The sequence below is a fragment of the Lolium perenne genome, chromosome 7, assembly GCF_019359855.2.
Source record: "Lolium perenne isolate Kyuss_39 chromosome 7, Kyuss_2.0, whole genome shotgun sequence".
NCBI classification, from domain to species: Eukaryota; Viridiplantae; Streptophyta; class Magnoliopsida; order Poales; family Poaceae; genus Lolium; species Lolium perenne.
Window position 1 is genome coordinate 185,785,308 of NC_067250.2, and position 72,089 is coordinate 185,857,396.

General features: G+C 45.5%; 1 protein-coding gene across 5 annotated transcripts; it reads left to right on the forward strand.

Annotated features, from left to right (window-relative positions):
- Positions 1 to 42,742: 42,742 nt before the first annotated feature.
- LOC127314707 (protein FAR1-RELATED SEQUENCE 9) lies at positions 42,743 to 48,535 on the forward strand. 5 transcript variants are annotated; one of them, XM_071824595.1, is made up of 5 exons: positions 42,743 to 45,792; positions 46,509 to 46,650; positions 46,760 to 47,349; positions 47,446 to 47,531; positions 47,600 to 48,535. In XM_071824595.1, the coding sequence occupies exon 1, from the start codon at positions 43,202 to 43,204 to the stop codon at positions 45,761 to 45,763; it is 2,562 nt and encodes an 853-aa protein (XP_071680696.1). In that variant the 5' UTR covers positions 42,743 to 43,201; the 3' UTR covers positions 45,764 to 45,792; positions 46,509 to 46,650; positions 46,760 to 47,349; positions 47,446 to 47,531; positions 47,600 to 48,535. The 5 variants fall into 5 exon arrangements, with proteins under 5 accessions (XP_071680696.1, XP_071680695.1, XP_071680699.1 ...); XM_071824594.1 differs by having other exon boundaries at positions 46,526 to 46,650; XM_071824598.1 differs by having other exon boundaries at positions 46,526 to 46,650; positions 47,610 to 48,535.
- The last annotated feature ends 23,554 nt before the right edge of the window (positions 48,536 to 72,089 follow it).

Here is a 72,089-nt window from a genome sequence, read left to right on the forward strand (position 1 = left end):
TGGATCCATCAAAGTGCATTTTCCAGTATTCTATCTTCTGATCTGGCGGTTTGTATTGCATCTCCGCCCAATCGACGAGGAAATCAGCCAAAGCCTGTGATTTTATGGCATCTCTTCTTTCGTACGCTGGTACATATGGTGATATCTGGATTGCCCACTTTGCAATCCTTCCGCTAGCGTCCTTGTTGCACATGATATCGGAGATTGGTGCTTCACTCACCACCTTCATAGGATGTTCTTCAAAGTAATGCTTGAGTTTTGTGGCGGCCATGTACACGCCATAAGTCATCTTTTGGAAGTGAGGGTAGTTTTGTTTTGAGAGGGAGAGCACCTTGCTCAGGTAGTATACCGGCCTCTGGACGGTTTTTCCTTCCTCTTCTCTTTCAACCACAACCACTACGCTCACAACCCGGTTTGTTGCTGCTATGTATAATAGCATAGGCTCTCTTTCTAGAGGTGAAGCCAGTATAGGTGTTGTGGCCAACATTGTTTTCAGTTCTTTAAACGCTGCGTCTGCCTGAGGGGTCCAGACGAACGTGTCAGATTTTTTCATGAGAGCATAGAGTGGCAGAGCTTTTTCTCCCAACCTGCTTATGAACCGGCTTAGCGATGCCAAGCTACCGGTAAACTTTTGCACGTCTTTTAGATCGCGCGGTATTGTCATTCTTTCGATTGCCTGGATTTTTACCGGATTTACCTCAATGCCCCGGCTTGATACGAGAAAGCCAAGCAACTTGCCGGCTGGGACACCGAAGTTACACTTTGCCGGATTGAGCTTCATCCGGAACCTTCTTAGGTTATCAAATGTTTGCCGGAGGTCATCGATTAAGGTTTCCTTTACCTTAGTTTTTACCACCACATCGTCCACATACACTTGCACATTTTTTCCGATTTGATCAAACAAGCATTTTTGCATACAGCGCTGGTACGTTGCACCAGCGTTGCGCAAACCGAAAGGCATAGTGACATAGCAATAAGCCCCGTGCGGGGTAATGAACGCAGTTTTTATTTGATCTTCCTTTTTCAAGAGGATTTGGTGGAAACCGGAATAAGCATCCAAGAAAGACAACAGCTCACATCCTGCAGTGGAATCAATCACTTGATCGATCCTGGGTAAGGGGAAAGGGTCTTTCGGGCAAGCTTTGTTCAAGTTGGTGTAGTCAATGCACATGCGCCACACCTTTGGAGCTTTTGCTTCCATGTTTTCTTCCTTCTTCTTCTCGACCAGCACCGGATTAGCTAGCCACTCGGTGTGTAGTACCTCCACAATGAAACCGGCAACCAGTAACTTTGTCACCTCTTCTCCAATGATCTTTCTCCTGTCTTCAGCAAACAGGCGCAGCGGCTGCCTTACTAGCTTTGCATCTTTCCGGACATTTAGTGAGTGCTCAGCCAGCTCCCTCGGAACACCTACCAAGTCATCAGTAGACCAGGCAAAGATATTCCGATTCTCACGGAGGAAGCTGACGAGCGCGCTTTCCTATGCCTCATTCATACCGGCACCGATACGAACGGTGCGCTCAGGGTAAGCTGGATCCAGCATGATGTCTTTTGTCTCTTTGGTTGGCTTGAACACCGGTGTGCCCAAGTTTGCACTCATTGCCGCTAAGCTCAGCTGCGAGGACTGAGCCAGCGCAACCGCGGTTTGCATCCTCCTCTTCTCTTCAGCAATCACCAGCGATTCTGCCAGGTTTGATCCGGCGGAAGCTGTTTCCAGCGAGACTTTGTAGTTTCCCACCACAGTCAAGGGTCCACGAGGTGCCGGCATCTTCATCTTGAGATACGCCGTGTGAGTCGAGGCCATGAAAGCAGCCAATGCCGGTCTCCCCAGCAAAGCATGGTAAGGACTATCTAAGTCCACCACCTCAAACTCAAGGTTTTCAACCCGGCAATTGTCACATCCTCCAAACGACACATCCACCCGGATTTTTCCAACCGGTGCGCAGGACAGTCCCAGAACGATTCCATGGAACATTGTGCGCGTTGGCTGAAGCTTGTTTTCTGTTATGCCCAGCATGTTCATGGTGTGTCTGTACATGATGTTTATGCTGCTCCCATTGTCTATCAGCACCTTGCTGAACTTGACTCGAGCGTTTGGCCCTTGCATGATTGGGTCCAAGACGAGGGCATAGCCACCCGGGTTCGGCATGACCTTAGGGTGATCCTTGAATGACCACGAGATCTCTTGATCAGACCACATCATATATTTTGGTATTGCCGGCATCACTGCGTTCACTTCCATAGAACGGCGATACAGGCTTTGTTTATCAGTTGGCTCAGTTACAAACACAACGCAGCACATATCTGGATCTTTGTAAATATTCCGGCCCAAAGGTGCCGGTGGAGGTGGTTGGTCATTGCCCTCCATCACCTGGTTAACCTCTTTGAAATGCTTCTTGCCGGTTTGGCTGCACCGGTAAGGCGTTTGCCCCGGTAAGCGGTGGTGGTAGTGGTAGCTGTTGTTGCCGCGGCATGTCTTGTGGTGGTTGTGCATCTTTTGCCGTTCCTTTTTGCATCAAGTACTTGGTCCAAGTGCAATCCTTCGTCAGATGGTTTGACGGGTGTGCCGGGTTCGGTGTGTGCCACCGGCAAGGTTGGTCCATGGCAGCTTCCATGGTGTACTTCGCGGGTTCTTGCCAGTTCTTTTTCTGAACCCAGGGCTTCTTTTCTACCCACTGTTTTTTAGGACCCGCCCATGGCTGCGATCCGGTTCTCTGCCTCTGACTGCCGCTAGCCTCAGAGTTTTCTTGCACTGCAGCAACTTGCTGCGGACCGTACCTTCGATCCGGAAAATCTTCCCTTCTTTTGTTATTCTGGTTATCCCGGTGTTGCTCTTGGCGCTGCTGTTCCGGCTCAGGTTGCACTGCCGGCTGCATTGGGTCTCCCAACGCATAGCTATCCGCCACACGTATCATCTCTGCCAACGTTGTCGGCATGTTCCGCTGCAGCTTTTGCCACAACGGTGAACCTCTCCTGCACCTTTGCTAAACCAAGCAATGGCACGTGCCTCGATTACCCCTTCACAGGAGTTCCTTGTGGTGTTCCACCGGGCCAGATAATCCCGGTCTGTTTCGTTCTGGCGCTGTATGCACAGAGCGAGCTGCTGCGGCCTGTTTGGCCTCTGATAGGTGCTGCTGAAATTGCTCACAAAGGCTTCCTCAAAATCCAGCCAGCCATTTATGCTTCCTGCCGGCAAGTTGTTTAGCCAGATTCTTGTCGGCCCAACCAGAAATGATGGTATGATTCTCACGGCCCATCGTCGATTTCCTCCTCCTGCTACGGTTCCTCCGCCGCCTGCGACGTACATCTGCTATGTCACGTAATCCGCGAGCCAATCTTCCGGCTTCGTGGTGCCATCATATGTTTTTGTGTCACGGGGCAACATAAAGTTGCGAACTGGTGGTTTTTCTTTCATGATCCTTGGGCCAAAGCATTTTGGGCCTGGGGGACCTTCCTCCTCGATCATTTCTGACAAGTACACTCTATCCAGACGGTGCCTCGCATCCCGTTCCGGTAGGTACCTTTCTCCCAAGCGTTCTCCCAACGAGTTCCAGTATGCTGCCGGTCTTGCAGAATCAGCTTCATCATAACATTCCGGTACCGCGGCCCTTGCCTGCCGGTACCTTGGGGGATTGATACGTCCAATTTGCATCACTATTTTATATCATAATTTGCTGTTATTCATTGATATATTTCATATTGGGACACAATACTTATGTTATTTCATCTATTTTGCATGTTTCATCATTATTGGAGGATCGAACACCGGAGCCAGGATTCTGCTGGAAAAAGCACCGTCAGAACGCAATATTTCGGAAGATCAACTCTGGAAGGAAATTATACCAAAAATCCTATTTTTCAAGATGACGAAGGAAGCCAGAAGGAGGAGCCAGGAGCAGCCAGGGTGGGCCCACACCCTAGGGCGGCGCGGCCCAGGCCCTGGCCGCGCCGGCCTATGGTCTGGGGGGCCCACGACCCTTTTCGCCTCCTTTTCTTCGCCAAACCCTTCGTCCCGAAGACCTAAGCCACAGAGGGTACCTCACGAAGAGTTACAGCCGCCTCTGCGGGGCGGAGAACACCAGAGAGAAAAGAGCTCTCCGGCGGGCAGGAATCCGCCGGGGAAATTCCCTCCGGGAGGGGGAAATCGACGCCATCGACACCGTCATTGAGCTGGACATCATCGCCATCACCATCATCATCATCTCCACCATCATCACCGCCGTCATCACCGCTGGACACCGCCACCGCCGTAGCAATTTGGGTTTGATCTTGATTGTTTGATAGGGGAAACTCTCCCGGTATCGATTCCTACTTGTTGTTGATGCTATTGAGTGAAACCATTGAACCAAGTTTATGTTCAGATTGTTATTCATCATCATATCACCTCTGATCATGTTCCGTATGATGTCTTGTGAGTAGTTCGTTTAGTTCTTGAGGACATGGGTGAAGTCTAAATGTTAGTAGTGAATTATGGTTGAGTAATATTCAATGGTGTGATATTTAAGTTGTGGTGTTATTCTTCTAGTGGTGTCATGTGAACGTCGACTACATGACACTTCACCATTTATGGGCCTAGGGGAATGCATCTTGTACTCGTTTGCCAATTGCGGGGTTGCCGGAGTGACAGAAACCTAAACCCCCGTTGGTATATCGATGCATGAGGGATCGCAGGATCTCAGAGTTTAAGGCTGTGGTTAGATTTAATTCTTAATTACTTTCTTGTAGTTGCGGATGCTTGCAAGGGGTATAATCACAAGTATGTATTAGTCCTAGGAAGGGCGGTACATTAGCATAGGTTCACCCACACAACACTTATCACAACAATGAAGATTATTTAGCCGTATGTAGCGAAAGCACTAGACTAAAATCCCGTGTGTCCTCGAGAACGTTTGGTCATTATAAGTAAACAAACCGGCTTGTCCTTTGTGCTAAAAAGGATTGGGCCACTCGCTGCAATTATTACTCTCGCACTTTACATACTCGTACTTTATTCAACTGTTACATCAAACCCCCCGAATACTTGTCTGTGAGCATTTACGGTGAATCCTTCATCGAAACTGCTTGTCAACACCTTCACTCCTCGTTGGGATCGACATTCTTACTTATCGAAGATACTACGATACACCCCTATACTTGTGGGTCATCAAGACTATTTTTGGCGCCGTTGCCGGGGAGTGAAGCGCTATTGGTAAGTGGAATTGGTAAGGAAAACCTTTCTTGTTGTGCTGATTTTATTTCTGCTTTTGCTATAAGTCATTATGGAGAGATCTTCTCTTCAATTTCTATTTGGGAAATCTACTACTACTGCAACGGTAGTGGATGAGGCGCCAGGTGAGGAAGTGATACCATATAAAATACCTATGAAAATTATTGAACGTGTTATGGATAACCGCTATGAAGGGGATGGAACTGTCCATCCTGGTGATCATTTACTGTTTTTGCATGAATTATGCGGGTTATTCAAATGTGCAGGTATTGCTATGGATGAAGTGAGGAAGAAACTATTCTCTTTGTCGCTGTCCGGTAAGGCGGCGCATTGGTATAAATTCTTGGATAATGGGGATTCTCTTGAATGGAATGATATTGTGCCCGGTTTTATTCTAAGTTCTATCCTCCAAGTGAAATTCATAAGGATCGGAATCGCATATATAATTTTTGGCCTCATGATGGAGAGAGTATTGCCCAAGCTTGGGGAGATTGAAGTCTTTAATGCTCAAATGCCCCATTCATGAGCTTCCTGGTAATGTTATTATTGATAATCTCTATGCAAGACTTTCTTTTCAAGATAAGACCTTGCTGGATACTTCTTGTTCTGGATCATTTACACGCAACAAAGAAGAGTTTAAAAGGGACCTTCTTGATCGGATCCAAGAAAATACTGAAGGATGGGAGAACGACAAGGATAGAGAATCAGGTATAATTTATGATTATAAATGCATTGAAGCTTTTATGGATCTTGATAAATTTCGTAATATGAGTGCTATATATGGTCTTGATTCTCAAGTTGCTGTAAATCTTTATAAAGCTTTTGCCTCTCATTATGAATTGCCAAAGAAGAATTTTGATAAGTATCATGAACCGTATAAAGATAAAATTGATTCATCTATTAATAAATGCGTTGTAGTTGAAACTGCTGATCATGTTATTCCTGAAGTTTATATTGAAAAACTCCTTTCCCTGCTAAAATGAAGGAGTACTACTGTTATAAATAGTGCGGTTCATAAAAGTGAAAAGAAACCTGTAGAACACGAAGAACAAATAAAAGTTGAACCTGCTGTTGCAATAGTTAAAGATCTTGTGACTGAAAATGTGGAGGATGGTCATATTATTTTCTGTGAAGATGCTTCTAATATTGTTTCACATCCTAATAAACCCAAACAAGCTAGTGTTCCTATGATATCTGTTAAAATTGGTGATCATTGTTATTATGGATTATGTGATATTGGTGCAAGTGTTAGTGCTATTCCGTATGAGCTTTACACGGAGATTATGCACGAAATTGATTCTTGTGAACTTGAAGATATTGATGTGGTTATTCAGCTGGCTAATAGAGAAACTATTTCTCCAATTGGTATTGTTCGAGATGTGGAAGTTTTATGCGGTAAGATTAAATATCCTGCTGACTTTTTGGTACTTGGTTCTGCTGCTAGTGATTATTGTCCTATTATTTTTGGTAGACCTTTTCTAAATACTTGTGGAGCTATTATAGATTGCAAGAAAGAGAAAATTTTGACTAAATTTGCTGGTGAATCTTATGAGTTTAACTTCTCTAAATTTACTAAAACTCCTTATAAAGCTGATTTGCCTAGTAATGATTTTAAAATGGAGCAATGTGCATCTATTGTTCTTGTTCCTAATAATCCTTTGCAGCAACATTTGGAGGATAGCGAGAGCGAAATTTTTAGGAAAGAAAGAGATGAGCTTGAGGAAATTTTTCTTCGCCAACCCATTCTCAAGCATGATTTACCGGTGGAAGATTTGGGTACAACACCGCCACCAAAGGAAGATCCTGTTTTTGATTTAAAGCCTTTACCTGATAATCTTAAATATGCTCATATTGATGATAAGAAAATATATCCTATTATTATTAGTTCTAAGCTTTCAGAGATTGAGGAAGAAAGGTTATTGGAAATATTGAAGAAGCATCGAGGCGCTATTGGCTATACTCTTGATGATTTGAAGGGGATTTCTCCGTCTATATGCCAACATGCTATTAATATGGAAGATGATGCAAAGCCTGTTGTTGAACCTCAGCGTCGTCTAATTCCGAAGATGAAGGAAGTGGTAAGGAATGAGGTATTACGACTTCTTGAAGCTGGTATTATATATCCTATTGCTGATAGTAGATGGGTTAGTCCTGTGCATTGCGTTCCCAAGAAAGGAGGTATGACTGTTGTGCCTAATGATAATGATGAGCTCATTCCTCAAAGAGTAGTTGTAGGGTATAGAATGTGCATTGATTTTCGAAAAGTTAATAAAGTTACTAAGAAAGATCATTACCCTTTACCATTTATTGATCAAATGCTAGAAAGATTGTCTAAAAATACTCATTTTTGCTTTCTTGATGGTTATTCTGGGTTTTCACAAATTGCTGTTAAAGCTAAAGATCAAGAGAAAACCACCTTTACTTGTCCTTATGGAACTTATGCTTATAGACGCATGCCTTTTGGTTTATGTAATGCTCCTGCTACTTTTCAAAGATGCATGTCTGCTATTTTTCATGGTTTTTGTGAAAGTATTGTAGAGGTATTCATGGATGATTTTTCCGTCTATGGGAATTCTTTTGATAGTTGCTTGCGAAACCTTGATAAAGTTTTGCGAGAGATGTGAAGAAACTAACCTTGTTCTTAATTGGGAGAAATGCCACTTTATGGTTAATGAAGGAATTGTATTGGGACATAAAATTTCTGAGAGAGGTATTGAAGTTGATAGAGCTAAAGTTGAAGCAATTGAGAAGATGCCCTATCCGAGGGATGTTAAAGGTATTCATAGTGTTCTTGGTCATCTTTGGGTTTTATAGGAGATTTATTAAAGATTTCTCCAAGATTTCAAAGCCTCTTACTAATCTTCTTCAAAAAGATGTACCATTTGTTTTTGATGACGATTGTAAGGAAGCTTTTGAAACTCTTAAGAAAGCCTTAACAACTGCTCCTATAGTTGAACCCCGATTGGAACTTACCCTTTGAAATTATGTGTGATGCTAGTGATTTTCTTGTAAAGTATTGTTCTTGGACAACGAGTAGATAAAAAACTGAATGTTATTCATTATGCTAGTAAAACTCTTGATGCTGCTCAAAGAAATTATGCTACAACTAAAAAGGAATTATTAGGCTGTAGTCTTTGCTTGTGATAAATTTAGATCTTATATTGTTGATTCAAAAGTTACTATTCATCTTGATCATGCTTTGCAATTAGATACCTAATGACAAAGAAAGATGCTAAGCGAGGCTTATTAGATGGGTACTTCTTTTGCAAGAATTTGATCTACATATTGTAGATAGGAAAGGTCTTGATAATCCTGTTGCGATAATTTGTCTAGATTGGAAAATATTGCTTATGATCCTGTTCTGTTAATGATAGTTTTCCAAATGAACAATTGGCTGTAATAAAGGTGAGCTCGCGAGACAGTCCTTGGTATGCTGATTATGCTAACTTTATTGTTTCCAAGTACTTGCCTCCAACCTTTTCAGCTCAGCAAAGGAGGAAATTCTTTTATGACTTGAGGCATTATTTCTGGGATGATCCACACTTATATAAAGAAGGAGTGGATGGTATTATGCGAAGATGTGTTCCTGAGTATGAACAACAAGAAATATTGAGTAAATGTCATGGTAGTGCTTATGGAGGACATCACGCTGGAGAAAGAACCGCGCAAAAGGTTTTACAATCAGGTTTTTATTGGCCAACTCTCTTCAAAGATGCGAGAAAGTTTATTTTATCTTGTGATGAATGCCAAAGGGTTGGTAATATCTCCAGGACGCAATGAAATGCCTATGAATTATACTCTTGTTATTGAACCGTTTGATTGTTGGGGATTTGACTTCATGGGACCTTTTCCGTCTTCGGAAGGTAACACTCATATACTTGTTGCTGTTGATTATGTTACTAAATGGGTGGAAGCTATACCTACAAAAAGTGCTGATGGTGAGACCTCTTTAAGAATGCTCTTAGATATTATTTTTCCTAGATTTGGAGTACCTAGATATATTATGACTGATGGAGGTTCTCATTTTATTCATGGAGGTTTTAGAAAAACTCTTGCTAAGTATGGTATTAATCATAGAATTGCTTCTGCTTATCATCCTCAAACTAGTGGTCAAGTAGAATTATCAAATAGAGAGATTAAATCTATTTTGGGAAAGACCGTTAATAAAACTAGAAAGAATTGGGCTAGTAAATTGAAGGATGCACTTTGGGCTTATAGAACTGCTTATAAAAATCCCATGGGAATGTCACCTTATAAAATGGTTTATGGGAAAGCTTGTCATTTACCTCTAGAACTAGAGCACAAAGCTTATTGGGCTGTTAGAGAATTAAATAAAGATCCTAAACTTGCCGGTGATAAGAGGTTGTTGCAATTGAGTTCTCTAGATGAATGGAGAAGTGAAGCATATGAAAATGCTAAACTCTTTAAAGAGAAAGTTAAAAAATGGCATGATAGGAGGATTATCAAAAGAGAATTTAATATTGGGGATAAAGTCCTATTGTATCGGTCTCGTCTCAGATTCTTTGCAGGGAAATTACTCTCGAAATGGGAAGGACCATATGTTGTCGAGGAGGTGTATCGTTCAGGAGCAATCAAAATTAGCTCTCTCCAAGGCAATGCTACGCAAGTGGTGAATGGACAAAGACTCAAGCATTATATCTCGGGTGATTCCTATAATGTTGATGTTGATATTATTCAAGTGGAAACACCGGAAGCTTTCATCAAAGGATAAATTGACAGTCCGCCAGAACTCGACTTTGAATAGGTACTTGATGCGGTAATGAAAAGTACGCAATTTACTTTCCGAACTATATTTTTGCTGTTTTTGGAAAATATGAGAAATTACGAGTTCGAAACGGAGTGGAAAGGACGCACGAGGGTGCCACCATAGGCGGCGCGGCCTGACCAGGCCCGCGCCGGCCTATGGTTTGGCCGCCCCGTCGCCCCTTTCCGACTCTGGTTCGATCTGGTGCTTTCCTTTTGACGAGAAAAATTTTGCTATATAATCCCCCGGACCCCTGGAGGTCCGTATATCGTTTTCTCGACGTGTTTTGTTTCGAGCTGTTTCTGCCAGGATCCGTTTTCGGTTTAGAAGCACCATGGCCTCCAACAACAAGGGCAAGGGGCTTTTGGAGGAAGAGAAGGAGGTGCCATCAAGACAAGAGCAGCAAGCCGGAGGAAGCAAGCAAATCTTGGTGGGATCTGTTGACACTCGACGTTCTTTTTCTCATAACCTGCAGGGACCTTTACCACCCGCTCTTAGCCTCGACTCTTTCCCCATGATGGAAGAAGTCATACGGATTACCGATGAGTTTTGTGATCAATATCGGGCTCTACGAAGAGAAGTGGAGATACTCCAGGAGGAGAATTGCCGTCTCCGAAGAATGATTGAATACCACTCGATTCGCATCACAAGGTCGTCATCGCCAACTTCGGATAACAATGAATCTCTTCGAATCTTAGTGCAGAATTGTCAAGCTGAGAAACTGAAGACGAAGGAGCTTATTAAGAAGCTCGGGAGGAGTTCATCACCATCATCGCCAAAGGAGTAATTCATCATCGGTATTGGCATCCCCTTGGTTTGTTCCAAACTTGGGGGAGTGCCGCGGTATCACATTATCACTACCTTTTACTTTTATTGTCAAGTAGTATCATATCATGAGTAGGGAAGTTATCATATAAGATGGGTTGCGTTTGGAAGTATCTCTCCTTTAGTTGGTTATCTATGTATCCCTTGGTGTGAGTTATCGTTATGGAATATTAATGAGAAGTCTTATCATTTACATATTGCACATCTTATTTTAGTTTGCAATCTCTACTATATGATTCACCTTGTTGTTAGTATTGGTATCACTTTGGGAGCATTGAATAAATCTATTTGGTTTTGGCAAACTTAGCATTGGTCAATAGCAACAACACTTTGAGGTTTAAATAGAAAAGAGAAATACATGTAGATGTTTCATTGTCTTTCTTGTTAGCTCATAGCTTATTATTCTGAAGTTAAAATTGTTTGTACTTACAAGGAAGATGCATGATTGTTTCTATCACATGTATATTTGTTTGTTTCCCTCGACTCTTATGCTTGCTAATTAACCTTGCTAGCCAAAGACACCTGTACTTGAGAGGGAATACTTCTCGTGCATCCAAACCTTAACCCAAACCTATGCCATTTGTGTCCACCATACCTACCTACTACATGGTATTTTCTGCCATTCCAAGTAAATACTTCATGTGCTACCTTTAAACAATTCAAAACTTAGTATCTCTTATTTGTGTCAATGTTTCATAGCTCATGAGGAAGTATGTGGTGTTTTATCTTTCAATCTTGTTGGGCAACTTCCACCAATGGACTAGTGGCTTCACCCGCTTATCCAATAATTTTGCAAAAAGAGCTGGCAATGGGATTCCCAGTCCCAAATTGATTAAACTAAATAGACACTCCTCCATGGTATGTGATTGATGGACGGCACCCGAAGGATTCGGTTAGCCATGGCTTGTGTAAGCAAAGGTTGGGGGGAGTGTCATCATCATAATAAAGCTAAAATAAAAAGGCACTCCTTCATGGTATGAGATTGTTGGCAGGCACCCGAGGATTCGGTTAGCCATGGTTTGTGAAAGAAAGGTTGGAAGGAGTGCCACACAAAATGAAAATAATATGGGAGCCGCTCTTAGGAGGTTGTCTGGCAAGGGGGTTAGAGTACCCGCTACCAGTCGTTGACAACAACAAACACCTCTCAAAATGTTACTTTTATTCTCTTTATATGATTGCAAAAATTGAAAAAGCTCTAGCACATGATTTAATCCCTGCTTCCCTCTGCGAAGGGCCTGTCTTTTACTTTATGTTGAGTCAGTAAACCTATTTCCCTCCATCTCAAGCAAGCATTTGAGTAGTTGTGATCAAACCATTATATTGTGATTTGCTACATCATGTCTTTTATTCTTCTTTGTTTAGTACAAGTTTTATTTGAATGAATATAGCTTTGCAAGTTATCAATGATTATGAGTAGACCATTACGATTGAGTATGCAAGTTGTGCCTTATAAACTCTAACATGAGAGCGCTGCTCAATGAGATAAATATAATCTGTTAATTGTTCTCTGACCAAGAACGAAGTTTGCCATCACCAATCATGATTTCTCATGCACCTTTACTTGTGATTACCTTATACTTGTTTCAATATGAGTTATAAGAGGTTGTTTACTATAATGTCCTGTGTGAATGAATATGATGCTTCTTGTCCGTATTTTATTTATCGACTCTTCACTCCATAAACATGTGGTCATGTCTATCGAGCTCGGCTTTGCTTGGGGACAAGCGAAGTCTAAGCTTGGGGGGAGTTGATACGTCCAATTTGCATCACTATTTTATATCATAATTTGCTGTTATTCATTGATATATTTCATATTGGGACACAATACTTATGTTATTTCATCTATTTTGCATGTTTCATCATTATTGGAGGATCGAACACCGGAGCCGAGATTCTCGCTGGAAAAAGCACCGTCGAACGCAATATTTCGGAAGATCAACTCTGGAAGGAAATTATACCAAAAATCCTATTTTTCAAGATGACGAAGGAAGCCAGAAGGAGGAGCCAGGAGCAGCCAGGGTGGGCCCACACCCTAGGGCGGCGCGGCCCAGGCCCTGGCCGCGCCGGCCTATGGTCTAGGGGGCCCACGACCCTTTTCGCCTCCTTTTCTTCGCCAAACCCTTCGCCCCGAAGACCTAAGCCACGAGAGGGTACCTCGCGAAGAGTTACACCCGCCTCTGCGGGGCGGAGAACACCGAGAGAAAGAGCTCTCCGGCGGGCAGAATCCGCCGGGGAAATTCCCTCCGGGAGGGGGAAATCGACGCCATCGACACCGTCATCGAGCTGGACATCATCGCCATCACCATCATCATCATCTCCACCATCATCACCGCCGTCATCACCGCTGGACACTGCCACCGCCGTAGCAATTTGGGTTTGATCTTGATTGTTTGATAGGGGAAACTCTCCCGGTATCGATTCCTACTTGTTGTTGATGCTATTGAGTGAAACCATTGAACCAAGTTTATGTTCAGATTGTTATTCATCATCATATCACCTCTGATCATGTTCCGTATGATGTCTTGTGAGTAGTTCGTTTAGTTCTTGAGGACATGGGTGAAGTCTAAATGTTAGTAGTGAATTATGGTTGAGTAATATTCAATGGTGTGATATTTAAGTTGTGGTGTTATTCTTCTAGTGGTGTCATGTGAACGTCGACTACATGACACTTCACCATTTATGGGCCTAGGGGAATGCATCTTGTACTCGTTTGCCAATTGCGGGGTTGCCGGAGTGACAGAAACCTAAACCCCCGTTGGTATATCGATGCAGGAGGGATCGCAGGATCTCAGAGTTTAAGGCTGTGGTTAGATTTAATTCTTAATTACTTTCTTGTAGTTGCGGATGCTTGCAAGGGGTATAATCACAAGTATGTATTAGTCCTAGGAAGGGCGGTACATTAGCATAGGTTCACCCACACAACACTTATCACAACAATGAAGATTATTTAGCCGTATGTAGCGAAAGCACTAGACTAAAATCCCGTGTGTCCTCGAGAACGTTTGGTCATTATAAGTAAACAAACCGGCTTGTCCTTTGTGCTAAAAAGGATTGGGCCACTCGCTGCAATTATTACTCTCGCACTTTACATACTCGTACTTTATTCAACTGTTACATCAAATCCCCCTGAATACTTGTCTGTGAGCATTTACAGTGAATCCTTCATCGAAACTGCTTGTCAACACCTTCTGCTCCTCGTTGGGATCGACATTCTTACTTATCGAAGATACTACGATACACCCCCTATACTTGTGGGTCATTAGGGATCTATTTCCTCCTCATCGTACGCTGCCCTTGCAGCCCGATAATTTTGCCCAGTTTCTTGTCTACCGGCATGATTGTTTCCGGCATAGCCCTCTTTGGCGTAGCCTCTATTTGCCCCTTGGCCTTTTCTGCCGGCATCATATTGCCCGGCTTGTTGCTTTCCGGCAAGAACTGGATCGTACACAGTCATCTGCTGCGCATTCACTTCTTTTTCTCCTCTTCTGTCCGGATGGGGGGACGAAGCCTGCCCATGGGACTTGCTACCGGCATTCCTTGTCGAACGCGCGGATTTTGAAGCCACAACCCTGTTTAGCCTATCAAGCTGCTCTGCATGCTGTTGCTCGATAGTTTCAAGAAGTTCCCGGACACGCTCTTGTTGTTTTGCCAGAGCGTCCCCGGAAAGTGAGTCACACAGCGCTACGGCAGCTTTAGCAGCTTTTATCGTTTTATCCGGGCTACTGTACTTAGGTTTCTCTACAATGCTCACAGATGCAGAGATACTTTTACCGGCAGCAACTTCTTTGTGCAGGTCCTGATCTAGATTGCGAGCCTTAAGCCGGTTTTCCGGTATCCTAGCAGCATGCGCGCTAACAGAAGCAAAGCCATGGGCAGCATTGTACTCACGTAGGGTTAGGTTCAGCTCGCGCTGCGCTCTGGCGATGTCCTTGCCGCTCTCGAGCATCTTCTGGCGCTGCGCCTCCAGCTCCGCCTGAGCCGCTGCCGGGTCGATGTTCTGCGCGATGGGGGTGGCGAGGACGTTCATCGCCACTTGGAGCGGTGTTTCCGGTGGCGCGGATGATGCTCCCGCTGCGCCTGCGCCTCGCTCCAGCGGTGGCTTGGCCGCACGGGTCGAAACCGCACGCCCAACGCCTTCTTCTGCAGCTTCTTTGCCGGCGTCGACCGCGCCTGCCATCATCACCTCCACGCTCCCTGGAGCACGGCCAGCATGTAGCCACCTTGGCAGATCCGGCGCCACCAGCACCGGCGAGAGGTACTGATGCACAGGAACAGTGCCGAAGTAGATGCGGTGGCTGCCGAACTCGATGATGCGGCCGTTCTTGGGGAAGATGCCGCCGTTGGCGAAGCAGCCCGCGTTGTCGTTGATGAAGTCCTGGCATAGATGCGCTGCACCAACGCGGAGACCGTACGCTGACCGGTGACGTCGAGGATGCCCGCCCGAATGTGAACTCCAGCAAGCGCCACTTCATGCCCCACGGTGGGCGCCAACTGTCGTCGTGGCGAACGAGCAGATGCCATGGGATGGCTTAAGTTGGGGCCGAATGGGCGCTAGAGGATTCGGGGGAGGGTTCGCGACTAGATGGGATGAACTTCTGGATGCTTTCCTCAAGAACACAACCAAAGGCCGGTATGCAAGAAGAGAGACAAGAAGAAGAACTCTTTACTAGATCGCTTGCTTCATTGATCTCAACATGATTACAGGTGCTTGGATACAAGTTCTATCGTCTAATCTCCTCTGTGGACATGCGCCCGTATGAGGCAGTGCCCCCTCTCCTTATATAGGGGAGAGGGTGGCTTACAGAACAAGAAACCCTAATGGCATCTTTGACTGGACAAACTACTTTACAAAGCTACTTTAATCATAGATGACGCCGGAGTCTTCTTTAATCAGGGACGCTGACGTCCTCCGGCTTCTTTCAGCATCATCTCTCTCTCTTTGGCGCCAGGGCTCTGATTAAAGCCGCTTTGCTTAGCTCATCCTTGTCTTCTTGCTCTGAAGAGAATCTTTGACCAGTCCCGCCGACAGGCCCTTCTCTCCGGTATCTTCTTTACCGGGTTCCGGTATACCCCCTTGGGGATACCGGCTTAGCTTCACTTAGCCCAAACTCTTACCTTTGTGTTCCGGTTAGAATATTAAACCGGTATCTCGATGGCTCAAACCATCCGGTTTGGCATGCCTTTGGCGTACCGGGGGTCATCCCCCCAACACAGCTCATGTGTGCTGAGCAAGCAACAGCAAGGCCATGCACTGGCCTAGTCACCAAACAAAGCCAGGCTTGTGTGGCATGGCAAGGAGAGAAGTAGAGATGGTATAAAAGAGCACAAATCCTAGAAACAGTGCATAGTCGACCAGATAAAGATTCACAAGGTAAGCAGAAGAAAGAATAGGTATAGTTCATCCTGTTCTTGCTCAAGAACAGCACAACCCAACACATAACCCAACCAACCAACAGAAAACATGGTGACCTGAGAAGATCAACCAAGAACTGGAGGTGCAGGGCTGTGACACACAAACCAGAAGTCTGCATCAACAAAAGATTTCACTCTAGGAGCTAGAACAAGGTATACCTAGTTCCTGGAAGGGATCCAGTGGATCCAATCCATAAATTATGCATGACATATGTCATGGGATTGAGCAGATGCTCAATGGGTAGCTCATCACTTGGTTTTCACCAAGGATCACTTGAAGTCTAGAAAGCCACTAAAACAGAAACCATCTAGATACAAGTCTTGTGCACAGAAGCTAGAGTTCATGCACAGATGCACACACCAGCAAGAACACATGCACAGACAGCACCAGTAGATGAATTGCAAGGAATAGCAGCTACCAAAGACTACACAGTAAGATCCTAAGCATGTAACCATCAGGAAAACCCTAGATATCTTCATAACCATGCATATTGGCATTCAGATTGATTATGATTCCCAAATATGCAAACCAAGATGAGGAACCAACAAGATCTAGCCAACTATGTGAGCAACCAGTCAGTAGCAAGGCTACTGAGGTCACATCAAACATAGAACCATCCAAAGCAAAGCCAAACAATAAAGCATCACTATCCAGTAATGGATTCAGACTCCATTTACTTGCCAACTAATCATGGAAAGTCAAATCATACACAGCAAGTCATTTAATCATTACTGCATAAGCAGTTCATCAATAATTAATTCATCCAAGCATGAATACATAACAAATCCATGCAATACTTTTACAGTAGCACACTGTGAGGCAACACAAGCACATATCACTGCATCCTAGCTACTGGATCAAGTCCAGAAGGCTATGGAGAGCAGCAACATATATACACAGAGGCATAAGCATGCTTGAGTAGCAGCATCAGTAAGCAAACCATCCACTTAGCCAAAGAATCCATCAGCAACCAAGCCACTGACATTTGATTGATCAAACGGAGCAATTGAATCAAGTCAAGCAACACAGAGAGTCTAGCCAATAGAAATTATTGATCCAATGGATCATTGGATCATACAGAAGGCACAGAAGCACCTCACAAGCATCACTAGCATCACCAGTGTCACAGAGATGCATAGAAGTACACCTAGACAAGCAAGCATAGGATGCCAGTAAGCACAAGCAAGCTCATAATCATGTACAGCAGGGCATAGCAATTCATAGCATGATAGGAGCAGTAAGCAAGCAAGCAACACAAGACATGAACAGCAAGCATCACACACTGGCCAGTAACCAGAGCTTGGTGAATTGGCCAGGGCTTGCAGAGCAGAAGCATAGGATGATTAGGCAGCAGTAGCAAGACCTGTATGATCATAGGATACTCAGGAGGCCGTAGAGCAAGAGGTAGAAGAAGCATAGAGGCATGGGAGGCGCACAGACATGGAGTTGAGAAGGAGGAGGAGCAGAAACACCTTACCCGCGCCTGGTGGCAGAAGCTATGGCATGGCGAGGCAGTGCCCGCGCGGCCATAACAGCTGCAAAGCCAGGGAAGACGCCGGCGTTACGCCGACGAACACCACGAGCAGCACAGCACAACACCCAGAGACGATGGCACAGGCACTGGGAGCACAGCACCCGCGCCAGGTCAGTCCCAGACACGTGCACACGTCGACGATGAGGACGCCAGCTCGTCAGAGATAGATAATCGCCGGAGGCGATTCACCACGAGATCCAGAGAGGAGGCGATCTGCCAGAGGAGGAAGAGAACGATGGAACCACGTGGATAGATCGATAGATCATCGCGCGGCGGTTCAGATCATATAGGTGGCGAGGTCAGGGGAGCACGGAGGTGGCCGGAGCACAGCGGCGGCCATGGCGGCGACGCCATCGCCACGCGCATCGCCAGAGCTAGGGTTAGGTCGAGTGAGAGAGGAGAGAGCGTGCGAGTGAGTGAGGTGGGCCGAAATGGTTCCACCAAACCGTTTTGGACAAGCCGTGGTGGGCTGTCCAAATGGGCCAAGTTCAATGGGCTGGTGTTGCGGTCAGAAACCCACCGGCGAGCAGCGACGGGCAACACAGTAGAGCCAGGAGGCTCCCAGGGCTGCGGCTGGCCCTGGTCCCTCCGAGCGACGGCCCGCAAAGACTCGGCACGCACGTCCGATGCTGGTGCAAGGGCGTGCCACCTGACCTATACCTGGTCAGGAAGGTGATGGATGTGCCTCGCTTAATTTCCTGCATGGCATACACGTAAACATTAAATACGAGCCTCGATCGGCTCTCAGGTTGTCCTGTGAATCGGCTCAAAGAGCCGATCCACCCATGATCCGTATGAGGTGTACGAATATATGGTGGTCCTACTTGATCGAAATAAAGCTAAAACGACCTACTACGATTTAGGGTTTTCACCACATAATCGGAACATCCTACTCGTGATTGAGCCTGGCGGCCACGCACGGTGATCGTAAACCGACCCTAGACAAGGCCTAAAAACCAACACGAAGTTGATCCCCGGAACATCTTGTCTAGGGCTAGCAAACTACACCCTACGCGCCACTGGATCCTTCAATCCGTTTGTAAGGCCTAACTATGCAGATATTAAACTAAACCTTGAAGAACAAGGAGCAATCATAACGGATCGGATCTACTAAATAATGATCATGCGGGGTGCTGCCCTTACACCTAAGATAGGTGTAAGGGCGGCTAGACGTCTAAGGGTTGCACGACGACAGCATATGATACGATGAACAATGCTAACCCTAACACATCTAAGATAACTACGTTGCTCGCCATCAACAAGGCTTCAGCACGAGCAACGCATGAACATCGAATAAGCGTGTACTGCCTAGATCGCAAGATGCGATCTAGGCAGCATGATGCTTACCCGGAAGAAACCCTCGAGACAAGGGAGTTGGCGATGCGCCTAGATTGGTTTGTGGTGAACGTGATTGTTGTTTATTTCATAAACCCTGGATACATATTTATAGTCCGTAGACTTTCTAACGTGGGAATAATCCCAACCGGGCACGAGCCAAACTCTATCTAATCGACACGTATCCTACTATATTACAGATACACGGGCAAACTAGCCCAAACTTTGCATATAAGGCCGATTCATGTATTCCTTCCATGTATATTCTTCAAGCCCATCTCCAATCGCGGCCCACCTTTGATCCGGTCAAATTCTGGTGATAACACATGCCCCCCTGGTTTTGGAAATGACAATTCCAAAATCATTCTGCTTTTCCTTCATCGGGTCATGTCGTGGCAGAGCAGAACCGTCGCAGTATCCATCATCATGATGCCTTGCCTCCTCCGCTTCTCCGTGTAACCTGGCAATTTTTTTTTCTTTGGGTACCACTTCCTCGGAAACTGCTGTGGCATTGAATCTCCACTATATCTCCTTTTATTTAACCGCTCCAAACAGTTTGCTTCTTCATCCCCTTCGCATTAGCACTCCAAAAGCCCTCCTGTGCCACCATGTCTTCTTCCTCCTCTGCCTCATCGGGTCTTTCCACCCAATCCTCCTCCTCCCACGAGCCGACGCCGGAGTGGGACCCGGAGGAGGCCCATGCGGCCAACACCCGCCGCGCCATCGAAGCCGGGGAGGAGTCCAGTCACGATTTCTCCGTCTGGTCTGAGGACGACAAGTCCTCGACCGACGGGGAAAGTGACCTCCGCTTCCTTGCCGACGGGGAAACGGAGGAGGAGAGCGATGACGATCGCTTCTCCTGTGATGACTTCACCTCCCCCGAGGAGGAGGAGGAGGAGAAGGAGGAGGAGGACGACACCTCCTCCGACGAACCGCCGGCCAAGCGCTTCTGCCCCTGGCCGGGGAACCTCAGCGACTTCGACAGCGACGACAACGACGCTGACGAGGAGGATGAGGACAACGAGGGCCCTGCCGGCGGCCGCTGCAGCAGCGACGATGAGCCCGCCGGGAGTAGCGCCGACAGCGGCGACGACGGCGACGACGAGGGCAGCGACGGCCCGTAGATAGGACCCTTAGCATAGGATCAGTAGTAGTAGATGGGGCAATGTATCCCCTAGTACTTCCTTTTGAGAGCAATCAGCTCTTTATGTAAGAAATCCTATTTATCAATGAAGAATTTCCCCCAGTTTGATTTTGCCAATTTCCTTTAAGCTAATTTAGCCGATTTCCCCTCATACTGACTTTGCCGATTGTTCACTTAGCCAATGCTCAATGAGCCGATGGCAACGCATCGGTTCTTCACAATCTATCCTTCAACTCTTCGACTGATGACTTTGAGATCTGGTGGATAATGTGGAAGACCCTTGCCTTCAAGAGAGCCCCTAAATTCCTCCCACCAGCTCCAGTGATCCTCTTCTGCAAGAACTCACCATTTTTGAAGAAGGTTGCGACGCAGGACCAGCCGATGACACCCCAATCGACTTCTAAAACAGAGCATCTACCAGGCCAGCTGCCCCCCGAGCCTCAGTCAAGGCGAGAATAGCGGTGAGGATGCACAGATCAGACAAAGGGCTTTAAACTCAGGTAATTCTGAGACAGCCACCATGCAGAGCTAGCCAAACTTGCCCCCATCGATCACCTTTTCTTCCGTTGAAAGCCGATATTGTAGACGAAACACCAACGGCTTAATGAGCAAAAGGCTGCCTTGCATGCCAAAACTGACGCTTCTGACAGTACTGCTGAACTGGCGCAAAGGGTTGGAAGTCCTCGAAGAGAAGGTTCGGGCACCAAAATCGGCTCATTGCAGCTGAGGAAGCTCTCATTGTTCACTCCCTCAAGGAAGCAGAAGGCCTCGAAGCTGAACTGAAGACCGACTTGGTGAAAATCCGCGTCTTGAACACGCAGCGGGTAGATCCTGTGTAATTGTACTAGAGTCGATGGCTGTGCATCGGCTGTATACCATGAGAATTTTTTTACTGGCCGATTTTTCTATCGGCCCCCAATATTTCACTGCACATATATCGCACATGTTCATCTGATTAGGTGCCCCCCGAGCCGAATCTGCCAGGTGACTGCGGATATCGGCTCTGTAGTTAGCCAAGGCACTGTATTTGAACGTCGGCTCCGTTAGGACTAATGTTGACTTTTCCCAGCTCATCAGCCGACGTAAAACCGCTGCCCATTAGATCGACATTGAACACAGGCAGAACATATGGTGAGGATAATTTTGGCCGATTGCTGGAATCGGCCTCCATGTTGATTGAATCGCTCAATGAAGGTTTTGCAATGTTCCTCCATAGATCTTTGGGGCCGATCCCAAGGATCGGCCTCGCCACGTTTGTCCATAGGTTTGTTCTTGCTATACGGTCAGGTCGGTGGATAAGACCAGCCTAACCCCGTCCTTCGTCACGTCGATGCGCTCGCAGTCGTCCAAATTGATGCTTGAGAGTGGCTCTTGGCCTGTTGTCTCCCAAACGTTCATGCCAGCCGTTGAAATCTCGGCTGAGTCATCTGCATGGACGACCTCTACTTCATCTCCATCCCACTGTATTAAGCATTGGTGCATCGTGGATGGAATGCAACAGTTGGCGTGGATCCAATCTCTTCCTAGCAGGACAGCATAGGTGCTCTTGCTATCGACAATAAAGAACGTCGTAGGGATGGTTTTCCTTCCTACGGTCAGATCCACGTTCAGAACACCTTGTGCGTCAGACGCTTGGCCGTTGAAATCGCTCAGTGTCACGTTGGTCTTGATCAGATCCGAGCTAGAGCATCCCAACCGACGTAGCATGGAGTATGGCATAATGTTGACTGCCGCTCCGGTGTCCACCAGCATCTTGTTGACAGGCTGCCCATTGATATAACCTTGCAAGTACAGGGCCTTCAGGTGTCTATAGCTTCTTTCTCGTGGCTTCTCAAAGATAACTGGCCGTGGGCCACAGTCAAGTTGTGCCACAGGTGCTTCGTCTAATCCTGGAGCACTAAACTCAGTCGGAAGGATGAACACCATGTTTGTACCAGCCGATGTTTCATCATCGGCTTTCTTTTGTCTGGGGCGCCACTCTTTCCTTTGTGGCCGACCTTCTTCGTCTAGGGTTCGCTGAATTTTAGCGGCCAGATCAGGCCGCGCCTTCCTCAACGTGTGCAGGTATAACCTTTCGGCTTCCTCCAAACCACGTAGTCGCTGAACCCTACGCTTTTGGGAACGGCTGAGTCCATTAGGGCACCACCTTGGCCGGTGGTACTTATCTTCTTCTTCTCCATCGTCTTCCAATTCCTCGAGATCTTCCACCCGAGAGGACTCAGCGTGCTTGCTCCGAGGCGGGAGATGCCCTAGACATTTGAACACGGACACGTTAGCTGCATCCTTCTTCTTCTGTCTACATTCTGGGCAGTTGCCGATTGTAGGCAATCGGCTCATTCCTAAATCCCAGCAGTGTCTGAAGAAGGGACAGTCCCAGTGCCTATCCTCGTCGTCTTACTCTCTTGACTTTTCCCTGGCGTGGCGCTCATATCTCTCCTCGTCGCGATCATGCCAACGATGTCTCCTGGCGTCCCTAGCCAGACGATCTCTTTCATCATCGTCGTTGGGTCGTCGGCGTTGGTCATATTGACTCACATACTTGTTGAGGAGGTGATCAGAGAGAGGTCGCTGATATCTCACATTCCTCACTTCTCCCTCTGTGATGTAGCGCTTGCCATCGTGACGGAGCCGATCGCGTGGAACGGCTTCCTCTGTGTCCTTGCTATGAGAGCAGCTGCCCTCATCTCCGTCCTTACCAGAGTGGTGTCCAGGTCCTACGATGTTGATGTTGAACGAGAATCCTGGCTGACACCCTCCAGGGTAAGTGCACTCCACCATGTTAACGGCGGGGAAGGGGTGTGTGTCGACTTTCATGGCGTACTGGCTGAAAATTAGACGCCCTTGTTCTATCGCCATTTGGACCTGCTGCCGCCACACCCTGCAGTCGTTGGTGGCATGGGTGAATGTGTTATGCCACTTGCAGTATGGCTTTCTGTTCAGCTCCTGCGCCGTGGGGATCTTGTGGCCTTCGGGTACCTTTAGCTGCTTCTCCTTAAGTAAGAGGTCGAAAATCTGCTCAGCTTTGGTAACGTCGAAGTCAAACCCTCTTGGAGGACCTTGTGGCTTAACCCACTTGCAGGACACGGGGCTTGCCCCCCGAGTCCATTCAGCCACTGCTACCTCTTGATCTCCCGCAGAGCCTTCGTCTTCATCTGCCTCAACCAGGACCACCGCATGCTTGAATTTATCCTGGTATACATCTGGGTGGCGCTGTTCATATACTGATAGCTTCTGCACCATGTGCGCCAGTGAAGGGTAGTCTGCTTGGGAGGCCACGTCCTTGATCGGTGATGCGAGACCCACCACCGCCAACTCGACTGCTTCTTTTTCAGTCACACGAGCCGAATAGCATCGGTTCCTAACGGTCCTGAAGCGCTGGACGTATTCTGACACTGTTTCTCCGCGCTTCTGTCGTACTTGTGCTGAATCGGCAATGCCAGCCTCGGAAGCCTCTGAGTGATACTGCATGTGGAACTGCTCTTCCAATTGCTTCCAAGTCCGGATTGAGTCTGGTGGCAGCGATGTGTACCACCCGAAAGCCGATCCTGTGAGGGACTGTGCGAAGAACCTCACACGCAGCTCATCTGATGCTGAGATCGTGCCCAGCTGTGCCAAATATCGGCTCACATGCTCGATGGAGCTGGAACCATCTGATCCATTAAACTTGGAGAAATCAGGGAGCCGATATTTGGGTGGTAGTGGGATCAACTCGTACTCGTTGGGGTACGGCTTGGAATAGCCGATTGTCCTCCTTTTCGGCACCATGCCGAACTGGTCCCTCAGGATTGTACTGATCTGATCCGCAGTCTTGGCCTGCAGAGTCGAACTCGAAGATTCGCCGGAGTGGCATACTTAGCCAGCCATGCTTGCTTTTCCAGCTCGAGCCAAGCTGCAGGACCTGAGCTCTCGAGGGTTGTCGGAGTGGCATACTTAGCTAGCCACGTCTGCTTCTCAAGATCTGTTCCCGAAGTTCCTCTGTTGTTCCGAGAAGTCCCTCTTGTTGCAGTCTGGTTTGTGAGTGCCCGATTCTTGCGATCGCACGTATGTGCACGTGTATCCGTGAGGGATCTCCTTAGGCGCCTCATGCAAGAACTGGTAGTCACTAGGGTCACCACCGATCTTGTAGACGACGTATGCCGGTGAATTTGGCACTTCTGGTGCTGCCAACGCGAATGGCAGCGGTGGACGGGACTAGAGTGGCATCTCTCCCTGGTAAGTCCCTAGAGCTGGTCCTGACGGAGAGTACTGATGCCTCATGATTTCCTGGATCACCCGAAGCGCGACATGCTCCAAAGTGTTCACCAGGCTCTCAGAATGGCGGTGTAGCGAATGAGCTACCATGAAGTTAATCTCCTGACGCAGAGACCTGGTGCGTTCTTCTGCGGGGCGGACAGGTCCACCCCATCGAGCGCGCCTTCAGGTGAGAACCCTTTCCACCTGATGCCATGTGAGCGGGTTCTGTGAAAAGAGCCGATGAGGTCGGCTTCGAGGATTGCTTTGACCTCGTCATACTTCTTCTTGAGCTCCTCGGTCAGATCCTCGTACGTGACTGGAGTGCCTTCCGCCATCTCAGATGTAGATGGCGATGCGGTTGATGTCGAAGACGGTCCCACCGGGCGTGCCAGAATGTGTTGCGGTCAGAAACCCACCGGCGAGCAGCGACGGGCAACACAGTAGAGCCGGGAGGCTCCCAGGGCTGCGGCTGGCCCTGGTCCCTTCGAGCGACGGCCCGCAAAGACTCGGCACGCACGTCCGATGCTGGTGCAAGGGCGTGCCACCTGACCTATACCTGGTCAGGAAGGTGATGGATGTGCCTCGCTTAATTTCCTGCATGGCATACACGTAAACATTAAATACGAGCCTCGATCGGCTCTCAGGTTGTCCTGTGAATCGGCTCAAAGAGCCGATCCACCCATGATCCGTACGAGGTGTACGAATATATGGTGGTCCTGCTTGATCGAAATAAAGCTAAAATGACCTACTACGATTTAGGGTTTTCACCACATAATCGGAACATCCTACTCGTGATTGAGCCTGGCGGCCACGCACGGTGATCGTAAACCGACCCTAGACAAGGCCTAAAAACCAACACGAAGTTGATCCCCGGAACATCCTGTCTAGGGCTAGCAAACTACACCCTACGCGCCACTGGATCCTTCAATCCGTTTGTAAGGCCTAATTATGCAGATATTAAACTAATCCTTGAAGAACAAGGAGCAATCATAACAGATCGGATCTACTAAATAATGATCAAGCGGGGTGCCGCCCTTACACCTAAGATAGGTGTAAGGGCGGCTAGACGTCCAAGGGTTGCACGACGACAGCATATGATACGATGAACAATACTAACCCTAACACATCTAAGATAACTACGTTGCTCGCCATCAACAAGGCTTCAGCACGAGCAACGCATGAACAGCGAATAAGCGTGTACTGCCTAGATCGCAAGATGCGATCTAGGCAGCATGATGCTTACCCGGAAGAAACCCTCGAGACAAGGGAGTTGGCGATGCGCCTAGATTGGTTTGTGGTGAACGTGATTGTTGTTTATTTCATAAACCCTAGATACATATTTATAGTCCGTAGACTTTCTAACGTGGGAATAATCCCAACCGGGCACGAGCCAAACTCTATCTAATCGACACGTATCCTACTATATTACAGATACACGGGCAAACTAGCCCAAACTTTGCATATAAGGCCGATTCATGTATTCCTTCCATGTATATTCTTCAAGCCCATCACCAATCGCGGCCCACCTTTGATCCGGTCAAATTCTGGTGATAACAGCTGGCCCAATAGGGGCTGATACGTCTCAGACGTATCTATAATTTCTTATGTTCCATGCTACTTTTATGTTGATACTCACATGTTTTATACACACTTTATGTCATTATTATGCATTTTCCGGCACTAACCTATTGACGAGATGCCGAAGAGCCAGTTGTTGTTTTGCTGCTGTTTTTGGTTTCAGAAATCCTACAAAGGAAATATTCTCGGAATTGGACGAAATCAACGCCCAGGGTGTTATTTTTCCACGGAGCTTCTAGAAGACCGAAGAGCATACGAAGTGGGGCCACGAGGGGCCGTAACCATAGGGCGGCGCGGCCAGCATGGGGCCCACGCCGGCCTACGGTGTGGGGCCCCTGCGCCGCCTCCAACTCTGCCCTTCCGCCTACATATAGTCTCCATCGCGAAAACCCTATTACCGAGAGCCACGATACGGAAATACTTCCAGAGATGCAGCCGCCGCCAATCCCATCTCGGGGGATTGAGGAGATCGCCTCCGGCACCCTGCCGGAGAGGGGAATCATCTCCCGGAGGACTCTTCATCACCATGATCGCCTCCGGATTGATGTGTGAGTAGTTCATCCTTGGACTATGGGTCCATAGCAGTAGCTAGATGGTTGTCTTCTCCTAATTGTGCCATCATGTTAGATCTTGTGAGCTGCCTATCATGATCAAGATCATCTATTTGTAATGCTACATGTTGTGTTTGTTGGGATCCGATGAATATGGAATACTATGTCAAGTTGATTATCAATCTATCATATATGTGTTGTTTATGTTCTTGCATGCTCTCCGTTGCTAGTAGAGGCTCTGGCCAAGTTGATACTTGCAACTCCAAGAGGGAGTATTTATGCTCGATAGTGGGTTCATGCCTCCATTGAATGCAGGACGTGTGAGAAAGTTCTAAGGTTGTGGATGTGCTGTTGCCACTAGGGATAAAACATCGATGCTTTGTCTAAGGATATTTTTGTTGATTACATTACGCACCATACTTAATGCAATTGTCTGTTGTTTGCAACTTAATACTGGAAGGGGTGCGGATGCTAACCCGAAGGTGGACTTTTTAGGCATAGATGCATGCTGGATAGCGGTCTATGTACTTTGTCGTAATGCCCTAATTAAATCTCATAGTAGTCATCATGATATGTATGTGCATTGTTATGCACTCTCTATTTGTCAATTGCCCAACTGTAATTTGTTCACCCAACATGCTATTTCTTATTGGAGAGACACCACTAGTGAACTGTGGACCCCGGTCAATTCTTTTACATCTGAATACAATCTACTGCAAACATTGTTCTCTACTGTTCTTTGCAAACAACATCATCTTCCACACTATACATTTAATCTTTTGTTTACAGCAAGCCGGTGAGATTGACAACCTCACTGTTACGTTGGGCCAAACTATTTTGATTGTGTTGTGCAGGTTCCACGTTGGCGCCGGAATCCCTGGTGTTGCGCCGCACTACACTCCGTCACCAATGACCTTCACGTGGCCCTTGACTCCTACTGGTTCGATAAACCTTGGTTTCTTACTGAGGGAAACTTGCTGCTGTACGCATCACACCTTCCACTTGGGGTTCCCAACGGGCGTGTGCTCTACGCGTCATCAAGCTAAATTTCTGGCGCCGTTGCCGGGGAGATCAAGACACGCTACAAGCGGAGTCTCCCACATCCAATCTCTTTACTTTGTTTTTGTCTTGCTTTACTTACTTTATTTACTGCTTTGTTTGTTCTCTATATCAAAAACACACAAAAATTAGTTACTCGCTTTACTTTATTTACTGTCTTGTTTGCGTTCTCTATATTAAAAACACAAAAAAATTAGTTACTTTCATTTACATTACTTATTTCATCATGTTTCCTCCTAAGTTTACTTTGAAAGATATACCGGTAGGACAAGGGTCCGTCATTGGAAGAGATAATATAGAAGAATTTTTCACTCATGTTAGTACGGTTGAAGATTTTGAGGATAGACACTTGGCAGAACTTGCCCCTACTTATAAAATTGCTACTGCCTCTTTAGTACACATGTTGGAAGCTAGATTTGTTAATATCAACCCTATAATGCAGCATATATTTCTTACTGATACGTCTCCGACGTATCGATAATTTCTTATGTTTCATGCCACATTATTGATGATATCTACATGTTTTATGCATACTTTATGTTGTTTTTATGCGTTTTCCGGAACTAACCTATTGACGAGATGCCGAAGGGCCATTCTTTGTTTCTGCTGTTTTTGGTTTCAGAAATCCTAGTAAGGAAATATTCTCAGAATCGGACGAAATCAACGCCCAGCATCTTAGAATCCCCAGAAGCATCCAGAACACCCGAGAGCCGCCAGAGAGGGGACACAGGCCCCCCAGGTGATAGGCCAGCGCGGCCCAGGGGTGGCCCGCGCCCCCCTGTGGTGTCGTCGCCTCGTTGACCTTCTGACGCCGCCTCTTCGCCTATTTAAGGGTCCTCGACCTAAAACTTCGATACGGAAAAGCCACGGTACGAGAAACCTTCCAGAGCCGCCGCCATCGCGAAGCCAAGATCTGGGGGACAGGAGTCTCTGTTCCGGCACGCCGCCGGAACGGGGAAGTGCCCCCGGAAGGCTCCTCCATCGACACCACCGCCATCTTCATCAACGCTGCTGTCTCCCATGAGGAGGGAGTAGTTCTCCATCGAGGCTCGGGGCTGTACCGGTAGCTATGTGGTTAATCTCTCTCCTATGTACTTCAATACAATGATCTCATGAGCTGCCTTACATGATTGAGATTCATATGAGTTTTGTATCACAATTTATCTATGTGCTACTCTAGTGATGTTATTAAAGTAGTTTATTCCTCCTGCACGGTGTAATGGTGACAGTGTGTGCATCGTGTTAGTACTTGGGGTAGGCTATGATTGTGATCTCTTGTAGATTATGAAGTTAACTATTGCTATGATAGTATTGATGTGATCTATGCCTCCTTTCGTAGCGTGAAGGTGACAGTGTGCATGCTATGTTAGTACTTGGTTTGGTTATGTTGATCTGTTGTGCACTCTAAGGTTATTTAAATATGAATATCGAACATTGTGGAGCTTGTTAACTCCGGCATTGAGGGTTCGTGTAATCCTACACAGTTAGTGGTGTTCATCATCCAACAAGAGAGTGTAGAGTCTAGCATCTATTTATTTATTCTGTTATGTGATCAATGTTGAGAGTTTCCACTAGTGAAAGTATGATCCCTAGGCCTTGTTCCCAAATACTGTTATCGCTGCTTGTTTACTGTTTTACTACATTTGTACTGTCCGCAATATTACCACCGTCAACTACACGCCAGCAAGCACTTTTCTGGCGCCGTTACTACTGCTCATACTTATTCATACCACCTGTATTTCACTATCTCTTCGCCGAACTAGTGCACCTATTAGGTGTGTTGGGGACACAAGAGACTTCTTGCTTTGTGGTTGCAGGGTTGCATGAGAGGGATATCTTTGACCTCTTCCTCCCTGAGTTCGATAAACCTTGGGTGATCCACTTAAGGGAAACTTGCTGCTGTTCTACAAACCTCTGCTCTTGGAGGCCCAACACTGTCTACAAGAATAGAAGCTCCCGTAGACATCAAGCACTTTTCTGGCGCCGTTGCCGGGGAGGAAAGGTAAAAGGCACTCATACTCCGGTTCCAGTATGATATTTTTACGGCGCCATTGTGTTTGTGCTCGAAGCTATTTCCTTTAGATCCTGCAATTGCATCTTTTTGTTTCTTGTTTACACTAGTAAGGCATAATGGACAACAATGAGCTTCTTATTCTATTTCCTGATTTAAGACATGGATGGTTTGATCCGAAAATTAAAAATCCCATGGAACATATTAGTATGAACACTTTGAATACCATTGTTGCTAATGATATGGAAAATTCTAAGCTTGGGGAAGCTGGCTTTGATGAGCATGATATTTTTAGTCCCCCAAGCATTGAGGAGAAAATTTACTTTGATGATACTTTACCTCCTATTTATGATGATTATAATGATAGTAGTCTTTTGTTACCACCTGTTATGGAGGATAAATTTGATTATGATTACAATATGCCTCCTATATTTGATGATAGCTACTTTGTTAAATTTGCTCCCACTACAACTAATAAAATTGATTATGCTTATGTGGAGAGTAATAATTTTATGCATGAGACTCATGATAAGAATGCTTTATGTGATAGTTATATTGTTGAGTTTGCTCATGATGCTACTGAAAGTTATTATGAGAGAGGAAAATATGGTTGTAGAAATTTTCATGTTACTAAAACACCTCTCTATGTGCTGAAATTTTTGAAGCTACACTTGTTCTATCTTCCTATGCTTGTTACTTTGCTCTTCATGAACTTGTTTATTTACAAGATTCCTATGCATAGGAAGCATGTTAGGCTTAAATGTGTTTTTAATTTGCTTCTTGATGCTCTCTTTTGCTTCAAATACTATTTCTTGCGAGTGCATCATTAAAACTGCTGAGCCCATCTTAATGGCTATAAAGAAAGAACTTCTTGGGAGATAACCCATGTGTTTATTTTGCTACAGTACTTTTGTTTTATATTGGTGTCTTGGAAGTTGTTACTACTGTAGCAACCTCTCTTTATCTTATTTTATTGCATTGTTGTGCCAAGTAAAGTCTTTGATAGTAAGGTTCATACTAGATTTGGATTACTGCGCAGAAACAGATTTCTTGCTGTCACGAATCTGGGCCTAATTCTCTGTAGGTAACTCAGAAAATTATGCCAATTTACGTGAGTGATCCTCAGATATGTACGCAACTTTCATTCAATTTGAGCATTTTCATTTGAGCAAGTCTGGTGCCCCAATAAAATTCGTCTTTATGGAATGTTCTGTTTTGACAGATTCTGCCTTTTATTTCGCATTGCCTCTTTTGCTATGTGGGATAGATTTCTTTGTTCCATTGACTTCCAGTAGCTTTGAGCAATGTCCAGAAGTGTTAAGAATGATTGTGTCACCTCTGAACATGTGAGTTTTTAATTATGCACTAACCCTCTAATGAGTTTGTTTCGAGTTTGGTGTGAAGGAAGTTTTCAAGGGTCAAGAGAGGAGGATGATACAATATGATCAAGAAGAGTGAAAAGTCTAAGCTTGGGGATGCCCCGGTGGTTCATCCCTGCATATTTCAAGAAGACTCAAGCATCTAAGCTTGGGGATGCCCAAGGCATCCCCTTCTTCATCGACAAATTATCAGGTTCCTTCTCTTGAAACTATATTTTTATTCGGTCACATCTTATGTACTTTACTTGGAGCGTCTGTATGTTTCTTGTTTTTGTTTTTGTTTGAATAAATGCTTGTGTGGGAGAGAGACACGCTCCGCTGGTTCATAGGAACACATGTGTTCTTAGCCTTTAATTTTCATGGCGAAGGTTGAAACTGCTTCGTTAATTGTTATATGGTTGGATACGGAAAATGCTACATGTAGTAATTGGTAAAATGTCTTGGATAACTTGATACTTGGAAATTGTTGTGCTCATGTTTAAGCTCTTGCATCATATACTTTGCACCTATTAATGAAGAAATACATAGAGCTTGCTAAAATTTGGTTTGCATAATTGGTCTCTCTAAGGTCTAGATAATTTCTAGTATTGAGTTTGAACAACAAGGAAGACGGTGTAGAGTCTTATAATGTTTACAATATGTCTTTTATGTGAGTTTTGCTGCACCGGTTCATCCTTGTGTTTGTTTCAAATAACCTTGCTAGCCTAAGCCTTGTATCGAGAGGGAATACTTCTCATGCATCCAAAATCCTTGAGCCAACCACTATGCCATTTGTGTCCACCATACCTACCTACTACATGGTATTTCTCCGCCATTCCAAAGTAAATTGCTTGAGTGCTATCTTTAAACACTTCAAAAGTTATTACCTCTGATTTGTGTCAATGTTTTATAGCTCATGAGGAAGTATGTGGTGTTTGTCTTTCAATCTTGTTGGGCAACTTTCACCAATGGACTAGTGGCTTCATCCGCTTATCCAATAATTTTGCAAAAAGAGCTGGCAATGGGATTCCCAGTCCCAAATTAATTAACAAAAATAGACACTCCTCCATGGTATGTGATTGTTGGACGGCACCCGAAGGATTCGGTTAGCCATGGCTTGAGAAAGCAAAGGTGGGGAGGAGTGTCATCATAATAAAACTAAAATAAAAAGGCACTCCTTCATGGTATGAGATTGTTGGCAGGCACCCGAGGATTCGGTTAGCCATGGTTTGTGAAAGAAAGGTTAAAAGGAGTGCCACACAAAAATAAAAATAAAATGGGAGCCGCTCTTTGAAGGTTTGTCTGGCAAGGGGGTTAGAGTGCCCACTACCATTCGTTGACAACAACAAACACCTCTCAAAATTTTACTTTTATGCTCTCTATATGTTTTCAAAACCGAAGCTCTAGCACAAATATAGCAATCAATGCTTCCCTCTGCGAAGGGCCATTATTTTACTTATATGTTGAGTCAGTTCACCTATTTCTCTCCACCTCAGGAAGCAAACACTTGTGTGAACTATGCATTGATTCCTACATATTTGCATATTGCACTTGTTATATTACTTTGCATTGACAATATCCATGAGATATACATGTTATAAGTTGAAAGCAACCGCTGAAACTTCATCTTCCTTTGTGTTGCTTCAATGCCTTTACTATGAATTATTGCTTTATGAGTTAACTCTTATGCAAGACTTATTGATGCTTGTCTTGAAGTACTATTCATGAAAAGTCTTTGCTATATGATTCATTTGTTTACTCATGTTATTTACCATTGCTTTGATCGCTGCATTCATTACATATGCTTACAATAGTATGATCAAGGTTATGATGGCATGTCACTCCAGAAATTATCTTTGTTATCGTTTACCTGCTCGGGACGAGCAGAAACTAAGCTTGGGGATGCTGATACGTCTCCGACGTATCGATAATTTCTTATGTTCCATGCCACATTATTGATGATATCTACATGTTTTATGCATACTTTATGTCATTTTTATGCGTTTTCCGGAACTAACCTATTGACGAGATGCCGAAGGGCCAGTTGCTGTTTTCTGCTGTTTTTGGTTTCAGAAATCCTAGTAAGGAAATATTCTCGGAATTGGACGAAATCAACGCTCAGCATCTTAGAATCCCCGGAAGCATCCAGAACACCCGAGAGCCGCCAGGGAGGGGACACAGGCCCCCCAGGTGATAGGCCGGCGCGGCCCAGGGGTGGCCCGCGCCCCCCTGTGGTGTCGTCGCCTCGTTGACCTTCTGACGCCGCCTCTTAGCCTATTTAAGGGTCCTCGACCTAAAACTTCGATACGGAAAAGCCACGGTACGAGAAACCTTCCAGAGCCGCCGCCATCGCGAAGCCAAGATCTGGGGGACAGGAGTCTCTGTTCCGGCACGCCGCCGGAACGGGGAAGTGCCCCCGGAAGGCTCCTCCATCGACACCACCGCCATCTTCATCAACGCTGCTGTCTCCCATGAGGAGGGAGTAGTTCTCCATCGAGGCTCGGGGCTGTACCGGTAGCTATGTGGTTAATCTCTCTCCTATGTACTTCAATACAATGATCTCATGAGCTGCCTTACATGATTGAGATTCATATGAGTTTTGTATCACAATTTATCTATGTGCTACTCTAGTGATGTTATTAAAGTAGTTTATTCCTCCTGCACGGTGTAATGGTGACAGTGTGTGCATCGTGTTAGTACTTGGGGTAGGCTATGATTGTGATCTCTTGTAGATTATGAAGTTAACTATTGCTATGATAGTATTGATGTGATCTATGCCTCCTTTCGTAGCGTGAAGGTGACAGTGTGCATGCTATGTTAGTACTTGGTTTGGTTATGTTGATCTGTTGTGCACTCTAAGGTTATTTAAATATGAACATCGAACATTGTGGAGCTTGTTAACTCCGGCATTGAGGGTTCGTGTAATCCTACACAGTTAGTGATGTTCATCATCCAACAAGAGAGTGTAGAGTCTAGCATCTATTTATTTATTCTGTTATGTGATCAATGTTGAGAGTTTCCACTAGTGAAAGTATGATCCCTAGGCCTTGTTCCCAAATACTGTTATCGCTGCTTGTTTAATGTTTTACTGCATTTGTACTGTCCGCAATATTACCACCGTCAACTACACGCCAGCAAGCACTTTTCTGGCGCCGTTACTACTGCTCATACTTATTCATACCACCTGTATTTCACTATCTCTTCGCCGAACTAGTGCACCTATTAGGTGTGTTGGGGACACAAGAGACTTCTTGCTTTGTGGTTGCAGGGTTGCATGAGAGGGATATCTTTGACCTCTTCCTCCCTGAGTTCGATAAACCTTGGGTGATCCACTTAAGGGAAACTTGCTGCTGTTCTACAAACCTCTGCTCTTGGAGGCCCAACACTGTCTACAAGAATAGAAGCTCCCGTAGACATCACTTACACTCTGTGATATGGAACAAGGAGAAAAGAAAGATTTTGTTTTAGAAACCCTTCTTAAAGAATTCGGTGATGTAGCTAGAGAAGCTAGAAAAGTCTTTATTAAACATAAGATGCTTGGCTTTTATACTAATTTTGCTAGTACCCTTGAAAAGATGGAAAAAGATAGACTAAAGTACACTAATAAAGTCAATTGTGAGGGGGAGATTAAAACATCAATACCTTGCAAGCTCTTAGGAATGTGCGAGGCAATAGAAAAGAATTTTGATTGGATTGTTCCCGAAAATTTGTTTGATAATAATAGCAATCCTAAGAGTAATGAAAAAGGAGCCTCTGAAACTTACATAGATAAGATACAATGCATAGTTGAGAAAACTCCAAACCCCTCTGTTAATGCTTCATCTGTTAATAATACTTGATTCACACTTTCTGCGCCTAGCTGAAAGGCGTTAAAGAAAAGCGCTTATGGGAGACAACCCATTATTTTACTTATGCACTTTTGTTTTATATTTGAGTCTTGGAAGTTGTTACTACTGTAGCAACCTCTCCTTATCTTTATTTTATTGCATTGTTGTGCCAAGTAAAGTCTTTGATAGTAGGGTTGATACTAGATTTGGATTACTGCGCAGAAACATATTTCTTTCTGTCACGAAATTGAGTAGCCCCGTCTGTAGGTAACTCAGAAAAATCTGCCAATTTACGTGCGTGATCCTCAGATATGTACGCAACTTTCATTCAATTTGAGCTTTTTCATCTGAGCAAGTTAAGTGCCCCAGAAAATTCTTCTTTATGGACTGTTCTGTTTTGACAGATTCTGCCTTTTATTTCGCATTGCCTGTTTTGCTATGTTGGATGGATTTCTTTGTTCCATTAACTTTTAGTAGCTTTGTGCAATGTCCAGAAGTGTTAAGAATGATTATGTCACCTCTGAATATGTGAATTTTTGATTATGCACTAACCCTCTAATGAGTTTGTTTTGAGTTTGGTGTGGAGGAAGTTTTCAAGGGTCAAGAGAGGAGGATGATACAATATGATCAAGAAGAGTGAAAAGTCTAAGCTTGGGGATGCCCCCGTGGTTCATCCCTGCATATTTCAAGAAGACTCAAGCATCTAAGCTTGGGGATGCCCAAGGAATCCCTTCTTCATCGACAACTTATCAGGTCACCTCTAGTGAAACTATATTTTTATTCCGTCACATTTTATGTGCTTTACTTGGAGCGTCTGTATGTTTTTGTTTTTGTTTTTGTTTGTATAAAATCAGATCCTAGCATTCTTTGTTTGGGAGAGAGACACGCTCCGCTGTTGCATATGAACACTGGTGTTCTTAGCTTTACTTTTAATGTTCATGGCGAAGGTTGAAACTGCTTCGTTCATTGTTATATGGTTGGAAACAGAAAATGCTTCATGTGGTAATTGGTATAATGTCTTGAATAATTTGATACTTGGCAATTGTTGTGCTCAAATAGATCATGTTTAAGCTCTTGCATCATGTACTTTGCACCTATTAATGAAGAACTATCATAGAGCTTGTTGACATTTGGTTTGCATGATTTGTCTCTCTAAAGTCTAGATATTTTCTGGTGAGGTGTTTGAACAACAAGGAAGACAATGTAGAGTCTTATAATGCTTGCAATATGTTCTTATGTAAGTTTTGCTGTACCGGTTCATACTTGTGTTTGCTTCAAACAACCTTGCTAGCCAAAGCCTTGTATTGAGAGGGAATTCTTCTCGTGCATCCAAATCCTTGAGCCAAAAACTATGCCATTTGTGTCCACCATACCTACCTACTACATGGTATTTTTCTGCCATTCCGAAGTAAATTACTTGAGTGCTACCTTTAAAATTCCATTCTTTGTCTTTGTAATATATAGCTCATGGGAAAATAGCTTAAAAACTATTGTGGTATTGAATATGTAGCTTATGTATCTTATTTCTTATAAGTTGCTTGTTGAGCGGTAACCATGTTTCTGGGGACGCCATCAACTATTACACCTTGTTGAATATCATGTGAGTTGCTATGCATGTTCGTCTTGTCTGAAGTAAGGGTGATTTATCATGATCAAATGGTTTGAGTATGCATATTGTTAGAGAAGAACATTGGGCTGCTAACTAAAGCCATGAATCATGGTGGAAGTTTCAGTTTGGACATTAATCCTCAATCTCTTATGAGAATATTATCTGTTGTTGAATGCTTATGCATTAAAGAGGAGTCCATTATCTGTTTTCTATGTTGTCCCGGTATGTATGTCTAAGTTGAGAATAATCAAAAGCGAGAAATCCAATGCGAACTTTCTCCTTAGACCTTTGTACAGGCGGCATAGAGGTACCCCTTTGTGACACTTGGTTGAAACATATGTTATGAAATGATAATCCATGTAAATCCAAGCTAATTAGGACAAGGTGCGAGCACTATTGGTATTCTATGCATGAGGCTTGCAACTTATAGGATGTCTTATGCATAACACATATGAATTATTACTACCGTTGACAAAATTGTTTCTATGTTTTCAAAATAAAAGCTCTAGCACAAAAATAGTAATCCATGCTTCCCTCTGCGAAGGGCCTTTCTTTTACTTTTATATTGAGTCAGTTTACCTACTTCTTTCTATCTTAGAAGCAAACACTTGTGTCAACTGTGTGCATTGATTCCTACATACTTGCTTATTTGCATTCATCATATTACTTTGTGTTGACAATTATCCATGAGATAAACATGTTGAAGTTGAAAGCAACCGCTGAAACTTATATCTTCCTTTGCGTTGCTTCAAAGCTTTCTACTAAGAATCTATTGCTTTATGAGTTAACTCCTATGCAAGTCTTATTGATGCTTGTCTTGAAAGTACTATTCATGAAAAGTATTTTCTATATGATTCAGTTGTTTAATCATTATCTTTACCATTGCTTCGAATCACTGCATTCATCTCATATGCTTTACAATAGTATTGATCAAGATTATGATAGCATGTCACTTCAGCAATTATCCTTGTTATCGTTTACCTACTCGAGGGCGAGTAGGAACTAAGCTTGGGGATGCTTGATACGTCTCAAACATATCTATAATTTCTTATGTTCCATGCTACTTTTATGATGATACTCACATGTTTTATACACACTTTATGTCATTATTATGCATTTTCCGGCACTAACCTATTGACGAGATGCCGAAGAGCCAGTTGCTGTTTTCTGCTGTTTTTGGTTTCAGAAATCCTACAAAGGAAATATTCTCGGAATTGGACGAAATCAACGCCCAGGGTCTTATTTTTCCACGGAGCTTCCAGAAGACTGAAGAGCATACGAAGTGGGGCCACGAGGGGCCGTAACCATAGGGCGACGCGGCTAGCATGGGGCCCGTGCCGGCCTATGGTGTGGGGCCCCTGCGCCGCCTCCAACTCTGCCCTTCCGCCTACATATACTCTCCGTCGCGAAAACCCTATTACCGAGAGCCACGATACGAAAATACTTTCAGAGACGCAGCCGCCGCCAATCCCATCTCGGGGGATTCAGGAGATCGCCTCCGGCACCCTGCCGGAGAGGGGAATCATCTCCCGGAGGACTCTTCATCACCATGATCGCCTCCAGATTGATGTGTGAGTAGTTCATCCTTGGACTATGGGTCCATAGCAGTAGCTAGATGGTTGTCTTCTCCTAATTGTGCCATCATGTTAGATCTTGTGAGCTGCCTATCATGATCAAGATCATCTATTTGTAATGCTACATGTTGTGTTTGTTGAGATCCGATGAATATGGAATACTATGTCAAGTTGATTATCAATCTATCATATATGTGTTGTTTATGTTATTGCATGCTCTCCGTTGCTAGTAGAGGCTCTGGCCAAGTTGATACTTGTAACTCCAAGAGGGAGTATTTATGCTCGATAGTGGGTTCATGCCTCCATTGAATCTGGGACAGTGACAGAAAGTTCTAAGGTTGTGGATGTGTTGTTGCCACTAGGGATAAAACATCGATGCTTTGTCTAAGGATATTTGTGTTGATTACATTACGCACCATACTTAATGCAATTGTCTGTTGTTTGCAACTTAATACTGGAAGGGGTGCGGATGCTAACCCGAAGGTGGACTTTTTAGGCATAGATGCATGCTGGATAGCGGTCTATGTACTTTGTCGTAATGCCCTGATTAAATCTCATAGTAGTCATCATGATATGTATGTGCATTGTTATGCCCTCTCTATTTGTCAATTGCCCAACTGTAATTTGTTCACCCAACATGCTATTTCTTATTGGAGAGACACCACTAGTGAACTGTGGACCCCGGTCCATTCTTTTACATCTGAATACAATCTACTGCAAACATTGTTCTCTACTGCAAACAAACATCATCTTCCACACTATACATTTAATCCTTTGTTTACAGCAAGCCGGTGAGATTGACAACCTCACTGTTACGTTCAAAGTATTTTGATTGTGTTGTGCAGGTTCCACGTTGGCGCCGGAATCCCTGGTGTTGCGCCGCACTACCACTCCGTCACCAACGACCTTCACGTGGCCCTTGACTCCTACTGGTTCGATAAACCTTGGTTTCTTACTGAGGGAAACTTGCTGCTGTACGCATCACACCTTCCACTTGGGGTTCCCAACGGGCGTGTGCTCTACGCGTCATCAGGGGCCAGGGGGTATTTTAGTCTTTCGTATTTTGGAAAATAGCTTAGAATTTCACCAAATTTTAGTAAATAAAATATACCTCTAAAAATCCATGAAAAATTGGATTTGTAAATGATAAATCATTCTTAACAAGAATAAAATAAGAAATGGAATTTATAAAACAAATTCAAATTTTGGAATTTTATGAAGTTAAATTAAAACTTGGAATTTTAAAATATTATTTGCTTGTATTTAAAAATCAAGGAAAAATCTCAAATAAGTTCAAATACTTATTTTTTAATATTTCAAATTGAAATTCTATTATTCCAAGTCATTTCTATTAAAGAAAGATATTTTCCAAAGGAAAATATTCTATCCTTCTTATTCCAAAAATATAGAGATAACTCTATTATTTCAAATTATTTTGAAATAAATAATAATTCACAAAAGTAAAGTGGTATTACTATGAACCATTTTTCTTTTATGAGATAAAAGTGTTTTCACACATAAAAGCAATTGCAAATTACTGCCAAAGGCATAAATCTTAATTCAACCCTAAATTGTAATTGGGATAAGGGATTCCACATAAAATAATACATTCATGACTGCATTATTTGGATTTTATAACATTGTCCTTACCAGACAATGATGCTTCTTACAGAACCCGAGGTCCAGGTTCCATCCACTGCATTGAACTGCGCTATATCGCAGTCCTCAGGCAAGTTCACCCTTGCTCATACCAACTTGAGTATTTTCTATTACTTTACTGCAAAGCTATATACTTACCATTCATGCATGGCAAATAAAATGTTACTTTTCTAATTATGAATATGACTATGTGGCTGGCAATGGAACCATGGTATGTGTTGATATGGTGGAGGTTCCATTGCATGGGTTATATTAACCTAGGAGTAATTACCAATGCCGTCCAGTGATTCTAGCGTCGTACATACCGCGTTAACCATAAGATCTATAATGGCTCTAGGGAAGCCAGCTGTATCTTTTCCCTCCTGCACGCCAACGGACTGGTTAGAGCTGCGGGGTGCTGGAGGCACTGCCGTAGGTTGGGATGGCCTTTTAAATCCCCATACGTGTGGATGACTGGCTCTACCGTCTATGATGGATTGTCCAAAGTACACCGTGGGTAAAGCCGTATGATCGGGAGATGTCCACCGGGGGTGTACGGGTGGACAAAAGGGTGGGTTTGCAGGGTCGCGGAGAAGGCGGTGTGGGCTTGGATTTTCATACCTGGCCTCACACCAAAGGAAGTGTGAACAGGGGCAAGTCCCCGCGGATGGCAAAAAGGATGGGATCTCTTATGGGAAAAGTAACGCACCTCTGTAGAGTGTATCAAATTGTGGCTGTCACACCTTGTTCCGGGAAGGGAACTGCGAACACGGCAGGAAAGGAACTCCACGAAGTTCTGGTCAACCTGTGAAGACTTACGGGCATAGTTTTCATAATAAAAGCAACCTTTTGAAGAAATGTTTTCAAAACATGCATTGACCTGCGATTTCTTGATCAATGGTCGTAGCTAGTGCATCAAACACCTTTTACTCTTTTGAACTTGCTGAGTACCTCTGTACTCACTTTCTTTCGAAACCCTTTCTAGACTGTGATACGGAAGTGGAGGCCATCGCCGATGGAGCACCGGAAGGAGACTACGAGCTGGTCTACGAGGAACCTGATCTTACCGGAGGAGTTGAAGGAGTAGACTATGGGATAGTCTACGGACCCGACGAGACGGAGGCGGAGGGGTAGTGATATACCCTAGTATCATAGAGCCGAGCAGCGTAGAATTACCTAAATAAGTTGATGAGCTCTCTTTCATATATGGTTGTGAGTTGTAATCGTACTTTAGTAGTATCTTAGGGTATTGTCATAGGACCTGTGAGAATGTCAACTTGTTAAGACAATGTTTGTAATAATATTTGGAGTGTTATGACCTGCAATGTTTCTGTTGTACCACTCTCAGGGATATGGCAATTGTGAAGAAGTCCCTTCACAAAGATCATATCAACGACTTGCATACTACAACATGCAGTGGTATGCTGGGTCACCGCAGCAGCGTTCGTTTGCGTCGCCCCACATACATATTTTGTTCGCGCGACCGTTTGCGTTTAGGTGTGCGTTCACCGGGGCGGCCCATTTTTAGATTTGCAACATATTTGAAAGTAAATATAGTAGTACATTTGATAGCATAAAAATTATACAAAGTAACCTAAACTACTTGCTCCCTGACGGGCCGGCTCCGTCGTTCCGTCGCTCCCTCGCCTGCTTCTCCGCCGCCTCCCGTGCGGCGGCTATGGCTTGGTGCGCCGCCGCGTCCTCTTCCAAGCTCTGTTGCAGCCTCGCGTTGGCGGCGTCGTCCTTGAGCGTCTCGAAGGACTCGACTATAGCTCTCTGCTCCGCCGCCCTCTCCTCCGAGGTAGGCGCATCAGGGTCGTCGGAAGACCATGATATGTCGAAGTCGGAGTCCTCTGTGGCAGCGGCGGCCGCCGCCACCCTGCGCTGTTCCAGCTCGGCGTCGACCGCCGCATGGGCCACCCACTCCTCCTCTGCTTCCTTCTCCGGTTCAGCCAGGGCCGCGGCGTCCCTGACCGGGTCGAGGAGGTCGATGCTGTCGTCGGAGTCGAACTCCTCGTCGGAGCTCGAGGCCGGGGGAGGTGGAGTGGGAGGTGGAGGTGGAGGTGCGGCAGCCTGGCCGCGGCCGGCGCTGCTCATGGTGGCTCCGGCGGAGTCTGAGCGGCAGCGGCGCTACGGTGGAGGTTGTGCGGCGGCTAGGGTATAGTGGGGAGGAGATGAGATGCTGGCGCTCCTGTTTATATAGATCGGAGGCAGGGCGACGGCGGCGACACGCGTGGCATAGCTATTACTTCGTGCGCAGAGGTAGGCGACGGCCGCGCGCCACGCGAGGCATCGCCATTTACGTGGCCGCACACAACCAAAGCGACGCCTCGGCGCCTGGCGGAGAAGACACATCGACGCTGGGTCACTGCCAGGCGGGTCAGTCCACCAGACGCGAGCCGACACTTTGCGCGTCCGTGCAGCATCCGCAGAGACGCATCTGAGACGCATATTTAGGCCAGGTTTGCGTCGTTGCGAGCGGCCCGGTCACTTTGCGTCGCGTTGCTGGAGGTGGTACCAGACATTTTCGGCCCGGCGGATCCAAACGGTCGCTCAGCATCCTTTTCCGTCGCTCCCGCTCGAGATGCGCTAAACTTCGATAAAGTAACACATTTTCGGAAAAGTCCGGTATGAACCTGGGTGCATGTGAACCCTAGTTGGAAATGCATTTTCCAATTGTTAAAAAATTCTGAAATAAAAATATTCGGGTACGTACGCATGTTCTATGTGTACGTAGAAAGTTTTCGCGGAGAAACCACTTTTTTATTTCAGAATCTAAAAAAGACAAAATACGTCACATATATACTGCTATATAGCCCTGCAAAATTTCACTTTTTTGCCGAGATAAAATAAAAGATTTTTTTCATCACGAAACTCATGTTTAGGGCACATATTTGAGATCATCTGGGAAATCATTTTTTGTTTCGATTTTTAAAATATGTTTTGAGATCACAAACGAAACTTTTCAAAAAGCGGGTTCACATGCCCCCATTTTCCATATATGCAGTCTCACTCTTTCTTGAGGAATGAGACTACTAATAAACAGTAAACACCAGACGCAAACAAGAAAAGACCAGAATGCCCTGGTCCAAATAATCGAAGGAAAAAGGAAAGAAATCTCACCCCTCACCTCTCTCCTGCGACTTCACCTAGCGAGTAGCGACGGCGCCGCCCCTCTCGCTCGTTCCACCGCCGCTGCCCTCCCGGTGCTGCCCCCGCCATCCCGCGGGCAGTGCCTAAGCCCCTCCCTCTGGCCACCGCTGCGCCTCAGGCCCTCCCCATCCTCCGACGTACGGTCCTGCCGCAACCTCCCCCCTCCGTCAGGTCCGCCGTCGTCGCCGTCCTCCGCGCTGCCTGGACACTCGACGGGTTTCTGCTTCTCCAAAGCAGGTTCGGAGGCATCTTAGAGCCAGAGAGAGGCCTAGAGTAGTTTTCTTGGTTTTCGGATTGGGCATCAGAGAGTGGCGGCTGCTGCTGGCTGGTTTGTTGGTTCTTGATTTGCTTCTGTGAGACGCGAGAGAGGGTATTAAGGGAGAGAGCAATGGAGGTCGAGGAGCAGGCGATGATGGAGTCCCATGGGGTGGAACTCGAGGACGACAGCATCAATTTCTGGGCCTCCCTCGGTGTGAGCACCCATGTCCATGGCGTCGACCAGATGGCGCTTCACAACGTCCACATTCTCGACCACCAAGTACAGTCGCCGGCGGCGGCGTCGGCTGTGGTCTCACACCCGCAATCTGTCTGCAAGGAGCTGTTCCCTGGCCAAGCCGACCCCTGCCTGGAGCCCCGGGTGGGTATGGAATTCGAGTCGGGTGAGGCTGCCAAGACCTTCTACATTGCTTATGCCGGCCGTGTTGGGTTCTCTGTCCGCATTGCTAGGTCCCGCAAGTCCAAGGGCAGCGAGTCCATCATCATGCTAAGGTTTGTTTGCTCAAAGGAAGGGTTCAGCAAGGAGAAGCGTGTTGTTGAGGGGAAGAAGACAAGGAAGAGGCCAGCCTCCATCAGGGAGGGCTGCAACGCCATGCTTGAGGTGCTCCGCAGAGGCGACAACAAGTGGGTTGCTACCAAGCTTGTCAAGGAGCATAACCATGAGGTTGGGATGCCCAGCACAGTGCACTATATAGCCACTGAGAGCGATACTGTGGTTGACCCATACATTGACATGGAGTTTGAATCCCTTGAGTCTGCCAAGACATTCTACTACTCCTATGCTATCCGTGTGGGATTTGAAGTTCGTGTTCGCCAGTCTCGAAAGTCGCAAGATGAGTCACTCAAAATGCTGAAGCTTGTGTGCTCAAGGCACCGCTACCATTCAGGACGGGAAATTGGGGGAGACGATAACAAGAGAGTGCAATCCTCGGATCCCTGCAGAGACGGCTGTGATGCACAGTTTGAGATAATTCGGAAGGAGAAAGCTGTCTGGATTGTCTCCAAACTCATCCTAGAGCATACTCATGAGCTGAGCCCTGCACCGGCGAGCAAAGTTTGCTGTGTCCGCTCACAAGGTGAGACACTTGTCATTGCAAAGAACTTTGCTGACACACGAAATCTTCTATTGAATGGCCAATATTCTCAGCATCATAGAGAGATCCGCTATAATGATTTGGGGCCAGAGGATGCTCAAAGCTTACTTGAATATCTTAAAAAGGCCCAGGCCGAGGACCCTGCATTTTTCTATGCTGTGCAGCTTGACAAGCATGAGCACATGGTCAATATCTTCTGGGCTGATGCGAGCGTTAGGATGGCTTATTACCACTTTGGTGATGCTGTTAGGTTTGAGACAGCATCCAGGAGTAACAAAGAGCATATACCTATTGTCATATTTTCAGGTGTCAATCATCATGTCCAGCCTGTTATTTTTGGCTGTGCACTACTTGTTGATGAATCTGAAGAGTCATTTGTATGGTTATTTGAAAAATGGCTTGAAGCAATGCATGGGAGGCCTCCTGTTTCTTTGGTAACAGAACTGAACCAAGAGATGGCAGCTGCAGCTGTCAAGGTATTACCTGACACCTGTCATATTTTCTGTGAAAATCATATATTAGGCACTGTGAAGGAGGAGTTGCATAGTATTTATCCAGGACTAGACCATTTCATTACTGATCTGAGAAACTGCATTGATGGATGCAGAATAGAAGAATCATTTGAATCATGCTGGGAATCAGTTCTCATTAAACATGGCTTTAGAAATAATGAACATTTACGGTCTCTTTATGATATTCGTAAACAATGGGCCCCTGCGTACACAAAGAAATCATTTCATGCCAGAAACCTGCTTCCACAAAGCGGTGAAAATCTTGAAAAGATTAGAGATATGTACTTCTCGTCCAGTACACAATTACAGGTGGCTGTGCAGCAACTTGGACAAGCTATTTGTAATTTCCATGCAAAAGAAGCTCAAGCGGATTATCTGACAATGTTTGAAATACCAGCACTAAGGACTGCTTCACCAGTGGAGAAACAAGCAAGTGTAATATTTTCCAGGAAAGTGTTTGATATATTTCAGGAACAGTTTGCAGAGTCCTTTGGGTACCATGCAGAGAGGATCGAGGATAGGATGCTACACAAGTACCGTGTGACAGTAGATGATGGTGACGAGGAGGCACATATTGTCTCTTTCAGTCCAGATCAGAGTGCAGTGTGTTGCAGTTGTTGCTTGTTCGAGAGCTGTGGAATCTTGTGCAGGCATGCTCTTCGAGTTTTCATCATCGAAGGAGTGCGTTTCCTTCCAAAGGCCTATGTCTTGAAACGCTGGTCAAAGCATGCAAAAAGTACTGTCACCTTGGATAACTACATTGATCTAAGGGGATACCGTGAGGATCCTTCAACTTCAAGGTACAATGATCTTTGCTATGATGCAATCAAATGTGCAAAAGAGGGCTCAACATCTTCCGAGCGCTATAAAATAGCCAAAGAGACACTGCACAAGGCTCTTGATGAGGTAATGCCTGTAAGGAACATTAGACAGCAAAATCCGCAAAACAGTACAACATCATTAAAATGTCCAGTTAAGAAGTCTGGGACGGATAAAGGTACCTCTGGCAAGAGCTTAAACAGGCCAGCATCCAAACATTCCCTCATGGAGAGCAATGGTGGTAGATGACCAGATATGATGAATTTTAACATAGCATGGTATTACCTATTCTGACCTTGTATAGTTGCAGTATCATTCGATCTAGTACTTATCTCTTAGACTGTAGGTGGCATCAGCCTTTTTTCTGTCAGTGCATCTAGTAACGGCAAGGGTGCTAATGAATTATTTGAGGCATTAATGTTCAAAAAGAATGTAGGAACATATGCCCTATTTTGGAATGTTTGTAAATGGTACTATGAAAAAGACTATGTTGTTACATGGGAGTACAGCCATAATTTTCTATGTACCATCGCGTGACCAATACAGCTTACCCTTATGCTGGTTGTGATTTAGTTTGTTTTGTACTAACACTGTTAAATAGTGGTTTCTGTGGTCTTAGGTGTTGGCACATTTGGAAGTGACAGTTGTGCTGCAAAAACTAGTAGTCTAGTTGAGTACTTATGCAGTTATTTTAGATCAGTACTTATGCAGTTAAGCACATGTACTGCTTAGGATAGACATTTGCATGTTTGAGTTTTTTGTTTTTCTTTGATCATTTATATGAAATGCAGTGTGTTCTCATGGTCATTTATGCTTGCATATTTAGGTAGTTGTATCTTTTACATTGTTAAACCACTTACATGGCAAGTTACTTTCAGCAAATTTATATGATTACGAGCCTATCACTATTTGATGCATTCTGCATTTTTTCACTTCATATTCTCGTCTTTGTTATATTTTTATAGACACAGGAATTAACAGTCATGCGGATAAGTTGGTTTGTGCCTGCAGGGGCCTACTTGAACTTCACAGGCAATTTCAAAACCTATTTGAAATACTTTGAGGTGGGTGAAGGTTATATAACACATATATATGAGCTGCCACACTAAGCGTGCAAATGGGCACTCAATGAAGAGGTGCTGGTCATTTCCTCGTTACAAAACAACATTGTCATTTCCCCATCTTCCATGTAACTATTAGCTTCCAAAGCCTTTTATGCCTATACCAACAGTTCGTATTCACCAGGGCAGTGCACATAAGACTGCACCATGAATTGGCGGGATGCGTGTGGGGTCCATTGGAACGTATCTGGCTCCTGTGCCAAGGCAACACCCCAAGCTGTGTCATAATGTCGTGCTAAGCAAGGAGTTCAGCACCGATGAGTGCTCGTGGAAAGCTTATATTGTCGACTGCCGTGCTCTTGATTTCTGCAGCAGTACGGAAAAGAGACTGCCAAAGGCCTGAAAAAGTGAGTGCCATACAAGGAATACGGTACAGTTTTGCTTATACTAGGATATAGTAATGTGCTGGTTACCCACCATTGCTGTCCAACAAATGCGGTTGCGGTTACGCAATTTTTCAGATTCTGAGTTCGCCATTTCTCTAGTACTATGAATCATTAAAGATGAACATAATGCACTGATTGCTATGTCCATTTTTTGATGATAAGCTGGTAGCGATGTGGAGTACAACACCAGCTCCTCTATCATCTCTGAAATGTATTGTTTTTTTTTTTTTTTTTTGAGAAACACCCTGGAAAGGTGTATCAATGTCTGGAATGTATTGCAGCAGGGGAAAGTTGTTCAATTCTGCTGTTCAGCAAGCTTGTCGAAACTGTAAGTTAGTGCACATATGCTTCTTGAGCTATATGTTTCAGAAGAAGCATTACGCTTCTGTCAACCATTTTCTCGACCTAACAGTCTGTCTACCAGAGTGCTGATGGCGAAATGAATAGTGGCACGGAGTTGTTGAACAGAAGCCTGTATTCTCCATTATGGGAGCAAGTGCAAAGAAAAAGGTGCCACCTTCCCATGATATGTCCTCATCTACAGTCCATAGTTCATAGCAAATCTGATCTTGCTGCAGGAAGTTGCAGGTTGCTGTTGGATCAGTTGAAGTTTTGCTGGAACAGCACGCCACATGCGTGTAACGCCAAAGCTGTGTACGGTGAAAGGCTTGAGCACAGAGACAAGGATCATCGTGCCAAGATGGATCGGTCAATACAGAAAGCAACGTATGCATGGTGCAAGAACTAGCTCGAGGAGGATCCTTCAGTACATTGACGGTTTGCACACTAACCACTGTGACATCTTACCTGAGAACAGAAAATGCGAGGATGAACACCGACACCTCAATCTCGGTCGTGTTTACAAAAGAAGCAGCGTGGCATGTGCAGGATCTTGCCTGATCATCATCTTCCATGTGTGCAAAGTGGAGGAGATGGAAGTAGCTTTGATGGTGGGTATTCTTTCAGTTGCAGGTTGGATAGTTAGGTGTTGTTGTAGCTGTCAGGATCTGAATGGAAGCATTGCAAAGCTTCCTAAACTTCCAGGCCCAGGGGGGGACGTGTCCCAACAGTGGGTGCTTGATTCTTCCTTGTAGATGCTGTCTCCATCTGCGTTGTTCATCCCCACCAGAAACCCGCTGCGCGGCACCGGCCCACAGTATCAGTATCGTCATCGTCGCTGCGGCGAGATAGGATATGTGTGCCGTGTGTTGTCGCTGGCATGGAGCTTGTGGCCGGACCGGATAGAGCACCATGCGGGCCTGCCATTGGCCACCACGGGGCATGCCTGCCTTTACCTTCTCCAGTTCTCCTTGGTTTTTTTTGCTTTGCTGAGTTCATGTGCATAATTGTGGAGTATATATTTGCACGGTTGCTGTAGCTCCAGTGCTCCAATTCAAACATTCCTTCTAAGATATGGTTAAATTATGTATTCATCAATTATACTGTATTTTTTGGCGCTTGTATTCTCCACTCTTTCCCCAAAAGAATAAACTTAGTGTGGACAAGTTCAGTTATTCCTTTATTCTTGTCAAGACAAGTGGGTCAGTTGATTTCAGCCCTGGCATGTCTATGCCAATTCTTAAACCAAATCGTGCGAATGTAGCTCACTGAGTTCATGCATCCTGTACCATATTCCTCGCAAGAAAAAAAAATGTACCATGTCCAACATGTGTAATTCTATGCACACTTTCAAGAAAGGGAAATACAAGATAATAAAGTGGGGTTGTGGTCCCAAAACTTGTCCCACGTTTTCAAATAGCAAGTCTTAACGCGAACACGTACTCATGTGCAAAAGCAAACTCGCCACAAACTAAAAATGATATCTTCATCACTGTCTTGGTCTTGTGAGGCTGAGATAGGTGATACCTTTGATCGGATCAATCATTCCGTGGCGCAAGAGAGATGATCATGCAGATCGTCTGCGTGCTCGCTCAAGTAAAGCTGCTGGGATGAAGAGATCAGCTTGGGAGAGTTTGGTGCAACTGGCCTAGTTGCTATTGGGTTTGCACCTTAAAAGAAACCCTAGAACTAACTCCCCAACTCGCCGGCCTAAGCTACAAGTTAATGATTCCGTCACCAATATAATATATAATCCATGCATGCGAGTGACAATGCTTTCCTTGCCAAGGAGAGATTTTAGAATGTTCTATAGCAAAAGTGATTCTGTAAGATATTAGTACTTGATTTGCCAAATCAAGACTAGATGTCCATGTTAAGATCAGATGCCGCTTCCATCACCCATCACTAGTTTCCGACTCCCCGAGGGGAAATCTGGAGAGAAAAGAGAGCATGATGCATCTTTGATTGCTCAATTATTAAGTTGGCAATCAGTTAATCACAACCGTGCCGTCCCACATAGATGGTTTGGATTGTCTTCTTGTAGAAAAAGAGAGTGAAACTCACAATTTAAGTTGTCCAGTTACCATACCATTACCCAGTGGTGGAGCTTGAGCAAAATTTGTCAAAGCCGTATCCAGTGCTAAATCCTACAAGTTCGACAAACGGCAAAATGTGTAGGCCATGAAGATCCAAGTACTTCTATCCAGTTTCGTAAGTATGTACCACTTGGTGATGCCAGCAGGTGCACACCGCTAAGCTTGGAAAAATGCGTACGTTGCACAAGCCAAATTAAACTCTGGCGCCGCCGATTGCAATTAGTACATTTTGCACTGAGCCGACATATCTTTTTCCCAGCAGCACCACTTAGTGATAAGCAATTGATCAAAGCTGATTAACCAGTATATTATATTATGGACTGGAGCACGATCCAACTTTAAACATAAGCACGGAGTTTATCGAGTACTCCCCTGAGGCCTCGAGTCCCGAGGAAACCTTATCGTTCTCCTGACTAAAGGGGTGTAGATCGAAAACTCTACAAAAGTTTGTCCACTCGCCCAAAGGTTCTCCTAAACCTAATGTGCCATCCCTCGGCCGTTCTCACCCCTGCAACTGTCACATAGGGGTTGTCGCAGCATTAAAATTGCCGCGGGAAGCTCGCCCTGAGCGGGGTCGGCCCCGTCCACCAGTCCAACTAGAAATATGTCCGGTTCCCATCATGAACCTGTTGTTTCGCCCCCAGTTTGAAATACAACTTTAGCTTTCGAATTGCATTCTAGAACTGGGACCCCTTCGATGGAACAAGAGGTGAAAAAAGGTCCTTCCCACCTAGGTATTTGTCCCACAGGAGGTCCTCCCATAGACCTTCCGCATCATGGTAGAGTTTCCAAACCCATTTTATCATTAGGGAAATATTCTTGAATTTCATATTGAGGATTCCCAAACCGCCAAACTCTCTCGTCTTACATACCGTGTCCTAGTCTACCATATGGTATTTCCATTTGGTACCCACTCCTTTCCAAAACAAGCGGGATCTCGACTTGTTCATAGCCCCATGAGTTGAATCATGCATGAGGTATAAACCCATCGCAAACATTGGTAAGCTCGAGAGGCAAGAATTAGTCAGTTCCATCCTCCCCACTGAGGCTAAGAAAAGACCCTGCCATGGGGTCAAACCCCACCTTCTCCGTGAGGAAGTGCCAATCGGCCGCGGAAAGAGTTTTATCGGAAACTGGCATCCCCAAGCATTTCATTGGTAGACTGCCCAGTTTACAATTCATACCCTCAGCTACCCTTAGCTTTTCTTCCTCCGTGATCCCCATCACTACTGCCTCACTATTAGAGAGGTTTATTTTGAGACCCGACATGTTCTCAAAGCAGCGCAATATCAGTTTGAGGTTAGCTACTCCTATAGTAGACGGTTTGATCAAAATCATCGTATCATCCGCGTATTGTAAATGAGCGACACCTCCGTGGATTAGGTGGGGCACAACCCCCTGGATATGCCCCGCGACATTAGCCCAAGCTATAATAGCTGCCAATGCGTCTACCATAAAATCGAACAAGTTAGGTGAAAGAGGGTCCCCTTGACGCACTCCCCTAGCATTTCTGAAATAAGGACCAATCTCCCCGTTGATGTTAATGGCCGTCTGACCCCCAAAAACTAGTTGCATCAAACGATGGACAATGTCTGCATAGAATCCATTTCTCAGCAGTACCTCCCGGACAAAGTCCCAGTCCACTAGATCATATGCTTTCTCGAAGTCGAGTTTAAGAAGCATTCCCTTCAACTTCTTCACTCTGAGCTCATGCACAATCTCATGCAACACCAGCACCCCCTCTTGCAGGCTTCATCCTTTAATGAATGTTGTCTGGCTACAATCAATAGCCCTATGAGCTATCGGGGCAAGTCTAGTCGCCTACGCCTTAGCCAAAAATTTAAAGATGACGTTTATGAGAGCAATCGGTCTAAAATGTCTAACCCTCTCTAGGTTAATCCACCCCTTTTACTCTAGGAATAAGAGAGATGATTCCGTAATTGAGGCGCACAATGTCCACCGTCTCTAGGTCAAAATCATTAAGGATCCCCATGATATGACCTTTGAGGATCTCCTAGAACCTCTTGAAGAAGACCGCTGGAATCCCATCTGGCCCTAGGGCAGAGTCAGGCTTCATATCCAGCAGTACTTGATCAAGCTCCTCTGGAGTGAAAGTCAGCATCAATGCGTCATTCTCCGCCTCGAAAACACGTTGCCACACCGGCCTGAGGTCCGGAGCGAGAGAAAATTTCCTCTCCTCTCCCTTAGACCCATCAGACCCAGATAAAAACCTTAAATGTGATCCCTAAGCTCTTGTGGCTCCGAGACCTCCCCTGTGCCCGTCAGTAACCTAGGGATCATACATTTCCTCCTTCGACCATTGGGAAAGGCATGGAAATAAGCAGTGCACGCGTCCCCTTTCAGCATCCATTGAATCATGCTTCTATGTCTCCAATAATCCTCCTCAGGGGCATCTAACTCGTCCGGGCTGGACGAGGAGGGTTGGGCCCTCCGATATCACCTGGAGCACGATCCAACTGACACCGTATAGTCTGCGCCCAAGAGGAGAGGTCAAGGTGAAAACAAATGCCATTTTTTCACCGAGCGGGTTTTAATTTGAAATTTGAAATCTCTGAACTCAGCTTGGAAAGGAAAGATCTCATGTTTATTTTTTGGTGGAGCCGGGTGAAAGGTGGAGCCGAAGAAGGATAGTCAGCAACACAAGCCAGCAAAATATAACGACTATGTTATCATCCTGCTAGGATGACATGTAGGGCCGGAGCTACATGTCAATGGCGACCCTAATTATGCAATATACTCATGCATGAAGAGAGGTGATACACAAAACTTATTAATAGGCAAAAGTAAAGCTGTCATGCAGGCTATGCCTATGCCCACTTCATCTAGATCCCTATAATATAGATGTAAACAAGTTATAATAATTATTCTCTATATGAACTAGAGAGTAGAGAGAAAAGGCAAACAACTACTTTGATAGATTGCTCGAATCTCACCTTACTTAACTTTAACTTTGGAGGCGTATGACACACATTCTATAGTACTACATTCAGTAATAATAATATTAATGATGATGATGATAATAATACAACTCCCATTTTTTACTCTTACTATGTAAGTATATTGAAGAACTAATGAAGAGAAATTGTCACGTTCGTTGGGTAAGCACCCAAACAATGCTTTGGATTTTCCCAACTGATTGACATATATTGGCCCACACATATTGGGTGAAAAATAATCAAAATAAATCTTTTCTTTTAGGGCCTTAATTAATTACTCAACCGGAGTTGAACTTGAATCTTGGCTTAACTGCCTTTATCTAGACTTAAGAAGTGATCAAACATTTTTGGCAATTGAAGATCATTATTTATTTATTTATCATCACCATTGTGAGTGGGAACACAGAGAATACATCCCATCCGCACTTCTGCGACCCTAGATAACTTTCTTTAGGTATGATCCCCTAGTCGATTAGTTAAGGGGCTAGTTTAGTTAGGCATTGAAGAAATTCAAACCCACTTAACAAAAGTAATGTTTCTTTCGGTTTCCCACGGAATATTTCAGCGTCGAGGTAATGCAGCACATATCTTGAGCATTTGATGCATGCATACGTACCAAACTATATGGTGTAGCTGTCTAGTGTAGAGGGAATGTTTTGCATATGTTACCGAGTTATTTTTTTTTAGAAAGACTTATCTAAATTGTACTTGCTACCTCACAACTTTTCAAAAATATAAGTTCTAGATAGAGCCTACCTGAGTTTAACCTCTTTCGAGTATCGCGCACATACTTTATATTGGCCATCTTTTTTTCCAGTGTTGGTTCGCTAGATCTATATGGTCAATCATTCACATAGGTTCTATCTTATACCTCCCACGCAACTTTGCTAATATTTTCGGCAACTGGCTAAATGGGGTGTTGTCAATAGAAAGAGTAAATTGAATCTTCACTATGGTGAGAGAGACAGACACCCGCAAAGCCACTTATGCAATACTAGTTGCATGTCGAGCGTGGAGCAAGTCTCATGAACGCGGTCATGTAAAGTTAGCCCGGGCCGCTTCATCCCACCATGCCGCAAGATGCAAAGTACACGAACTAAAGACAAAAAAACATCAACGCCCACAAAACAATTGTGTTCTACTCGTGCAACCAATCTATGCATAGACACGGCTCTGATACCACTGATGGGATTCGTAGCATAGAAAACAAAAAAATTCCTACCGCAAGAACGAAAAACAAGCCAAGATGCAATCTAGAAGATGGTAGCAACGAGGGGATCACGAGACTAACCCTTGAAGATTTCCAAAGCCTACGAGATTAGATCTCGTTGTTGCAGAAGATGATCACTTGCCGCTTTCAAAAGCGCGTAGAAGATCTTGACGGTGCCACAATCGGGCAGCACCTCCGTACTCGGTCACACGTTCGGTGTTGATGAAGACGACGTCCTTCTCCCCGTTCCAGCGGGCAGCGAAAGTAGTAGATCCTCCTCGGAATCCCGGCAGCACGACGGCGTGGTGGCGGTGGTGGTGGAGAACTCCGGCAGGGCTTCGCCTATGCGCTGCGGGAGTATTATGTGGAGGAGGAGAGGTTAGGGTTTGGGGAGAGGGGGCTATGGGCGCCGGTATCAAGGGGGCAGGGGTGGTGCGGCCAACTCATGGCTTGGTGTGGCCGGCCCCCTTCCCTCTCCTCATGTATATATAGGTGGAACACATCTAGGGTTGCCCAAGTCTTCGAATAAGACCTCAATTCAAAAACTGCCAAATAGATGAAACCTACTTGGGGTGGGACTCTCCCTTTCCCTTTGGTGTGGTGGTAGGCCCACCTGGTGGAGTCCACCTGGGACTCCTCCCCCTTTGGCTGGCCGGCCATGCTAGGTGGACTCCACCTTCCATGGTGATTCCTTCCGGACTTTTCTAGAACCTTCTAGAACATTCCATAATTTCACCGGATCATTTCCAAACTTGAAAAGTGACTTCCTATATATGAATCTTATTCTCCGGACCATTCCGGACCTCCTCGTGATGTCCTGGATTCCATCCGAGACTCCGAACAAAACTTCAAACTCCATTCCATATTCCATATCTACTCAAACGACATCAAACTTTAAGTGTGTCACCCTACAGTTCGTGAACTATGCAGACATGGTTGAGACCCCTCTCCGACCAATAACCAATACGGGATCTAGAGATCCATAATGGCTCCCACATATTCAACGATGACTTAGTGATCGATTGAACCATTTACATACGATACTAATTCCCTTTGTCACGCGATATTTTACTTGTCTGAGGTTTGATCATCGGTATCTCTATACCTTGTTCAACCTCGTTTCCGACAAGTACTCTTTACTCGTACCGTGGTATGTGGTCTCTTATGAACCATTCATATGCTTGCAAGCTAATTAGACGACATTCCACCGAGAGGGCCCAGAGTATATCTATCCGTCATCGGGATGGACAAATCCCACTGTTGATCCATATGCCTCAACTCATACTTTCCGAATACCTAATCCCACCTTTATAACCACCCATTTACGCAGTGGCGTTTAATGTAATCAAAGTACTCTTCCGGCATAAGTGATTTACATGATCTCATGGTCGAAAGGACTAGGTAACTATGTATCGAAAGCTTATAGCAAATGAACTTAATGACGTGATCTTATGCTACGCTTAATTGGGTGTGTCCATTACATCATTCACATAATGACATAACCTTGTTATTAATAACATCCAATGTTCATGATCATAAAACTATGATCATCTATTAATCAACAAGCTAGTTATACAAGAGGCTTACTAGGGACTCCTTGTTGTTCACATAACACACATGTATCAAAGTTTCGTTTAATACAATTATAGCATGGTATGTAAATATTATCATAAACACAAATATATATTATAATAACCATTTTATTATTACCTCTTGGGCATATCTCCAACAATACCGCGATCAAAACCAAGGAATCCAAAATTCAAGCCAGCAGACCTATTATCTGCCTAGAGCAGTTGCTTCTTTCCATGCATGTTGTTTAGCCAACTCCATTTGCTGATCGTGCAGCCAAAAAATATTTCTCAAGTAGCTAGCGATGAGATATAAAAAATGCTCATGTTAGCATGTCCTTTAAATCATGCACCAAATTTGCTACACAAAGTGAGGACGTACTTACAGAGTATAGCAGATGTGCAAATTGTAGCAGTGCCTCACTAAGCTACTCAACTGTGCTTCTCGTTTATCACCTATTGGATATAATTGGGTAAAACATTATAGAAACAGTTCAAGCAATAACGAGAGAGAAAAAAAACAACCTACTAAATCCTCATTGTGAAAAATTGGTTAAAAAATCGTTAGCTGTAGTAGGTGAAGAATTAATCATAGCATGGCAAAGGGTGGGGTTGTATCTGCCCGGCCACCTGTTATGCTGAAATTCCCTCGAATCAATCTAGATGTTGCCCGCCCTCTTGATTGTTGGATTGCGAACGATATTGATACGTAGGTGATGTGTGTTGATCTTCGGGCCTGATGGTAGTGGTGTGTGAGCACATCCCAAAGGCGAGCTTCGGCTTGTCTTTCGATGAGATAGTCGATGTCTACGACCAGGATACAAACCGAGTTGGATTCTTGATGAACACATGGACAACAAGGTCGGCGCGGTCGGGGCCGACAATCCGATCTGCGGGACGTGGGCACGCAACCAACTCTTCCATCTTCTCGCCGATGCCGCGTTGCTCCTTCCCAACTTTGTTGGTGCTGCGATCGGCCTCCTTGATGGAGTTTTTCTGCAAAGACAGAGCGGGGGAGCGGGAGAGAAATTGATCGTGCGAGTGGCGGCGGCGTGACACATTGAATCACGATCGGTGCTGCAATCCAGGGTAGCAGGAGGTACGTACCACCGGTGGTATTGTGAAAGTGATGTAGATGAGCAGTCCGATGAGATTTGGTAAGTGAGATTTGATTTAATTTGATTGTAAAGTGGATAATATTTTTGGCAAGTAAGCTGTGAGTTGATGGCCCTGCTTATTAGCGCCACGTAGAGTCGAAAGATTGGCAATGCTTTATTACGTTAAGGATGGAAATTTTGGCAAGTAGTGGCTCACGCAAAAATCAATCAATAGTCAGATATTGAGCGGAGATACGAAGAATACATTAGAGGGTCAGGATGTTTTCTATGACGACCATCAAACGCGTTGAGTGTCAAACGACCAACTCCAATATATAATAGTACTAGTTGAATGCCCGTGCGTTGCCACGGTCTTTATTTTTGCATTTTAAAATATTATACGGAGTAATATAATCATATATACATTTACATGTGTACAAAAAATAATAAAAAAAAAGAATTATTAAAACCATCATAATTGCACCTCGCTCGAAGTGTATTTTAATAAAAGGTATAATTCGACATCATTTGATTATAAAATAAGCACCCAACTAATAATATTTTATTAACTAATATTCGAGATGCTCTTTATATATTCTCGTACATGTAAGGGATGTTGTATTCTGCTTTATTTTCATGTTATCTGAATAAGTGCACTAAAAGTTTATTCCCCAACTTGTAACTTGAGCAATACTTGCCTTTAGCGCATCTCCAACGGAACGACGCAAATGGACGTTGAGCAACTGTCAACACCCGGATTTTTAAGTCCGAATGCCTATTATGTCATACATCGCAATCCCAGGAATATTGTTGTTGCGAGGCATAATAGTTAAGTATCACAGTCATCATTCATTACAAACCATAAGTCTTACAAATTGGAATCACATGATCCATATTACACGAATAGTTGATCTATTGATCAACGGACAACACAAGTGCATAGTTCAACATAGCGGAAGCGTAAGATACAAGGACTCTCTAGTCCACAGGCCAACGCTTGACGTCGGAAGGCGCTTAGTTGTCGTAGGCATCCTGCTGGTCATCTCCTTGTTCATCTTCATACTCTGGCCATTTGAATAGCCAGGGACAAAGCCGTGAGTACGTTGAGTACTCGCAAACTAATTCAAGAAAAAGTGCTAGACATTCTAGTAGGGTTTGCTAAGCTCTAGTTTATTTGCATAAAGCTAGTTTTAGTTCACAAAGCTTTGAGAAAAGCCTACTCAAGTGCTAACTAACCCAAGTGGGAACATTAGTGTCATTCCCACCATTCAAGTGGTGATTTCAATTCAATCCACCACAAGTCATTTCACCATCACCTTTCAACATCATTTTCAAAGATATGACATCGGAAACTGTATGGCCTTTCCAACCGTCCGTAACCGTGGACGCGGCTATTCGAATAGGTTTACACTCTGCAGAGGTTGCACACTTGTGCCACAACATTTGATTTCATCCGTCGGGATTTCCCCGAATAATCGTAACACAGTACGCGGATCATCAACCATAACCTTTCACTTACGAATCCTAGTATGAGCACCTCTCCCCATGAGCTTGGCCTCCCAGTGAAGACCAACTGTCAACTTTGGGAACCGCACGAGGCTTGGGCCGGACATTCACCTCATTTCGCATCATATCGTATCGTTTCTTTTGTGGTAGAGGCAGCTTTCGGCATAACCCCGATGACGCTTGTTTAGAGGGAACCCATACTAAGACGCATAAACTTCCAGTTAAGCCCTACCCATAATCAGGTATTGTGGGGGTACTTGAGAATTGGAAAGGTATCGCATTCAAACCAACATCATGTTTTATCAAAAATCACCATCTTCTCGTGGTCATATTCACCTTCAACATTCATTCAATGGAAGGCATCTTCATTCCAAGGTTTTCAAAATCCTTTCAAATCACATTGTTCCCATCTAGAGTAGTTAAGGTTAGTTCATTAGCACTAGCTCGAATTCATGAGAGGTGCTACCTTGCTTTGCTGGGAAGGGACTAACTCACTACTCTAGTATCCAACTTGTATTTTGACCAAAGTTAACTATAAAAGGAAAAGCATTTGGAAAACAAGTAAAAACTTGGGATGGGTTCACATAAGAAAAGGTAAGACATGGTGCCTTGCCCCAAGGGGCTTTGCACTTGGCAAGAATAAACGCTTGCATAGTAAATTAGCTTGCCTTGGTAGTTCTCAAACTGTTCCTCTTCCTCCTCCTGGTAGCAACCTTCTTCTTCGGCGTACTCTCCGGTGCTACCGTCTAAATTTGAATACGAGTATAATTACTCACTAATTCCAGGGCTATTCCACACATCACAAATAAACACACAAACTACTCTATGCACACACATAAATAAACTAGGGTGCATGGGTTGTGGGATTAAAATAGGATTTGTATTCTATATGTAAATGATAGTTTCCATAGGGTTCTTGAGAAATAATTTCCTCTCATTGAAATCTTCTTAAGATTTAATTTCTCCAACAATCATGGATGAACTCATCTTGACCTAGATCAAATGTTCATCATCATCATCATTTGGTAGAATGATTTAAATGAGGTGGAACACCTCATGCCATTTACATAACACTATATTTGATTTAAATCTCAAGAAATTCATATAAGAGAGTTTGGAACCAGGGGTCCAAACATCCCATGAATTCATGTGAGACAAGTTTAAATGAAGTGTAAGACTTCACACAATTTAACTTTAATAGTTTTGGATAATATCAACTAGTTAAACTAGTCAAAATATCCATTCATTAAACCATGGCATGATCATGCAAAGTGACCACCCATTTTATTGCATAAACAATTAGTGTAAGTCAAAAGTGAGCTATTAGAGTTGGAATTAACTTAATATCTATTTTGGTTGATTTTTAAGAATTATTTGAATAGGGAAAAGTCCCTGGCTTGTTATTTTTGTCACACTAATTCTACAAAGAATTTGACCAAGAGGCCAGTGGCATTGGATAGAGAATTTCAGTGGCTTTCTAACAATGTCAAATTCACTAAATTTGGTTTAGCCAATTTGAAATGGTTGAATTTCAAAGTTTGGGCAGTATTGGATTGTTTGGAAAATGTTTAAAACGAATTTGAATTAAACAGGCCGGCGGGAAACCAACGTGGGCCGAAACTGTTTAAAAAGAGAAAAACGGCCCAGCAGCGCATCCAGTGCGCGCGGGCCTGCTGACAGGGTGGGGTCCACCCGTCAGCCTCCTTTAAAACCCGAAACGGTGCGGGCGACGTGGGGCGTAGGATTAGAGAGTAGATCGACGGCTCGAGCCATCGTCTTCTCCGGCGAGATGCCGAGGTTACGCGGCGAGCCTAGGGGGTGGGAGAGCTAACCAGGGCTCCCGCGGTGGCTGGCAGTGTGCGTGATGTCGATGTGGACGACGGCGAAGCTCCGGCACCGGCGGCGTCTCTGGATCGGCTCCAATCGACGGCGGCGAGGTGCGGTACTGGCGGGCTCCGGGCTTCAAATTGGAGCAACTCCGGCAAGAATCGAGCGAGTGGTTGGGTGGAGGAGAAGCAGTGGAGGATGGTGAACGTGGTGGTGTGCTCAGCTTCGTCCAGGGAACGCGGTATTTATAGATGGCCAAGGGTGCGGCTTGGCCGTGAAGAAGTCGACCGAGGTGCGGCGGTTCCGGCGAGGTGTTGGGCTAGGCGAGGGTGCTACGGTGTTCTCCTCGTCCAGGCGAATCTGTAGGTGGCGATGGCGCGGTCGGGCGGTGGCTTGGTTGGTCGCGTTGCTTCCGCGACGGGCGCGTCTGCGGCGGATCGGGGTTCTCTTCTCCGGCGACGGCGGGCACGGGTCGTGGTCGAGAGCATGTCTGGTGGTTGCGTGGCGACGCGGCGATGCTCAACGGCTGGTCAGCGAGTCCAGGGCGTGCTTGTGGTGACGGCGCGGCGCGTGGCCAGTGTGTGCCCGCGGCGTGCACACGCGCGACGTGCGCGGCGTCCGAGCGCCATGGACGCGTGCTGGTCTGGCCAATGCAGGGCTCCTCCTCGACAACGGCCGATGCTAGGCGATTCAGTAGAGTGAGGTGGAGTGCAGGGACATGGTGGCCAGGGTCGGCGATGAAGGAGAGAGGGGGAGGTGCGGCATGGCCGGCATGTGGCCGGCATGGCCATGCCATGCATGCTCTCTCTCCCTCCTTAGCTCCACTATGCTTTATTTAGGGTTTAAGGGGACCAGGGAGCATTGTAGGATAGCTTTGGTTTAATTTTGGATGAGGTAGATCACTATTTGCAATAGTTGCAAATAGTGCCCAATTTTGGAAAATGCAAAATTATCCAAATTGGAAAAAGTTCAAAAGGTGAAAGTTTGTGATATGTGAAGGTTGAGATAAGTTGTAATTGACCAGAGATGAATTGAGGTGGTGGTGGAAAAATTAGATTTCAAAATTTGGCCAAAATGGCTAAGTGGAGATTGTTGACAATGTTAAAAAGTCAAGACTTTGGATGAGCATAGCTAGGGATCAAAGATGAATTTGGCAGGGTGGTCTTCATCAAAGTTGTTCACCTTGATGTTGACTTTGAAATGGTGCAAAGAGTTAGCAAAGATTGGTTTGGGAAAATTGAATTGCAGGGGCTCAAAGTGGTGATCAGACTAAAATTGGCAGATTTGGTCATCATCACATGTGAGTGGAAATTGTGTTTGAAATTTATTTGAAAAGTGAAACCTTGGTTCCAAAAGTTGTAATAAGTGTTTAGTAACATTATCCAACTAATGGTGAAGACCAAATAGGTCTAGGGTTAAAATTTCGAAAAATGCCATAGGGCATATGTGAGGGTTTTTAGGGTTTTTCAACTATGGGAATTTCTTCCCTTTTTGATTTATTTGGTTGGTGATCTCCACATGATCACTCTAGGGTTTTAGAGCATATCAATAACAAGTAATAACAATCATCATGGCATATCACTCAAATGCACAAGTCCTATGCATGGTACTATATGCAAAAGAAAAGTTTTTGTTGATTTGAAAATTTGTATTTCTGGAATTCTCTAACTTTCTTTTTCATTGAAATTTGGGGTGTTACAAACCCTTCCCCCTTACAAAAGATCTCGTCCCGAGATCAAAAAGAAAGTTAGGTATTAAAGAGATCTGGGTACTCCTTCTTCATGAAGTCTTCGCGTTCCCAGGTGGCTTCATCCTCGGTATGATTGCTCCATTGGATCTTTAGAAACTTGATGCTTCGGGTGCGGGTGGTTCTGTAAGCTTCTTCTAGGATGCGAATCGGCACTTCACGGTAAGTCAGATCCTTGTTAATATCCACCGATCGGTGATCGATGTTCTTGAACACTTCGGTCTTCTCAGGGACTTCAAGACATTTCCGGAGAAGTGAGATGTGAAAAACGTCGTGCACAGCCGACATTTCTTCAGGCAACTCCAGTTGATAAGATACTTCACCTCGGCGGCTGAGGACTTGGAAAGGTCCCACGTAGCGAGGTGCAAGCTTTCCTTTCAGCTGAAACCTTTGCATCCCTTTCAAGGGGGATACTTTGAGATAGACAAAATCTCCGATCTCAAAGGTCATCTCCCGACGTCTCTTGTCGGCGTAGCTCTTACATGCAGATTGCGCGGTCTTGAGGTACTCACGGATCTTGTGAACCTTCTCTTCGGCTTCACGAAGAACGTCCGGGGCCGAAAACTTGACTCTCTCCGACTTCTGACCAGTTCAGGGGGTACGGCACTTCCTTCCGTACAAGGCTTCAAAGGGGGCCATCTCAGAGGCTGGCTTGATAACTATTGTTGTATGAGAATTCTGCGTAAGGTAGGCGGTCTTCCCACTTGGATCCGTATTCCAAGACGCATGCTCTAAGCATGTCTTCCGCATGTCTGGTTTACTCTCTCGATCTGTCCGTCGGTCCGAGGGTGATAGGCGGTGCTGAAATTTAGGCGAGTGCCTAGTCCTTCATGCACCTTCTCGCGTAACCTTGAGGTGAACTGTGATCCTCTATCTGACACTATCGATTTGGGGGTTCCATGCCAAGCGACTATTCTGGAGATGTAGAGTTCAGCTAACTTGGGGCCTTGATAGGTGGTTTTGACGGCGATGAAATGGGCGACTTTGGTCAATCTATCGACCACTACCCATATGGAATCATTGCCTTTGCCGGATTTGGGCAGTCCGGTGATAAAGTCCATTCCTACGGAGTCCCATTTCCATTACGGAATCTGAAGGGGTTGCAACAGTCCGGCGGGTCTGCGGTGTTCTGCCTTAACTCGGCTGGCGGATGTCACACTTAGCGATATAGCTACCGATCTCTCTCTTCATTCCGTGCCACCAAAATTGTTCTTTCAGGTCCTGGTACATCTTGGTACCTCCGGGGTGGATTGAGTAAAGGGTGTCATGGGCTTCTTGCAGGATGACTTGTTTCAGGTCAGAGTCCGATGGTACGCAGAGGCGTTCTTTGTACCAAAGCACTCCGGCTTCGTCAATGGTGAATCCGGGGGCTTTTCCTGCGGCTATCTGTTTCTTGATTCCGTCAATGCTAGCGTTGTCCTTCTGGGCTTCCTTGATCTGACCAATCAAGGTGGGTTGCAGTTCGATGCTGGCTAGGAATCCTTCACTTACAAGTTCAAGTCTGAACTGTTCAAACTCTTGGTGCAAACTAGGCTGTTCGGTTGCGAGCATGGAGTTCAATTGGCACGGCAGTCGACTCAAAGCATCCGCTACCACATTGGCCTTGCCGGGGTGGGAGTGAATCTCCATGTCGTAATCCTTGAGCAATTCGATCCAGCGGCGTTGTCTCAGGTTTAGCTCCTTCGGGTGAAAATGTATTTGAGGCTTTTGTGGTCGGAAAAATCTCGCATCGATTACCCATGAGGTAATGACGCCAAACTTTCAAGGCTAAGACCACGGCTGCAAGCTCGAGGTCGTGGGTTGGGTAGTTCTGCTCATGTTGCTTGAGTTGTCTAGAAAGGTAGGATACAACCTTTCCTTCTTGCATAAGCACGCATCCAAGTCCAGTCTTGGAGGCGTCGCAATATACGTCAAAGGGCTTTGCGATATCTGGCATGATCAGGATTGGGGCTGTTGTCAGTCTACTCTTGAGCTGTTGAAAGCTCTCTTCACACTTGTCGGTCCACTCAAACTTTCTGTCCTTTTTCAGCAGTTGGGTCATTGGTCGAGCGATGCTCGAAAAACCTTCTACAAATCTGCGGTAATATCCGGCTAATCCAAGAAAAGCACGGACCTCAGTTTGTGTGGTCGGAGCTTTCCATTCCATAACAGTTTTGATCTTGGCGGGATCTACGGCAATTCCTCCTGCAGACAAGATGTGTCCGAGGAATCCAACTTCTTCCAGCCAAAACTCACACTTGCTAAACTTGGCGTACAACTGGTGCTGTCTCAGGGTTTCTAGAACAATCTCCAGATGCTGTTCATGTTCTTCTTCGGACTTGGAGTAGACCAAAATGTCGTCGATGAAAACAACGACAAATTTGTCCAAGAAGTTCATGAAGATCTTATTCATGAGATTCATGAAATAAGCGGGAGCATTGGTCAGTCCAAATGACATGACGTTGTACTCATACAACCCATATCTGGTGGTAAAGGCAGTTTTTGGAATATCGGTGGCTCGGATTTTCAGTTGGTGGTATCCAGTTCTAAGATCAATTTTCGAGAAAACTCGGGATCCGGTGAGTTGGTCGAACAAGTCTTCGATCTTGGGTAAGGGGTATTTGTTTTTGATGGTGACATCGTTAAGCTTACGATAGTCGGTGCATAAACGATTTGCACCATCCTTCTTGTCGACAAACAAGACGGGGGATCTCCAGGGGGATGCACTTGGTCTGATCAAACCTTTGGCTAACATGTATGATGAGATTTGCAAAGAAATCAACATCATGGATTTTGATTGGCACATTTTTACAAAATTTTCTGGCTTTGGTGGTTGATCCGGGGATTTGAACTATCATAACATGCTTCAAACTGAGGGGTTGAATTTTACTTGTTGATGCAAAATCTTCGGTGACAAAGGAATGCGATGCTCCGGAATCAAACAACACTCTAGCAGGGGTGTGGTTGACAGAAAACATACCCAGTACCACATCTGGGGCTTCCTGGGCTTCTTCGGCGTTCATGTGGTAGAGGCGGCCGTTGCGGTTGTTGGGGTTGTTGGGGGCGAACTTCTTGCCGGTGGAGACACGGCGTTGCTGCTGAGCAGGAGCAGCGGTGTTGCCGGCGAGCTTGGCAAGACGCTTGGGACACTCGTTGGAGTAGTGCCCCACTACACCACACTCATAACAAGTGATAGTGCTCTTGTCCTGCTTGTTCGCAACGGGAATGGCATTGCTCCCGGTTCTGGGGTTGGTGTTGGTGTTGGTGTTGTTGGTGTTCGGGGCTCGAGGTGGAGCGCGGTTGTAGTTGTTGTTGTTGTAGTTGGGGTTGTAGCCTCCTGGCTTGGAGTTTCCTCCACTTCGGTTCTGATAACCGGGGCGAGAGTTCTGTATCGGGGGTTTGTTATGTCTCGGATTGAAACCTCCGCTTGAGCTAGGGCGAAACTTTTGGGGGTGGCTTGATCCACTCTGATTTGCCATGCGGCGCTTGCGGTTCTCATTGGCTTGGTTCAACTTGCCCTCCATCTGGATGGCGGAGTCAACAAGGGCTTCGAGGTCGGCGAAGGGGATGTTGACGAGGACAGTCTGCATCTCATCATGCAGCCCGTTCAGGAATCTCTCCTTCCTCTTTTCAACGGTGTCCGTCTCATCGGGGGCATACCTTGACAAGGTGAGAAACTTGTCGCGGTACTCAACCACCGTCATGCGACCTTGTTTCAGTTCACGGAACTCATCCCTCATCTTCTTGATAAGACCCGGGGGTACATGGTACTTGCTGAACTTGAGTTTGAAATCCTCCCAAGTCATGAATTGACCTCCGTTCATGGCACGGGTACTTGTCCACCAAGCGCGAGCTGGTCCAGCGAGGTAGTGAGTGGCGAACAACACCTTCTCGTTGGCTTCCACTCCAGCTACTTCCAGATTGTTCTCCATAGTCTGGAGCCAATCGTCGGCGTCGAGGGGCTCCTCGGTCTTGCTAAACACCGGAGGGTTGGTGTTCTGGAAGTTCTTGAGCTTGGATCCGGGGTGGTCATGATTTCCATGGCCTTGGGCGATGTTCTGCAAGGCGATGATGTTGGCTTGGCGGTCGGCTCTCTCGGTTTCCCGGTCTGCAAGCAGGGTTTGCAGAAGCTGCATCATCGCGTCGTTGGTGCGATTCGGAGGGGCCATCTGAAGGTATAGAAGATCATGAGATAAGAGGGAACATTCTATGGTTCATTTAAGTTTGAAAAACATTTGAAAACTTGTAATCTTTTCATGACAAACATAACATTCATTCATTCATGCAACACATAGTACAAACTACACACATACTCCAATGGTTTTAAGAACCATTCTCATGCTACGATACAAAGGACGGGATACAACTCACACCTACTATAAGTGAAACTAGTGCAACTACTCCTCATCGTCGATATCAATCGGGACGTAGTCATCCTGTCCGGCCTCCAGGAACTCGTAGTCCTCCTCCTCGGTGTTCTCGTCCTCCTCAAAGTCATCGTCATCGCTCAGAAAGGCGTCTCCTCCCTGAATATCGATGCCTTCATCGTCCTCCTCCATGTGACGAATCTGATCCTCCTGGGCCGTGACAGTGGCCTCAAGTGACGCGATCCGGTCGCGAAGGCGGCGAATCGTAGCGTCCTTCTTGGCACGCTGCTGGCGAAGGTTCCTGCGGTCGTTGTTGAGTAGCTTGATCGCCTCACCCTGCTCGATGATGTGAGCATGGGTCTGGTTCGCGTAAGCGCGAGAGGCGTCGAGGTCCCTCTGAGTCTGGTAGAGCATGAAGTCCAAGTGATCCACATGGTGCCTCAACGGGGGGTGGAGTGGCACATCCCTGGGTCTTCCGTCAGAGTTACGCCGTGCGAGATGCGCAAAGCGTTCCTCACGAGGGGCTGCGGTATTCTGTCCGCACGTACGAGCAAGTGCTTCTGAAGAGCACGTGCAAGCCCGTCGAGCCGGTTGCTTTCCCCGAAAGAGAAAAGGATCCTCTCCGAGGTGGGAGGCTCCAGCTTGCCCCTCAAGTCGGCGGTGATAATCCACTGCAGTTCCCCTCCGGCTGGTCGTCCACCTGAATCCCGTGAAACTCGGGGTGTGGGCGGCCAAGGTGATCCGACAGGGAGTCGAGGTCATGCTCGAAGATCAAGCTTCCTCCGTTTCCAAGCTGATAGAACTTGGTGTTGAGGGGTTCATTCGGCTCCATCTGAAAGAGAATTGGATGAGTAAGTTAGAGAGTGCAAAGTGTGGCAAGGTTTTAAGTTGATTTAAAAAGATAGACATGATCAAATTTTGGCAAAGTCTCAAAGACAAGAGTGTAGTAAATTTTCACAAATAAGTCCTTTCATTTGATTTCAAAGTTAAATTTTTCAGAACGCCCATTCTAACTAAGGTCTTCTAAGGTCAAACAATGGCTCTGATACCAACTTGTCAACACCCGGATTTTTAAGTCCGAATGCCTATTATGTCATACATCGCAATCCCAGGAATATTGTTGTTGCGAGGCATAATAGTTAAGTATCACAGTCATCATTCATTACAAACCATAAGTCTTACAAATTGGAATCACATGATCCATATTACACGAATAGTTGATCTATTGATCAACGGACAACACAAGTTCATAGTTCAACATAGCGGAAGCGTAAGATACAAGGACTCTCTAGTCCACAGGCCAACGCTTGACGTCGGAAGGCGCTTAGTTGTCGTAGGCATCCTGCTGGTCATCTCCTTGTTCATCTTCATACTCTGGCCATTTGAATAGCCAGGGACAAAGCCGTGAGTACGTTGAGTACTCGCAAACTAATTCAAGAAAAAGTGCTAGACATTCTAGTAGGGTTTGCTAAGCTCTAGTTTATTTGCATAAAGCTAGTTTTAGTTCACAAAGCTTTGAGAAAAGCCTACTCAAGTGCTAACTAACCCAAGTGGGAACATTAGTGTCATTCCCACCATTCAAGTGGTGATTTCAATTCAATCCACCACAAGTCATTTCACCATCACCTTTCAACATCATTTTCAAAGATATGACATCGGAAACTGTATGGCCTTTCCAACCGTCCGTAACCGTGGACGCGGCTATTCGAATAGGTTTACACTCTGCAGAGGTTGCACACTTGTGCCACAACATTTGATTTCATCCGTCGGGATTTCCCCGAATAATCGTAACACGCACGCGGATCATCAACCATAACCTTTCACTTACGAATCCTAGTATGAGCACCTCTCCCCATGAGCTTGGCCTCCCAGTGAAGACCAACTGTCAACCTGGGAACTGCACAGGGCTTGGGCCGGACATTCACCTCATTTCGCATCATATCGTATCGTTTCTTTTGTGGTAGAGGCAGCTTTCGGCATAACCCCGATGACGCTTGTTTAGAGGGAACCCATACTAAGACGCATAAACTTCCAGTTAAGCCCTACCCATAATCAGGTATTGTGGGGGTACTTGAGAATTGGAAAGGTATCGCATTCAAACCAACATCATGTTTTATCAAAAATCACCATCTTCTCGTGGTCATATTCACCTTCAACATTCATTCAATGGAAGGCATCTTCATTCCAAGGTTTTCAAAATCCTTTCAAATCACATTGTTCCCATCTAGAGTAGTTAAGGTTAGTTCATTAGCACTAGCTCGAATTCATGAGAGGTGCTACCTTGCTTTGCTGGGAAGGGACTAACTCACTACTCTAGTATCCAACTTGTATTTTGACCAAAGTTAACTATAAAAGGAAAAGCATTTGGAAAACAAGTAAAAACTTGGGATGGGTTCACATAAGAAAAGGTAAGACATGGTGCCTTGCCCCAAGGGGCTTTGCACTTGGCAAGAATAAACGCTTGCATAGTAAATTAGCTTGCCTTGGTAGTTCTCAAACTGTTCCTCTTCCTCCTCCTGGTAGCAACCTTCTTCTTCGGCGTACTCTCCGGTGCTACCGTCTAAATTTGAATACGAGTATAATTACTCACTAATTCCAGGGCTATTCCACACATCACAAATAAACACACAAACTACTCTATGCACACACATAAATAAACTAGGGTGCATGGGTTGTGGGATTAAAATAGGATTTGTATTCTATATGTAAATGATAGTTTCCATAGGGTTCTTGAGAAATAATTTCCTCTCATTGAAATCTTCTTAAGATTTAATTTCTCCAACAATCATGGATGAACTCATCTTGACCTAGATCAAATGTTCATCATCATCATCATTTGGTAGAATGATTTAAATGAGGTGGAACACCTCATGCCATTTACATAACACTATATTTGATTTAAATCTCAAGAAATTCATATAAGAGAGTTTGGAACCAGGGGTCCAAACATCCCATGAATTCATGTGAGACAAGTTTAAATGAAGTGTAAGACTTCACACAATTTAACTTTAATAGTTTTGGATAATATCAACTAGTTAAACTAGTCAAAATATCCATTCATTAAACCATGGCATGATCATGCAAAGTGACCACCCATTTTATTGCATAAACAATTAGTGTAAGTCAAAAGTGAGCTATTAGAGTTGGAATTAACTTAATATCTATTTTGGTTGATTTTTAAGAATTATTTGAATAGGGAAAAGTCCCTGGCTTGTTATTTTTGTCACACTAATTCTACAAAGAATTTGACCAAGAGGCCAGTGGCATTGGATAGAGAATTTCAGTGGCTTTCTAACAATGTCAAATTCACTAAATTTGGTTTAGCCAATTTGAAATGGTTGAATTTCAAAGTTTGGGCAGTATTGGATTGTTTGGAAAATGTTTAAAACGAATTTGAATTAAACAGGCCGGCGGGAAACCAACGTGGGCCGAAACTGTTTAAAAAGAGAAAAACGGCCCAGCAGCGCATCCAGTGCGCGCGGGCCTGCTGACAGGGTGGGGTCCACCCGTCAGCCTCCTTTAAAACCCGAAACGGTACGGGGCGACGTGGGGCGTAGGATTAGAGAGTAGATCGACGGCTCAGAGCCATCGTCTTCTCCGGCGAGATGCCGAGGTTCTGGCGGCGAGCCTAGGGGGTGGGAGAGCTAACCAGGGCTCCCGCGGTGGCTGGCAGTGTGCGTGATGTCGATGTGGACGACGGCGAAGCTCCTGGCACCGGCGGCGTCTCCTGGATCGGCTCCAATCGACGGCGGCGAGGTGCGGTACTGGCGGGCTCCGGGCTTCAAATTGGAGCAACTCCGGCAAGAATCGAGCGAGTGGTTGGGTGGAGGAGAAGCAGTGGAGGATGGTGAACGTGGTGGTGTGCTCAGCTTCGTCCAGGGAACGCGGTATTTATAGATGGCCAAGGGTGCGGCTTGGCCGTGAAGAAGTCGACCGAGGTGCGGCGGTTCCGGCGAGGTGTTGGGCTAGGCGAGGGTGCTACGGTGTTCTCCTCGTCCAGGCGAATCTGTAGGTGGCGATGGCGCGGTCGGGCGGTGGCTTGGTTGGTCGCGTTGCTTCCGCGACGGGCGCGTCTGCGGCGGATCGGGGTTCTCTTCTCCGGCGACGGCGGGCACGGGTCGTGGTCGAGAGCATGTCTGGTGGTTGCGTGGCGACGCGGCGATGCTCAACGGCTGGTCAGCGAGTCCAGGGCGTGCTTGTGGTGACGGCGCGGCGCGTGGCCAGTGTGTGCCCGCGGCGTGCACACGCGCGACGTGCGCGGCGTCCAGGGCGCCATGGACGCGTGCTGGTCTGGCCAATGCAGGGCTCCTCCTCGACAACGGCCGATGCTAGGCGATTCAGTAGAGTGAGGTGGAGTGCAGGGACATGGTGGCCAGGGTCGGCGATGAAGGAGAGAGGGGGAGGTGCGGCATGGCCGGCATGTGGCCGGCATGGCCATGCCATGCATGCTCTCTCTCCCTCCTTAGCTCCACTATGCTTTATTTAGGGTTTAAGGGGACCAGGGAGCATTGTAGGATAGCTTTGGTTTAATTTTGGATGAGGTAGATCACTATTTGCAATAGTTGCAAATAGTGCCCAATTTTGGAAAATGCAAAATTATCCAAATTGGAAAAAGTTCAAAAGGTGAAAGTTTGTGATATGTGAAGGTTGAGATAAGTTGTAATTGACCAGAGATGAATTGAGGTGGTGGTGGAAAAATTAGATTTCAAAATTTGGCCAAAATGGCTAAGTGGAGATTGTTGACAATGTTAAAAAGTCAAGACTTTGGATGAGCATAGCTAGGGATCAAAGATGAATTTGGCAGGGTGGTCTTCATCAAAGTTGTTCACCTTGATGTTGACTTTGAAATGGTGCAAAGAGTTAGCAAAGATTGGTTTGGGAAAATTGAATTGCAGGGGCTCAAAGTGGTGATCAGACTAAAATTGGCAGATTTGGTCATCATCACATGTGAGTGGAAATTGTGTTTGAAATTTATTTGAAAAGTGAAACCTTGGTTCCAAAAGTTGTAATAAGTGTTTAGTAACATTATCCAACTAATGGTGAAGACCAAATAGGTCTAGGGTTAAAATTTCGAAAAATGCCATAGGGCATATGTGAGGGTTTTTAGGGTTTTTCAACTATGGGAATTTCTTCCCTTTTTGATTTATTTGGTTGGTGATCTCCACATGATCACTCTAGGGTTTTAGAGCATATCAATAACAAGTAATAACAATCATCATGGCATATCACTCAAATGCACAAGTCCTATGCATGGTACTATATGCAAAAGAAAAGTTTTTGTTGATTTGAAAATTTGTATTTCTGGAATTCTCTAACTTTCTTTTTCATTGAAATTTGGGGTGTTACAGCAACCGCTTGCGTCCGTGCGGTCAAAAATGCGTCTGGTACCAGGCCCACCAGCCCGACGCATAGTGATCGGGCCGTCCGTGGAGACGCAAACTTGGCCCAATAATGGCGATGCCTCGCCTGCCGAGCGGCCGCCACCCACCTCTGCCAACGAAGTTATGCCGATGCCACGTGTGTCGCACCCCTCGGTCGCCTCCGGCGTATATAAAGAGTGGCGCGCGCAACTCACCTCCTCCCACACAAACCCTAGCAGCTGCACAACCTCCTCCATAGCGCCGTCTCCACACAGCTCTCAACCTTTGCCATGAGCAGCACCGGGCGCGGCCAAGCTACTGCGCCTCCACCTGCGACTTCACCTCCCCCGGTCGAGAGCTCCGGCGAGGAGGATGACGAAAGCACGGATAACGTCAACAACACGGCCATGGACGTGAAGTTCATGGCTGACGCAGAGCAGGAAGCAGAGAGGAGCGGGCGGCCCACGCGACGTTCGACGCTGAGCAGGAACGCCACAGGGACGCGACCGCCGCAGAGGACGACTTCCCTCCAAATTCGATTGGTCCTCTGACGACGGGCCTGACCCGGAGGAGAAGGCGGCGGAGCAGAGAGCCTTAGTAGAGTCCTTCGAGACGTTCAAGAAGGCCGAGGATGCCGCCAACGAGGTGTTGCAGTAGCGGCTGCTAGAGGACGCGGCGGCCCACCGAGCTCTAGCGGCCGCACGGCGGACGGAGCGGCGGCCGGCGGAAAAGCTAATGAGGAGGGAGGGAGGCAATGACGGGGCTTGTTTCTCCTTTATTTCATAGTATATTATGCTTTTCACTTGAATAAAAAATATTATTGGAAAAACAATATGAGTCGCCTCGTTGGGAGCATACCGAGACGCAAACGGACGCGCGTTAAAAAACAATCATTTTCATATTCGCGAGGCGATCCAAACAGACGCGGATGACCACTTTTCAGCGTCCGATATGCGTCGTCCCGTTGAAGATGCTCTTAGCATGCAGGTTTTACGCGGACGTGCTTCCCTTG

What these genes read in the sequence shown, in the direction of transcription:
- LOC127314707 (XM_071824595.1), top strand. Translation starts at nt 43,202, where the DNA reads ATGGAGGTCGAGGAGCAGGCGATGATGGAGTCCCATGGGGTGGAACTC.